Source organism: Dipteris shenzhenensis, chromosome 21 (genome assembly GCF_047967505.1).
Source record: "Dipteris shenzhenensis isolate YYH24624 ecotype China chromosome 21, Dip_SZ_1.0, whole genome shotgun sequence".
Classification (NCBI taxonomy): domain Eukaryota; kingdom Viridiplantae; phylum Streptophyta; class Polypodiopsida; order Gleicheniales; family Dipteridaceae; genus Dipteris; species Dipteris shenzhenensis.
This window is the reverse complement of record NC_141616.1, coordinates 54815778-54887866: the sequence shown is the minus strand read 5'-3', so window position 1 is coordinate 54887866 and position 72089 is coordinate 54815778. Positions and strand designations below refer to the sequence as shown.

The 72089-nt window shown below is 42.4% G+C and overlaps 1 protein-coding gene and 1 long non-coding RNA gene across 3 annotated transcripts; both read left to right on the top strand.

Moving 5' to 3' along the window:
- Window positions 1-29220: 29220 nt before the first annotated feature.
- On the top strand, window positions 29221-44100 carry LOC147889085 (sugar transport protein MST4-like). The gene is made up of 5 exons (XM_087392446.1): window positions 29221-29468; window positions 29634-29913; window positions 30051-30370; window positions 41980-42606; window positions 42812-44100. Exons 2-5 carry the CDS (start codon window positions 29796-29798, stop codon window positions 43307-43309), a joined length of 1563 nt encoding a protein of 520 aa, XP_087248572.1. The 5' UTR covers window positions 29221-29468; window positions 29634-29795; the 3' UTR covers window positions 43310-44100.
- Window positions 44101-52094: 7994 nt separating this feature from the next.
- On the top strand, window positions 52095-67417 carry LOC147889084 (uncharacterized). 2 transcript variants are annotated; one of them, XR_015542991.1, is made up of 3 exons: window positions 52095-52186; window positions 54448-54520; window positions 67210-67417. It is a non-coding gene; the product is annotated as an uncharacterized LOC147889084 (long non-coding RNA). The 2 variants fall into 2 exon arrangements; XR_015542992.1 differs by lacking the exon at window positions 52095-52186 and adding an exon at window positions 52431-52504.
- The last annotated feature ends 4672 nt before the right edge of the window (window positions 67418-72089 follow it).

The following is a 72089-nucleotide window of genomic DNA, read 5'->3' as shown; positions in this document are numbered from 1 at the left end:
CGCTACCATTGTCATTTCCCAAGACACTTATAGTTTCCAGCGCTCCTCCGTGAGTCAGTCATTATGTCACCCAAGTGCGTACCTCGTGTTGACGAGTCACTCCATGATGTTGATGAGTTTGCTCAGCAAGAGCAGATACCCGTCATGGAGGGTGCACCTATAGGTGGGGTAGCAGCCACTAGTCGCCCTGTTTTTCCTACTCACAAGGATGCACAAGTTTTGGATGCTCTTGCCTCTATGCTTCTGAGCGCATTCAGTCAGATGGGGCAATAGTTAGGCCAACAGCTTACCACAACTATGGCTAAGCAGACTATTGCTCTTGCCCAGATGGGTCAGCAGATCTCCTGTGCCATTGCTAGGGAAGGATAAGGGAAAGTAGCCCACACACCAGCATGGGGATCAGTCTGACAATCATGATGCGTTCTCCATGCCATGCAGGGGTTTCATGGCAAATGCCCGCTGTACTTATGAGCACCCGTATTTTGAGTAGTTGCATGCACCCCAACATGGGCTCAGCCATCAAGGCCATATTGACTATGTGAGCAGAAGCCCTCCTTTGCTCCTCGATTCTCTGAGTTCGTTGCCTTGGTCCATCTGCATGCTGCTCAATAGACATAGGCATCTGGTAATCATGGTCGTAGAGTTGCCTTACCCATTGCGGCAATGGCTATTTCGGTGGTGTAACAACAGGTTGGTGACTTATACCTTCATCATCTGATATTTCCTCCTCCTTTATAGCTCTTGGGACAGATCCATAGTGAATTACCTCTTCGCTTGATGATAAAGTGGAAGAGCTCTTCTCTACCTCCACTGCATGTGGCTGCTCCCTGAACACCACATCGCGGCTCGCTATGATCTTCTTTGCCTCTCGGTCATACAACTTATATGCTTTCTTCTCATCACAATAGCCTAAAAAGATACATTTGGTGCTTTTTGATTGTAGCTTGTTTCTCTCTTTGTCTGGTACATGCGCATAGCATTCACACCCAAACATTCTGAAATGGGTGACAGATGGCTTCTTACCGTTGTAAGCCTCATGTGGTGTTTTATCTTTGAGTGCATTTGTATAGCTGCGGATTAAGGATGTAAACCGCAGTATTGTGACAACCTTAGCCCAAAAGTGGTTTGGTAGTCCAGCACCTTTCAACATACACCTCCCCATCTCCACGGTGGTCTGCATTCGGCATTCAACAACTGAATTTTGCTGAGGCATATGTGGTGTCGTCGTTTGTCGCTTGATCCCTTTGCTCTTGCAAAAATCTCCAAACTCTGTAGAAACAAACTCACCACCACCATTTGCTCTGATTTTCTTCACTTTTCTCCCTGTTTCATTTTCAACAAGCTGTAGCCATTCTTTCAATTTACCAAAAGCTTGAGCCTTTTTGCGAAGAAAGTACACCCACGTCTTCCTACTATAGTCGTGGACAATCAATAAAAAATAGGAAGATTCCCCCAAGGCCTATGTAGGCATCTTACCGCACAAGTCAACATGCACCAACTCTAGAGGAGCGTTTGCTCTATTCTTGCTTTCTTGTGGGAATGCCTTTCTCTGTTGCTTGCCCATCATGCAAGCTTCACATGGTTCTTTGATTTCTGCTACTGCAGGTAAGTGAGCAACCATACCTTGCTTCTACATCTCCTTCAACACTACAAATCCGATGTGGCCGAATCTTTCATGTCAAAGTCTACTTGTACCCACTCCAACGGTGGCTGAAAGAGCACTTAGCTCATATAGGTTGTTCCTACCACAAAAAGTTCAAATACTCTAATATTCATTAGTTTGTTGCAGGTCAAAAAAATGTTTAACCCTTCAAAATGAAAGTTTAAGCCACCCTTCAAATTGATTTACAAAAGTTGTTTGCATTGTGCAAATTTTTTTCAAATTAAAAACTTTTATGTTAACCAATGTAGAATCCACAAAAAGTTTAAATACACTAAATCTCACTAGTTGCAGGTCAAAGTCTAGAAATTAAGTTGGTTGGCTACATTAGAAGTGGCTAAAGATATGCAATTTAGTAAGTCTAATCTAACTACAACTCTATGGGAGGATTTGAAGCTTGATGTGAGCAGTGAAATGGTAGACGATGTAAATGGAGACATTGCCATGGAGACAATTGATGATGTAACCTTGGGATCCTTAGAAGTCGATGGTACCACCCATGATTCACCATGAGTGCAGAAGATGCCACGATGGATGCCATCGTCATAGGTGATGGTGCATAAGTGCATATCGCTCTCATATTTGGGCTCGGGAGAGGTTGATGGAGATGCATCTCTCAGCACCCCAGGCACATGGAGTTGTGGTACGGGGTGATAATGAGGGGCAAGTCCATGGCTGCCACTAAGCCAAAGCTGATGGTGCAGGTGGGATCATAGGGTGACAGTATCATGATGAGGTTCACACCAACATCGTGGTGCATGTAGTTGTCTAGAACAAGCAATTGTTGTGTGAGTACCACACACAAAGCTACAAGTAGTAGCACCAGCCAAAGTGTGAAGCTGAGCTAGTTTCTAGCAGAGTGCCGCAGAGGCTGAGCAGTCCGCATGGTGAGGGTGAAGAGAGGGAGGTGTCATTGTGTTGAACTTCCAGCTTGTAGAGATAAATGTATATTTATATATATACAAGCAACGGGGCACAAGAGAGTCGCAACAACAAAATTTATCACCAAAATTGTAGCACCAACCTCTTGCATGAGAAACGCTCATCTTTCAATATTGGAATGGACATCACAGTTCCATAATGACCTACCTGTTGCACAAGAAGTGCTCATCTCTAAATGCTGGAATATAATGACCTACCCATTGCATGAGACACACTCTCTTTAAATGTTGGAATGGGCATCACAGATTCCACCCAGATTCCACCATTGGGGGCCCCTATTAACCAAGCTTACTTTGTTAATGCATGCTGCATGCAATGGGAGTCACTCATAACTGTGACTGTTCTTTCTCAAAAAGTCTCTATACATAATGAAAAATTTACACTATTTCTACTTATTTTTTATTGGGCTCACTTTTTCGGCATGCCAAAGGCAAATGCCTAAGCATTTGTTTTGCCTTTCTCTATCTATGAGGATTATGCAAGGGCTTTAAATGAATGCTATCATGGAAGGATAACGTGAGAGGGGATTTAAAGGTTGTCATAATCTAAGGGTGAGGTTTGAATGATGTGAGAGATAATTTAAAGGTTTTCCTAATCTAAGGGCGAGGTTGTCCCATCACCTTTGGAATGCCCACTAAAATTTTCACCTTATTTAGAAAGGTGTTTAATTGGCATTTTTGAAATGTTAACCAGCCAAGTTGTATGTTGACTCCTCACTCCATAAAGCAGTAAACACTAGTTACTCCCATATAACCATTTAGGTTCCAATATTTGTAGTGCTGCCTTAAAATAGGAGTGCAACCAATTTGTTTAGATGAGTTCTCATTCAACCCCCATTCAACTGAGATTCAACTTGAGTGTATCCTAGCCAGTCATTTATTCTGATTTTCTATAAATGTAGTGATTGTGAAAAAAGTTTTATTGAGGGCTTCAATTTTATTGAGACTGATTTAAAGTGGTGTGGAAGCCCTCATTAATACCTTAGCAGAAGACATATTTTAGATGGGATTAAAATTTTAGTTTTTAATACTCTCCTTAAGAAAAGGTATGGCGAGTCAACGGCTATGGCAAGGAGACGTGCTAGTAGTTGGCGGGTCGACTTAGAGCATGCTGCAATGCCACCGTAGTGCATTGTTGAGCATTGGAGCTGTGGCTTCTCTTACCTACCTATAATGTCATTTTTAGAAGTGCTTCATGGAGGGTGAGTTTTGAAGCTATGTGGTGTTTGGTCACTGGGCACTAGAGACCATAGCTAGAGTCGACTGATTGTTGAAGGCATTGCTCCAGTGTTGAAGGCCGGTGTGACATTGCTAGATCGGCTTTGAGCATTGAGTAGTTGGTGATGGAGGGATCCATGAAGCGTCTGTATGTTGAAGCCATTTGTAGGTAGTCATGGAAAGGAAGCATGTTATGGATGTTGGACTTTGCTGCATGTGAGAGTCTGGAGGTTGTGTGCTTGGCCGTTGCTGAGGCACTGCTTTGGTAGATATTGTTGTAGAGCTGTCTGAGTGCATGAAGTCAGGTGCTTCTTGCTTGCTAGCTGGCTATAGAGTTGATGGAGGCACTGGGCTTCCAGAGGGGTGGAGGCCATCTGGTTGTGTAAGTCGTTGCTCGTGTTGATGCCTTGGTCATTGAGCATGGCTTGTAGAGTCGGGCCAATGATGGTGAGCTGAGGTGCTGAAGTGTTGCAGGTCATGCAGACGTCATGTATTCACGAAGATTCCCATCATTATGACAAAGGCTTCTCCACTCTTCATGAATTTTGAAAACCTCATTCTAGGGGATGAAGTATTCCTTCATCCTCATCTTCAATTCCTTACAATTTGTTGTCTCATCATGAGCCTTCTTGGCTCGAAACCAACCAATATGGTCCACATAGTGCAGGCTCTCAATTTTTTGGGGAATCATTGGGTCCCTCCCCATGTACTAGATCACAACTTGTTTCTACAAGCTAAGTACCAAGATGAGGCTACCAAGTTCTTTGAGGAACATACGGCCAACCTAAGCTGAGAGTTGAGGGTGAGCTAGTAGCTGAATGCAAGTCTCTGCAAGAGCAACTTGAAGGCAAAAGGGCAATTCATGAGGAGTTGGTTTAGGCACACTGGTAGTTGCAACAGGCATATACCGAGCTCCAAATAGACCACATCAATATGCAATGTGAGGTAGCTCACCTGAAAGACCTCACAAACAAGGCCTAGGGCAATGTCGTGTCCATTGCCGCCAAGAACATCAAAATGCAACATACCCTGCAAAAATTGCAACATCAAGTCTTAGAGAGCCAGCAACATGCAACACAAGTCTAGGGTGAGGCACTCAAGCAAGAAAATGTGTGCCTAAGGGAGGTGGTCGCAGAAGGGCAAGCCTTAAGGGAGGAGAATGCGTAGTTAAAGGCTAAGCTGGATAGGTATCAGTAGCTCCAGCACCTTATTTGTCTCCTCCAATTGCCTGATGAGCATCCTAGCAACCTACCTCGCTCGACAGCCACTAGACAATGACGGAGCTTGATGGTCAAACTGGTGGGCTACGATAGTCTATTCTGAGTGAGCAGGTAGGTACCTATGCTGCACTCAGGCCAAGAAGCAAGCACCGACCAAGCGACGCAGATGGACTGCAGTTTTGTTGGAGATGGCAGATAAGGAAGTACAGATGAATAGATGGCCAAAGTCGAGCCAATTTTTCTAGTTGGAGATCTCCCAGTTGAAGTGCCTACCTCGGGGATTTTGCATCATATTCCAAGTAGGGAGGAGATGCCAATCCATTATAGGGTGTATTGGTAGACCGAGGTGTCAACAGGGGTACTCCGTCACACTCCATGCACCAACCAATTTTGGAACCTATACAGACCATTATCTCGGTGTACAACAAGGAGATTAGAGAGTTCAACCATTTTGTCGAGGAGCACACTCAGAGATAGCAAAACATTTTCAAGATCGAGTGCAGGTTGATTCTCGCCCGAATGTGCCAACTACCTAAACCTACTATGCCCAAAGCTGCCTATCTACTACGGCAAACTTCTAAAGGAACTCAAGCATCTAATCGGCATTCACATCACTGAGGCTAAGTCAATGCAGGATAATATCCCTGGCCTTTGTAAGGAACCAGGTATCAAGTGTTAGGAATCGGTTAGCTAGGTCTAGAGATACAACACCAATTTTATGATGATGTTGAATATCGACGTCCCATCCAAAGATTTGACCGCCAAAGCCTGGACCATGGAGTGGATCACCAACCCCAAGCGACCCCTAGTCGACATCAGCAAAATCTATCCTTGGCCACCAAGGGGGAACCATTCTAATGCCGAGCCACTGTGTTTCCCTCCTTGCACTTTGACAATAGACAAGGTTGGTCGATGTTGAAAATAGCCAGTTTGCTGTGACCTCTCCTCCATTGCAGGCATCATCAACGACCACATGGCTTTAACCCTAGAGCTTCCACCTTCAAAGCAATGGCTAGTCCCTACCAGTCCGTGAGGACACAGGCAAGGGTAGCTGACGCAAGATGTTTGGCCCAAGTTCACACCCCAGGTTTGGCTAATAGTCATGTGGTCATTGAGCATCTGGGAGCGAGGAGTAGTGGAGGTGGTCGAACCCCCCTTTTGTAGCGGAGGTGCAATTGATTATGGCCAGACAGCCATCAATAGGGAGTCAATAGGCAAGTGAAGGTTGGTGCACCAAGGGCACACTCATTTAGAAGGAGGTTCTTTAGGTAGAAATCCAATTGTAACAGGTAGGGAAGAGAACAAGAGAGCAGTGTGCTGCATTCTCTTCCTCTAACCTCAGTTACTAGGTTAGGGAGTGTTCATTGCAAGCCGAGGTGGCTTGGTTGTATCAAGTTGATTTGATTCAATGGACATGAACAAGAAATTGACTGTCTCTTTTGTTCCACTCTATTGTAATGCTTCATTGTCTAAGTGTTAAGTGTTAAGTGTGTGGTAACTTGATATTCTACTGTCATCATAGGGTCATCATATGGCTCTCCTCTAGTGGCTAACCTCGATCACACTCACCTTAGGACTGAAAGCATGAGCATCTTCACTCTGATCACACTCTATGGCTCTCCTTTGGTAGCACCCAAGCACAATCACCTTAGGACTGAAAGCATGAGCATCTTCACTGAGCACAGCTCTGGGTTTGAAAATAAGCCACGCACTTCTAAGATAGCCGGGTGAGAGACTAGGACCGCCATCAATACATGTGGATGTTTACCTTGCATTTGTGTGTATAAGCAGATAAATGATGGAGAGAAAACAAGAATAGATACATATATCGTTTATGCTCTATGCTAGCTGCTTTGAATTATTTTAAAGTAATGGAAGTTGTTAATGTTTAGTGTCATCTCTAGGGAGTTGAATTCAAGTTACATTCTGAATATGGATGATATGCTATTTTGAATGGGAAAAAATATTGAAGGTTCTCATAAGGAAGAATTGAAAGTGGCTATCTTAAAGAGGATGGTAGATTGGAGTGCATTCATAGAGAGACATTAAAAATGAGGGGTTGCCCAGAGTCAGCATGGGAGACCTCAACACATGATGCACTAATAGGGCACAAAATCCACACTATTGCTGGTTTAGCATGCATGGAAATACTCAATTGATGCAATGTGCTAGATTTGTTCTTGCAAAAAACAAAGCACTTGACATAGAAGAAATGAGTGTTTTAGAAGCCTTTATTAAAAATCTAGATAAAATAACGCAAAAATATCAAAGCAGTCAAGTAAAAATTTGGAGATAATCAAGTCAAATGAGGCATTGGTCAAATCTTTAAACAAACAGGAAAATTTACTAAGCATTGAATACCCTAAATCCTTTTTGCCAGAATGAGATGAGTCACGAAAATCTACGTTTATAGAAATACGACGATAGCTATGGAAGAAGATGAGAAATGCCTTTTACCTTGAAGATATCATGGTAGGAGGGGTGAAAAGCCCTTACCAAAGTTTTCACCATCTTATTAAACTCAAGAGGGTCATTTTTTTGCAGTTTGGGCATCTGGGGTAGCAAAGGTTGCTCATCTAGCAAGGGATGACAAGGGAATTTATATAACATTCACAGCTTTATGGTGTAAACTGAATCCTTTGAAAAGTCTCCCAAAAAAAAAACAATGAAACAACCTTGTGAGGGTTGCTTGCAAAATTGATGATCCACATAAAATATGAAAGGGTTTTGGAGAGATGATGTTAGAACTTCTATACACTATATATCATTCCTAGGGCTTCCCTTTCACTAAATGTGTACTTTATTTAGGTGAAGAGAATAGTTGGTTTGTGTACTAGCTTTGAATATCCAAGTTTCCTTTGGGATGAGATAGAATGGACCCAATCACCATCGCCAATGATCGACATGCACATGGAAATTATGTTCTAGTTGGGCTTTCGTAGGATCCGTGCCTTGATCTCCATTAAGCGAAGAGTCTTGAATGCTGCTTCATGTTTATTTATACATTCAACTTCATGTTACACTTTGTTAGTTGGCGAAGTAATTCTATGACACCAGCAAACTTCTTGATGAATCATTGGTAGAAGCTAAGGTATCCCACGAATGAACATGATTGCTTGACATTGTTTGGATAGACTTTCATCCCCCCTTTGGGGTGTTTTTTTTTTTTTTTTGCGAGCTTTTTTATTTTTTTATAAGATTTTCTTAGGCCAAGCTTGGTGGCCTTGATTTTATTGTCATTTTTTGGAACATCAAAAGCAATAACTACTCATGATATAATACTCGCACATGTTGAGCAACAGTTGTAACAAAACCCTTGATTTGTGATCACATGAGAAGTAAGGCTAGTTGGCAAGGGTCTAATACATGTATCTAGAGGAGCGTGAGAACTCAAGAAAAGAAGGAAAGGTTTTCAAAGGGCAGGTTCTGTTGAGATATCGAGCCCCACTCGTGATATGCCAGGGTGACCGTTGTGCATTTATGTCACTGACTTGTTAGCTGCAGATGTGGTTGGTACACCGCCCATGAATAATAGCTGGATGACAGCTATCCTTATGTACTCTAGTTCGTGGCTCAGTTAGTATGCCACCTTAGTTAGCTGAGTTTGGTTTGAGACCCACATATAGGGTTCTTCTATTTCTTTGTACGAGAGTTCTTTTGGCTTTCACAACTAAGAAGAGGAAAACTGTTTTCAGCCTCCACCTTTGTGTGTATTCCCCCATTGTGTATGTGAGAAAGCCGCAAGTGAGACTCCTTCCTTCTCTCCCACTATCTTCACATGGTATTAGAGCCTGGTTCGTGGTAAGGAGCTCAAGAAAGCAAACCAAGTTCATGGTGTCCTGGTAAGAGGACCAGTGTTGCTTTCCTTTTTCAAGTTTGGGAGCAAATCTCTGCAGGTAGCACAGCCAAAAAGTGCAAGAGTGCATTGTCTCAGATTGAGACGCCCTTCGTGGTGTGGCAAGAGGGCAGTATATGCTACAGGGCCATTTCCAGGCCCATTTTGGAGGCAGAAGTTCTCTGCAAGCACTGAGAAAAAGGCCCTGTTTTTGCTGTGCGACCACTGTTCTGCAGGTCGGTGAAAAGTTGCCGCAGAAATTGCATCGTATGCCTGTGCACAGAGATATTGGGAGTTACAAAATCATCCTTATTTCCTGTTGATGCAAAATCGTCACTAGGAAGTGACTATGTCGTCAAATACCACTTTTGTCAGTTTTGCAGATTTGCCCTTGTGAGGCAGAAGCTGTGTTTTTTGCAGTGACATAATATTTTGCAGTGTTTTGTAATGGCGTCTGATTCTCTTTCACAAATTGTCACTAAAAAGCTTGACAAGAACAACTTCCAAGCATGGAAGTTTAGAATGACGAATTTCCTTATGGGAAAAGGCTATTGGGAGTTCATTACAGGAAATAAAGAAGTACCAGTTCTTCCTAATGTTCCCAATCAACAGGAAATGCAGGCATTTAAAGGATGGCATGAGAGGGCCACAAAAGTTATGTACTGGCTGTCTATCAGTATTTCAGATTCTATGATTGTGCATATTCAGGATGCAAGTACGCCAAAGGAGGCATGGGATACTTTGGCAAAAATGTACAACACAAATACGCAAGCTAGGAAAATGCAGCTCAAGCAGGAGTTGCACAATGTGCAGAGAGAAAATATGAGCATCAATGACTACCACATGAAGGTGAAGAAAATTGCAGATGCACTTGCTTCCATTGGGTCGCCAGTGGAAGATGATGATTTAGTTTCTGTGACCTTGAATGGTCTAGGAAAGGATTATGCACAATTCCAGACATCCATTGGCGTCCGTGAAAAATTTCCTGATTTTGAGGAGTTGTTTGCTCTTCTAATTTCTGAAGAGCAGAGAAATGGTGGTGCATCTTCTTTAGGAGGAACTTCAAAAGAAACTGTCTTCTACTCAAATGCTAGAAGAGGTAGAGGCAGAGGTAGAGCAGGCCGATCTGGAGGCGAGGCCGTGGTAGAAATGAGAATTTGCAGCAAACTCAAGAAAACCAGTCCTATGGAGGAGAACGTGGTAACTCTAGAGGCAGGGGGAGCCAAAGAGGTCGTGGTGGATGGCAGAGAGGCCAAAATGCAAACAGCAATGTTGAATGCTACTACTGTGGTAAAATGGGTCATATGGCTAAAGACTGCTATAAAAAGCAGAATGACATCATGAATGGAAAATTGCAGCAAGGGAATTATGCATCTTCTAGTAGACAGGGTGATGACAGAAATGAGCATTTGTTTATGGTGCAGCACATGACCAATTCTGTGACAAGTGCAGAAGAAAGCAATGATGTGTGGTATGTTGACTCAGGTGCATCAAACCACATGACAGGTCATGCAGAATGGATGCAGGATGCAAGGAAAATGGAAAGACTAGGATTTGTGGAGACTGGTGATGATACTGCACATCCTATTGTGCAGATTGGTAAAATTCCTTTGTCTATGTAGGATGGGAAAAAGAAATACCTGTCTGATGTATTTCATGTCCCGAATATCACCAAGAACCTGGTTTCTGTTGGTCAAATGGTTGAGCAGGGCTTGCAGGTCAGATTTAACCCTCATGGATGCTTTGTTGAGGATATGAAAAATAACGGTCGCTTGATAGCAAAAGGAAAGAAGAAGGGCAGGATGTTTACGTTGGATGCGGACATGCCTGAATTGAGTGCAACAATGTTTGCACATGGGACCGGTGTAGTTGCAGATATTGATATCTGGCATAAACGCATTGGTCATGTTAATGTACAGCGACTTAAATCAATGCAGGCCCAAAATATTGTTGCAGGATTGCCTAAATTCAAGGTTGCAAAAATGCATAAGGTATGTGAGGCCTGTCAATTTGGAAAACAGGCAAGGAAACCATTTCCTAGACATGTTCAAGAGAGTAAGAAGCCATTGGAATTAATCCACTCTGATGTGTGGACTACTAAAGCTGCATCTATTGGAGGCTGTCATTATTTTGTCACTTTTATTGATGACTACAACAAAAAAGTTTGGGTGTATTTTATGAAAAAGAAAAGTGAAGTGTTTGGGCATTTCAAAGCTTTTAAAGCAATGGTTGAAAAAGAAATAGGCCTGCAAATAAAATGCCTAAGGTCAGATGGAGGGGGAGAGTACCTCTCAAATGAGTTTGCAAGGTTCCTGTAGGAGCATGGCATAAAGCAGCAATATTCGTGCAGTCATATCCCATAGCAAAATGGACTTGCAGAAAGGAAAAACAGGCATATTGGAGAGGTATCTCGGGCCATGCTAAATGAAAAAGACGTACCATATTATTATTGGGCTGAAGCAGTTGCTACAACAGTTTACATAATGAACAGGACTTCCACTGCAGCAATACATGGCATGACGCTAGAGGAGATGTATACTGGTAGGAAACCAGATATTTCTCATTTGAAAATTTTTGGTTGCATTGCCTATGTTCATGTGCCAGATGAGTTGAGGTCCAAGTTGGATCCAAAAGCTGAGAAGTGCATCTTTATTGGTTATTCTCTGCAGCAGAAAGGGTATAGATGCTATAACCCTTCTACTCGTAAGTTTACAGTGAGTAGAGATGTTGTTTTTGATGAGATGAGCAGCTGGTATAAACCAGTAAATGTGATTGATGATGTAGATGCACAAAATGGTAATGCTGCACAGAATTCACAGTAGCAATCACAAAATATTAGTGGACCTACAGTGTCCTCTAGTAGTGGTTCACATACTTCGCCATGGATAGGTAGATTGAGATCAGGAGAATCTCCTCAAAGCAATGCAGATACTGGTATGCAGGTATCACGAAAAGGAAAAGAGAAGGTAGATCAGCCCATGTTTGATGTGAATGCAGGTCACTATTATGTGGATGGTGAATCCAGTGGCTTAGAACAGAGCATTGATGATGAGTTGGGTATTCCTTCTGTTGTTACACCTGGAGTAAGGAAGACCAGGGATGTTTTGAGAGCACCTAGAAGTGAGCCTATTTTGCGCAGGTCTACCAGAGCTAGGTATCCTATGGATAGGATGAAATATGATGGATTTATAGCCATTCACTATGCCTATATGGTCAAAGTGATACAGGAACGAGAACCCACTTCTTTTGAGCAAGCCATGGGAAAAGAAAAATGGGAGAAAGCCATGGATGAAGAAATGGATGCCTTGGAAGAAAATGCTACATGGGAATTGGTGCCTTTGCCTTAAGACAAGAATGCAATTGGCTGTAAGTGGGTTTATAAGGTGAAGCACAATGCAGATGGTTCTGTGAATAGATACAAGGCAAGATTAGTTGTCAAGGGGTATGCACAGACATATGGCATTGATTATGAAGAAACATTCAGTCCGGTTGCAAGGATGGCAACCGTAAGAGCAGTCATTGCTATGGCTGCATCAAAGGGATGGTCTTTACATCAGATGGATGTAAAGGATGCCTTCTTGCATGGTGATTTGCAAGAAGAGGTCTTTATGGAGCAGCCACCAGGTTGTGTTCATGCTGTTCATCCTGAGTTTGTTTGCAGGTTGAAGAAAGCCTTGTATGGCTTGAAGCAAGCACCTAGAGCATGGTCTGACAAGATAGGACAGCATCTTGTCGCTATTGGCTTTCAGATTTCCAAGGGAGATTTCTCACTTTATGTGAGAAAAACAGAGAAAGGTATTATGCTGCTTGTCATTTATGTTGATGATTTGATCATCATAGGTGATAGTGATGAAGATATCCTTCATGTGAAAATGCTATTGAAGCAGAAGTTTGAGATGAAGGATTTGGGAGAGCTGCGTTATTTCTTGGGCATTGAGGTGATTAGATCAACAAGTGGGATACGGCTCTTACAGAGGCAGTATGGATTGGACATGCTGTCCAAATATGGGATGATAGGCTGTAAGCCTATTTCAGTTCCTTTGGAGTAGAATGTGAAGCTGAGCGCAGATACAGGTGAGCTTCTGGAAGACCCTACTATGTACAGGCGCATAGTAGGAAGTTTGATTTATATGACTATTACCAGGCCAGATTTGAGCTATGCTGTTGGATTGGTAAGTCAGTTTATGCAGGCTCCAAGGAAACCACATTTGGATGCAGCTAGACGCATACTCAGGTATGTGAAGTCCACATTGCAGTATGGACTATTTTATGAGGCTGGGGTTTAGATACAATTGCATGGATACACTGATGCTGATTAGGCTGGTAGTATTTCTGATAGACGATCTACCAGTGGATATGTGTTATCTTTTGGGAGTGCTGTAGTCACTTGGAGCAGCAAGAAACAGCCTACAGTTGCCTTGTCGAGCACAGAGGCTGAGTACAGGGGTGCAGCAATGGCTGCATGTGAGGTAGCTTGGCTGCATAAGCTACTTTATGATATGCATCAGTCTACAGATGGGCCAGTTGTCATTTATTGTGACAACATGAGCAGTATACACTTAGCAAATAACCGAGTCTATCATGCTAGAACAAAGCACATTGAGGTACATTATCACTATGTGCGGGAGAAGGTTTTACTAGGTCTTATTGATCTAGTTTATGTCAGCACAGAGGATCAGGTAGCTGACATATTTACGAAGGCATTGGGCGCAGAGAAGCTGCACAAGTTCAGAGACCTGCTTGGTGTGTAGGAATTGGGATTGAGCTCGAGGGGGAGTGTTGAGATATCGAGCTCCACTCGTGATATGCCAGGGTGACCGTTGTGCATTTATGTCACCGACTTGTTAGCTGCAGATGCGGTTGGTACACCGCCCATGAATAATAGCTGGATGACAGCTATCCTTATGTACTCTAGTTCGTGGCTCAGTTAGTATGCCACCTTAGTTAGCTGAGTTTGGTTTGAGACCCACATATAGGGTTCTTCTATTTCTTTGTATGAGAGTTCTTTTGGCTTTCACAACTAAGAATAGGAAAATTGTTTTCAGCCTCCACCTTTGTGTGTATTTCCCCATTGTGTATGTGAGAAAGCCGCAAGTGAGACTCCTTCCTTCTCTCCCAGGTTATTGTGGGGTTGCATATTTAAATCATTCTACACATACATTAATCTTCAAAGCAATGCAGTGACTGGAAGCATGCATATCTTCAGCATATCTTCAAAGCAATGCAATGATTGAAAGGATGCATTTTTTATTTGAAGGTAATCATTTCAAACCTTCATTGTAAACAAAACCTTCAAATCATTGAACATTGGGTTTTTGGGGGACTAGGGTTAGGTCTTAGGTTAATTGTGTAGTTGTAATGTTTGACACGTTTAGTGGGGGAGTATGGTTAGTGGTAGAAGTCCTAAATCTTAGTAAATTCATTGTAGCACGAACTAACCTAAATCTTACTAAATCCGTTTTAGCAAGTTGTTTGGTTATGGTGTAGTGTGGAAGCTTATGGTAAACACCTAGCACCCATGCTAGCTTCCCCTTGTGGATTCCATTGCTATCTTCTCCCCTCTTCCTTCCTGACCACCACCTCCACCCTTCACTTTGCATCTTCCCCTCACCTCGCCTGTGCTCTTCCCCTCACCTCGCCTTTGCTAGCTTCCTTCCTTGACCACCACCTCCACCCTCCACTTTGCATCTTCCCCTCACCTCGCCTGTGCTCTTCCCCTTTGCCTCAATAGCCTTTCTAGCTCCCTTTGAATTCGTGTACTTCCCACATTACTCCACAAGCCAAGCTTCTCTATAATTGCTATGTCTTTTGCCAATGGAGGTTGCTTTGAACCATAGTTGCATCACAGATCTTTCTCGCCTTTCCATATCAAGTAGTTTAATATTTTTAGTAAAGTTTTCTATCACACCCATTGCTCCACACACTTGCCTTTTCTTATCTCTTCAGTGCAGCTACCAAGATTTGGTCATGCCTAGATTAATCTTTTACAAGCTGTGTGGTACCACTCTGACGACTGTCCGTCTAGATCAACTATCTTCCAAACCTAGTATTCCTTCTTGGATTATGATTTGGAAGCACTAGTCCAGTTCACCTATAGGGAGCTGCAGAGTGCCACTCATAGAGCTCAAGGAAGGTAGTTGGAGGTAGTTGTGGAAAAGGTTGGAAGGTGCCAACCAGCAAATTTGCATGGACGTTGTGATCATCCTCCTTGATCATTTTCATTTTACTCTCTCTTGGTACCTTGTTGCAAGAATATGGTTTTGGAGGTTCGGTTTCTCCATCTCTTTTATTTTTCAATTTTAGCCGGTGCAAAGTACACAATAAAGGAAGGTTTTCTTCTAGCATTGATGACCCCCTCCAAAGCTCGATAGCATTCACACCACGCTCCATCCATTTGCTCTCTCTCCCTCCCTCCTTAGCTTGCCATCGTACTCTTCTTCTTCTCCTCGCCCTTCCTTGATATCCCCTTCAACAGCTCCCAGATCTCCCAGCTTGCGCTTGGACCCTAAAGTCATGCATAGGAGCTGGCTTTCTAGCTTACGTAGGTTATGACTCATGATTGTCTTGGCATTGACAAAGGCTTCTATAGAAGGCAAAAATTTAGAGCACTTAAAAAGTCATATGTACCCCACCAGTGACGACTAGTGTCCACATCAAGTGATTGGTTTCTATACACGCAGTGAATTATGTAAGATGAGAAGTGCTTTACTCTCTCACATGAAGAGTGACATCACATACACTGCAGTATCGCAAGCATGAGGCTTGCATGGTCCTGCCTGCTAAAGAAGTCCACTCAAGTTCTTATCGGAGAGATGGTGGACACTATTTGCCTTGCAATTTGGATGATGGAGGTTGTAGCTTCCTTGTGAATCCAACTGGATCAAATGTAATTAGCATGCGCAAAAAGTAGAGTACATAAGAGCTTACAATCCATAGCTATTTTTTATCTTGCCTAACTACATAGAGTACTCTTACAAAACATTTGTTCAAGTTCATCCTGAGAGTGCTCTCAACGGAAGCAGAACGGAAGAGGGAGAGAGAGAGAAACAGAGAGCCACACAAGTTTTTGGTGGGTGTAGAACACCCTAATCTTCTTTTTCATTCATTTATATATGTGTTTGAGTATTGTACATAACCGAGGTAAAGGCACAGTGACCTTTAACCCCCACAACCTCCCACTTAAAGGACAATGTGCCTTTAAGGGAGAACAACCAGTGAGCATACTATCCAATGACCATCAATACACGACAATACTCAAACCGCTGACTAGGTAGACTCTTCGTCAGCATATCTGTAGGGTTATCATCTGTATGAACCTTGACAAGCTCTATGCACTTGTCCTCAAGTACCTCCCTGATGAAATGGTACCTGACCTCAATGTGTTTGGTCTTCGCATGAAAGACCGGATTCCGTGCTAGCTAAATAGAACTCATGGAATCACTATGCAATGTCGGTACACCTATATGAATCCCCAAATCTCCCACTAGCCGATCAAGCCATATAGCCTCCTTGCAACCCTTTGTGGCTGCAACATACTCAGCCTCTGTGGTAGACAAAGCAATGCACTTCTGTGCATGAGACATCCACGACATTGCACCACCTGCAAAGGTGAACACATAACCAGAAGTGGATCTCCTACTATCCACATGCCCTGCATAGTCTGAATCTGTGTACCCAAGTACATGCATGTCTCCTCTACCAAAGCAGATGCACATCTCCTTGGTACCCTTTATGTACCTCATGATGCACTTAACTGCCTCCCAATGCCTCTTTCCTGGATTAGCCATATACTAGCTAACAACTCCCACTGCAAATGCATACATAAGACTCCCAACCGCTGATGCATAAGGAACCTTGGCCATCATGGCCCTCTCCTCATCTGATTTGGGACTATCTGTATGACTTAGTTTCACATATGGAGGCAATAGAGTACTCACTGCCTTCCCCCCTCCATATTGAAACACTGCAATACTTTTGTAATATACTTCTTTTGTGAAAGCCAAAGGAGTTTCCTACTCCGATCACGTGTGATGCGCATACCAAGAATATGACCTGCAAGTCCCAAATCCTTCATATCAAAGACCTCATGCAACTTGGCCTTTAATGCATCTAGCTCATAAGTATTCTTGCTAGCCAATAGCATATCATCCACATATAGTGCCAGGAGTATCAAGCTATTATCCTTAGCCCTTTTAGTGTAGAGGTAGTGATCAATTTCAATCCTTTTGAAACCCTGGGACCGAATGAAAGCATCAAACTTCTGATACCATTCTCTAGGCGCTTGCTTAAGACCATAGAGACTCTTCTTCAGCTTGATAACTAAATGCTCTTTGCCCTTTTCTTCAAAGCCTTCCGGCTACACCATGTAAATTTCCTCATGCAGATCCCCATGCAAGAAAGCTATCTTGACATCCATCTGCATAAGCTCCATATCCTCTGCTGCCACTAGTCCAAGCATGCATCTAAGTATGGCCATATAGCAACCAAACAGGCCTACCTAGGCACATCATCACCTGTGACCTTCATCTTGTAGACCCATTTACATGGCCATGCTTTCTTTCCATGTGGCAAAGAAACCAAGTCCCAAGTCTTATTCTTCATAAGTGAACTCATCTCTGATTGCATAGCATACTCCCACTTGCATTGATCCTCGTGCATCATAGCCTCTTTGTAGCAAGAAGGCTCCCCGCAATCAGTAAGCATCACATGGTCTTCCCCTGGAACAAACCTATTAGGCGGTCTAGACACTCTAGATGATCTTCTCAAGGGCATTTCAGCTTGCTGTCCCACCTACATATTAGCCACATTTGGCTCATCATTTCCACCAATAGATGATCCATCATCTACCCTTGATTGTATACCTGTGGGAGTACTTGGTGGTACCATTTCTTGCACATTTGGTGCATGGACAACTTGCTGTCTATCAACATATGCAGGTGGATTCATGTCCTAGAAAGTGATTCTCCTCATTTCCACATCCCTCATGGGTGCCTTATGCATCTTATTCTCATTGAAGGCTACATCATGGCTGCATATGATCTTCTTTGCTTCTAGATCCCAGAGACGATAGCCCATCTCTCCACTTTCACCATAACCCAGAAAGATGCATTTCCTAGACTTAGGATCTAGCTTCTTTCGAAGCTCTTTTGGCACATGTGCATATGCCTCACACCCAAATATATGCAAATGAGAGTAAGAGGGCTTCTTGCCACTCCATGCCTCTTCAGGAATACCACCATCCAAACTCTTACTAGGTGATCTATTGATCACGTGCACTGCAGTCTTCATTGCCTCAGCCAAAAAACCACTAGAAAGACTTGCATTGGAAAGCATGCATTGCAACCTTTCTTGAATGGTACGATTCATCTTTTCTGCAACTAGATTTTTCTCTAAAGTACGAGGGGATGTGAGCTCCCTCTTAATCCCACATGTATCACAGAAATGCTGAAAGTCATGAGAGAGATACTCTCCACCATTGTCAGTCCGTAGGCATTTAAGCGTTCTACCTGACTGATTCTCAACCAAGGCCATCCATTTCCGAAATGCCTGGAACACATCACTCTTTCGAGCTATAGCATAAGCCCACACTTTCCTAGTTGCATCATTAATGAATGTCACACAGTATTCAGCCTTACCTAATGACTGTGTAGGCATGGGACCACATACGTCTGAATGCACCAAATCAAGCTTTTCAAACTCTTTCTTTCCCCTTCTTTTATGGGCTGATTTAGTCTGCTTCCCATAGAGACAGTGCTCACAAAATTCAAAATCAGGGAAACTCAAATGTGGTACATAACCCAAATGGGATAAGAGTTTCATCCCATTTTGGCTCATATGGCCCAACTGGCAATGCCATAAAGAAGTGCTTGGCTGCTCGGTTATTGAAACAACATGATCAAACACCCCTGATACATGTAAGGGATACAAAGTCCCACACTTGGCACCCCTGGCCAAAAGCATAGAGCCCTTCTGAATTTTCCAACTCCCAGAACCAAAGATGGTCTGAAAACCAGCATCATCTAGCTGGCCCGTTGAAATGAGACTCTTGGTCAGCTTAGGCACATGTCTCACATTTTTCAAAATAAATGCAGACCCATTTGCAAAAGAAAACTTTATGTCACCTACTCCCACTATGTCACATGCATAGTCATTTCCAAGATGCACACAACCTATCTTTCCACTGTCATAAGTGGAGAACCATTCCCTATGGGGAGTAACATGGAATGAAGCACCAGAATCCAAAATCCAATCCTGAGAATATGCATCATCTGAAGTGGTAAGCAACTCTGCAGATAAACTAGACATGAAGAGAATGTCATTGTCACTATCATGTGTGACTACATTGATCTCCTCGATCTTCACTTTTCCTTTGTCCTCCCTTTGACTCTCTTCCTTCCAATTTGCACCCCAATTTGCATTCTTTTTCTTATCCTTTTGCTCTCTTTTAAGCTTGTAGCAATCCTTTTTCATGTGGCCCTTCTTGCCACAATAGTGGCACTCAATGTTCCGTGCCCTGGACTTGCTACGGGACTTCCCTCTTTCTTGAAACTTCCCCCTAGACTGTGATCTACCCCTTTGCACATTTGAGGCTGCATCCTGCTTGTTGCCTTCCATTGACTTCACATCATCAAAGTTCAATACTCCACCAAGTGTAGAGTTCCTGATAGCAGTACAGAAAGTATCCCATGAGGATGGTAATGAGCATAAGAGAAATATTGCCCTCATTTCTGCATCGAAATTCAACTTTTGAGCTTGAAGCCTACTGAAAATGATATTAAATTCATTCAAGTGCAAAGCTATGGATACTCCCTCCTTCATGTGCAGCTCAAACAATCTCTTCATGAGATAGACTTTGTTTGAGGCAGTCTCTTTCTCATATGTAGCACACAACTTTTTCCATAAAGCTTTCGTAGTCTTTTCAGTGACTACTGTGAAATAAATTGTCTCCCCAAGATGAAGTCTAATGGTAAACTTTGCCAATGCATCCAACTCATTCCATTCATCTGTGGACATAGCTGCAGGCTTAGCTGCAATCCCTTGCAAGGGCTTTATCTGCTTCTTTTGAATAAGCACATCCCTTATCTATTCTTTCCACAAAGAAAAGTTTGTCCCATCAAACTTTTTAATGCTGAAAAACTCCTTTTCAGACATGGAAGAGGATGCCATGATGCAAATAAAGCAAAATCCCAAATGCTAGTGCCTACAAGAGAGAATCACACCAAATACCGGGTGCACCCAAATGTGTATGCCACAATAGAGTGAAATATCACCAAAACTCAAAGCTCAAAGCATCAAAAGATACAGCTGACTCATGTGCGTGTACTATGCATCCATATGAGCAAATCTGGCCCAAAAGAAAATGCCAACTACAATGGCAATTCAAAATGCCAATAAGTGCCAAATGGCTCAAGCATAAACACCGTCCATGGGCATATGCATCAACAATATCTCATCCAAGAGAGCATAACACTATCAGTGCATCAACTGCAATGTGTCAAAGCTGTCCCTCAGCATAAAATAGCATCCATAAAAAATAGCATCCCACAAGGCAATCTGGGCCTATTAGCGCATCTAATAAGGATCACAATGCATCCAAATGGCCTATAAATCATCCACTGCAACCCAATGCACACCACGAATGAGCGCACATGGCTCAAACTGCAACCAGAGTGATCTGCATAAGGTATGCTCAAGAAATCATGGTCCCACGGCAATGACCGCTACTGAAAATAGAACCTGAGATGCCTCAAAACATGGGTGCCATTGCATAATCAGACTCAGCAAGACAATCTGAAAATATCTCTTTTCTACTGGAACTCCAAAATTTCAACCGATGAGTGAGAAATGGGAGTCAACACTTATCCACTGCCATGTGGCATAAATCTAAGGTTTCAAAACCTTAGAATGAAAAATGCATAACAGAGAGACGAAATCAAATACACAGAGATCTATAACTCTGAAAATACTCCATTGAATCGCACAAGAATTGACAGATAGGGGTAGGCGTCGGAAATGCAATGGGACAGACGGTTTTGGAAACTGTGGTCCCAATCACTGGGTCCAACACACGGACTGAAAAACGTTTTTGGAAACCGAACTGTTTGTAAACTCTAGCGGAGTGTGAATGATGAGGAACATAGAAGCTTAAGGACCTCCTGAGTCCACTGGAACTGATAGATCTGCAAATGGTTGCTCCAAACTTGAGTTCCAACACTTGGGTAGAAAAGCGTTGAAACTAACATAGTGAGTCAGAAATCCAACGAAATGATCCCAAATTCAAGAATGAAGGTGTTTCCAAGCTCAGGCTCTCAAAACCACTTCGCAAAACCAAAGTGACTTTTCCAAAGGTTCCTTCAAGGTCTCCGCACACTCGGATGCAAGTAAAGTCACCCACAAAGCTTCCCACAGAGCTTCTCCTTCCTCCCACAGAGCTGCTGAGCTTCTAGGCATTCACACACATTCAGCTAGATCACCCGGGCTCTAATACCAGTTGAGAGTGCTCTCAATGGAAGCAGAACGGAAGAGGGAGAGAGAGAAAGAGAGAGCCACACAAGTTTTTGGTGGGTGCAGAACATCCTAATCTTCTTTTTCATTCATTTATATATGTGTTTGAGTATTGTACATAACCGGGGTAAAGGCACTGTGACCTTTAACCCCCACACATCTTGCATCTTTACATCAACGTCATCTGCTACTACTTTCTCACTTTTTTCAATGATTCTTTGTTATACATATCCAAGTATTTGATTAATAAAAATTATGGATGTGTAAATCACTAACCTACCTAAAAATAGCAGGGCTTAGTGGATTCTCCACCTTGTTCAACTTGATAGAACTTATTTGGCTCTTGTGGCACTTGGTGGAGCCCACATACTTTTACTATATGAGCAATTCTCAATGTCACAGCCAAAATGATTACAAATGTTGCCAAATTGGCTAGCCTAAAATATGTTTATTGTGTGGCCATTCATCTTGTATTTATGGCATGCGTCTTTGGGTTGTTGCCCCAAATTCCCATTGCTTTGGGAAACTTCTTGAGCTCCTCCTTTTTTAATCTCGGTCTCCTTTTTTAATCTCCACTTCATTTTCTTCATCTTCATCACCCTCCGTTTCTCAAATGGGTGACTTCTTCCTTGTTGAATTTTTTACGTTCCCCTTTTCTAACATAATCACTCAATTGATAAATTTTACGTTCCCCTTTTCTAACATAATCACTCAATTGATAAATTTGGCATACATCCTCATTGGGTATGTGATCTCCATGCTGCACAAGTTAGGTCCCAATGTTAAGCCCCTCATCAACTAGGACCTCAATGCCATTTTGTCTTCCATGTTGATGCGCTCATTCATGAGCATCGTCCTTGCTGCAAAATTCCCCTTTAGTTGGTGGAGATGGTTGAGCATATATATATATATATAAAAGAAGTGTCCAAAAAATTTTCAGCAATTGCCAAAAAGTTCTAAATATCCCTAAAAGGTGCTTAAAAAGTATTAAAAGGTGATGAGAAACTACTTGGTGTTGTTAAGAAGTTTCTACAAGTGCTAAAAAAGTGTTAAAATTTTCCAAAAGTGCTCAATTGTGCCAAAAAAAAGCTCAAATAGTGCTACAAAGTCCTCAAACATCCTAAAAAGTGTTGACAAGTACTCACATGTGCTAAAAAGTGCTCAAATGAGCTAAAAAGTGCTTAAGCGTGCCAAAAAGTGCTCAAATAGTGCTTTAAAAATGCAGACATACCAAAAAGTGCTAGAATGTGCTAAATGCTTAAGAACTAGAAAATGTGCTAGAAAGTGCAAAGAAGTGCAAAAGAAGTGCTGAACGTGCTGAAAAGTGCTCAAATAGTGCTTACAAGTGCAAGAAAAGTGCTAAAAATTTCTAGAAGAGTGCTTAGAAGTTCCTACAAGTGCAAAAAGGTGCCAAGAAGCCTTAAAACAATGCTCACTACTATTAAGAAGTTCCAAGAAGTGCAAAAATGTGTCCACAACGTGATAAAAAGTACATGTAAGGGAGCGTGAAAAAACTATATTGTCTTACAATGGCTACAAGCACTCAAAAGTGCTCAAAAGTGCAAACAAGGTGTGTAATAGTGTGTTGAAAGTGGTTCAAATTGAGGTAAAAGACAAAGTTCTAACATGATCATGATCAACCATGGTAATATTTGAGTAATGAATCATTCATGCAGAGATAAAAGAACATGCCTTTTGAGTGTTTGATATAGAAACCAACATGGCACCCCACATCCATCTGCTTTACATAGTTCGCATGCAGCCATGATTTAGACATTCATCCTTTCTCAAGCACATGCTTGCAAAACATATTAGACGGTAGGGGTGTGCACATGGTTGTAGGCACACACCCACCACCTCCAGTTATTCAAGGAAGGCCACAAGTGGGGCAAGACCTATCGATCCTGATAGTATTCGTGTTTGGATGTGCAAACATTGGGAGGATCACCAATGAGTTGCTCTGCTTGTGTGCAATAGAGCATCCACTAATGTGCAGTGGCCAACAAACACTTTCACTTCTTCAAGTAAATTGTCATAGTCTTCTTGTAAAACTAGGAGGAAACAATGTTAGTAAAGAGTTCTACACCTAGAAACTTTTAGGTTTGCACCCACATAGAAATCTCTCAAGCATCCTACAAGGATGCACACTGAATGCCAATGTTGATGAGGAGTGTGAACTACCATCCAAAATAGAGGGGGGACGAATCATATTTGAAAATTCAAGAGGGATGATATGCATTTCAAAGCACTTTTGAATGATGAATCAAAGTGGGCTTGAAGGCAGTCCAGTAGTAGGATGCTATTGCAAGCTCATGCTACATGGGTCCCGAGCATGCACAGTTCAAGAATCTCCAAAAGTGCTCCCACTTTTATGCTCTTTTGGCACCAGAAACTTGACCACATTAAAGCCAAAACGTGTACCACCTTGTCCTACACATACCTAGTTAGCTAGGCAACTTGACACACATTAACAACAAGCATGACAATTAAAAACAAATGCAAATAAGGACATAACAGACTTACTGTAGCACCAACAACAACTACTGAGGCTGAATGAAGCAAGGAAAAATCAATGAAAGGAATAGAAAACAAAGTGAATGAGCAACAATAATGGTGGATGAGAATCTACAACAGTGCAAATAAAACTTTAGTGCATACGTCAAGAAACACAAAGGCACCTACAAAAACTCAAGGCTCTCGACTGATAGCTACAATGATAGTAGCTGACCACAATGCAAAATAGCCAACAATCTCAAGCCAGCCTCAACACTCAATGAAAAAATCAAGAGAAAAATGAGATTGAAGACTCGACACATACTTGACTAGGTACATACACATAGCTATAGATAGTTGAGATGCAACTTAGTAGAAGCATACTATCATGTGACTTTGCACAATGACCACAAACTAGCAACTGCTGATGACTATAGTGCTAGGAGAAAGGTGCAACTACAACTACAAAAAATACCATGATAGAGCTGAAATCAAGGAATTAGAGTACAAAAATGATGCTCAACACTTACGGTAGTCTACATTGATGGACATATGCACAAGGAAGACACAGGTATATTGAAGATACTTAAGGAGGAAGGTGATGCTCACGAGGCTCACTTTTCCATTATGGGGATGTCCTCCTCATTATAGATTACTCACACCCCGCATCATCTCCCAAAATATGCAGGATTAACCCTAACCAACTATATCACTATACCATACCATAGTTAACATTACAACTCAACACATAGTCAATACCACCATATATGTTTATGCACCAACAAGATCCCCCTCAAGCTCAACATGAGCTTGCACATCATACAAGCCTAAATATTTTTTGAAAGAATCAAACTTATCTTTACCTAATGCCTTGGTAAAGATATCTGACACTTGCTCATTGATCTTCACATAGACCAAATCTATTTCACCACTAATCACTTTCTCCCATATTATGAAGTGGTAGTGGACCTTATATGCTTGGTTGTTGCATGGTATACCGGATTCTTTGCTAGCATGATGCTACTCACATTATCACAAAATACCACAACACTACCATTAATGCATACCCCCAAATCATCAAGCAATAATCTCAGCCATGTCTCCTCACATATTGCAATGGTTGCTCCACGATATTTAGTACTTTACAAGGACACGACAGGTTGCTTTTTACTACTCCAACTCGCCATAAGACTACCAATTGAAAAATCATACCCACTGCTAGATCTCTTATCCATAATATTTCCTGGCCAATCGGCATCAGTGTAACCATGCAAGCATATCTCTCCATCGTTGGCATAAAACATCCCAAAGCTGAGTGTGGCTTTCACATACCTTAGTATTCTCCTCATAGCATCTAGATGACTTTTGCAAGGATGTTGCATAAATTGACTCACAACTCCAATTGCGTAATTCAAGCTTGGCCTTGTGATAGTCAAATATATCACGCTACCAAACATTTTCCTAAACATGGTCAACATCTTGCACATGATTTCCATCATCAAGCATCCTAACACTTCGTTCAAGAGGAGTATCAATTGGTTTGCATGCTGTCATTCCATATTTCTCAAGCATGTCCAATGCATATTGCCTTTGTACTCTCTTTGTATCATCCATATTCCTACAGAAGAATCAATTACTTCAATACCAAGGAAATATCACAGCTGTCCAAGATCTTTCCTTGATCTTTCATGTCAAATTCACTTGCTGATTTCTTCTTAATTGGTGTAATTCATGCATCAAATCTCCCAATGATGATCAAATCATCCACATAAATGATAACAATCCTCTTACTTCACATAAAGTGAGCTATCAACTTTTGATTGTCTGAAATGCATACTCGACAAAGTCTTACATATTCTTTCACACCAAGCTTGAAAAGCTTACTTCAGTCCATATCATGATTTCCTCAATTTGCACACATACATGGGTACTTGGGGTGCACATAACCATCCGACTAATGCATATAAACCTCCTGGTGTAAAATACCATTTAGAAATGCATTTTTGACATATCCTCATTCATGGCTTCTCTCCAATCTAAGTTTTTTACTGCTTCTTCAAAACAAGCGGGCTCCACATGTTGTACTCTTGCAGTCATATGAGCATAATGCGTTCTCATGTAACCATTATATGTCAATCTATCCATGGGATGCTTAACCCTTTCTTATCTCCTCAATGGTTGTGCACTTGGCATTTGTTTTCTAGCATGTGGTGGCACATCTATTGTTACATGCTTAGTATAGTAAGATTTGACAAGCTATAAATCACTTTCTTCATCTCCACTTTCTTCCTCTATGTAGTCATCTTTCATTCTTTTTCTTCCCTTTATCCACATGCTTATTCACCCTAAGTCTTCCACTCCAAGGTTATCATCCTTTGGCATGTATGTATCTTCAACTACAATTGCTTTGGGTTAATACCATGACTCATACTCACTAAACTTGGCATCCCTGCTCTCATGCCTTCTGCTAGGATCATAGCACTTATACCCTTTTCTTTTTGTGGGATATCCAAGAAACACACACTTCACCACTTTTCTCTCTTACCTCACTAGGAAGATGGGCACAACAAACCCGAGTCTAAATACTTTCAAGTATGCCAAAGTTGGCTTGTGTTCATAGAGCTTCTCATATGTATTCATACCATGTATAACAATTGTAGGAGTTGTATTCATTATGTGTATCACTGTGTGGGATCCTTAAGCCCAATATGTCAAAGGCATATGCATCTCATCCATCATAGCTCTAGCTAAATGATCTCCAATCACTCTATTCTTACATTCTGCTATTGCATGTTGTGGCGTGTACCTACATGCAATCCGCCTTATTATGCCTTGATCATGCAAGTTTAATCATCAAACTCATAAGACATGTATTTATCTCCATCATATGTGTGAAGGTAGTTAATGTAGAAACCAAACTCTTTCTCAACCATCTTCTTGTATTGGCAAAACACCTTGAATGCATCACTCTTTGCCTTCAAAAAATATACGCATGTCATGCGGCTGTAATTATCTATGAAGGTAATGTAATACATTGCACCACCCTATGATACATTATCAGTGGGTCTTTGAGGTCCACTCTCCCCTCTAAAATCACCGAGTCTACCTCTTCTATAGTAGAACAAATTGTCTCCTCCACTACTAAGCTGACCCTCTTAGTCCAAGTTTCACTTATTATGTCATGCATAGAGCAACCAGCTCTTCAAAATAAGGCATAGAGCCTCTTGCTAAGATAGATGTATCCAGCACTTTGTAATGTGGTCCTAGTCCATTCAATGTGATGGAAACTAGGTCATCATCCTCCACATTGCAATTGATAGTAGCCAAATCCTCCTTTATTTGCCTAATTTCTGCAACATAATCTGAAATACTTCTATTGCCTCTCCATGTTCCATGGAGTTCTGTGCTTTGGTTGTATTTTCCTTGCTTTGGTGCTTGTACCATACATTCTCCGAAGCATATCCCAAGCCTCTTTTGGAGCGTAGGTCTTCTTGATATGTGGAACGAGCTCATTTCTGAAATATGTATTGATATCCAAAGCAATACCTCACTTGACTTCTCAATCCAAGTCCTATATCTTTAGCCTGAAGAATCTCCTCATACTTTGCCTCCTTTCTGCTCAACTACTTCATCAACATCAGCTTCATATACTTTGTTGTGCCCATGCGAACCATTGCCTCTTGTAGATTTGAATGTTTTTTAATCATCCACTAATGAAAAGAAGAGCTTCAAGATACCATATAGAGGCATAATCAACAAAGCAGAGGCCAAAAACTACTTTTTCATTATAGGAGACTCACATTCCTCATCATCTCCCAAAATATGCTTACTCTTACACAATGGATTAACCCTAACCAACTATATCACTATACCATACCATTACAACTCAACACATTATATAGTCTATACTACCATGATGCAACATTTTCATTTTCTCCTTATCGAGCCTTTATCTGCATGCTCTTCATGCCTTTGCTATCAACGTTTCCTCCACATAGCCTCACAACACCATAGCTTCTTTCCTCATATTACCACATAATCAAGCAACATGGTAGGGCCACATCAACAAGCACGTTATAGACTAGCATATCCTTAGAGGAGTTATATAAGTCTACCAATTCAATTGAGATTATTAGAGGCTTGCCTCATCTCACATCCAGGCAGTTGGATCGTGGCTTACAAGATTGTAAGAAGACTAAAGGGGACCAAAAGCTACTAAGAAATGGTGGTCTTAGGTTATGCTTTGCAAGTGAAAGACCAAGGAATTTCTGGTTAGAAATTGGTCTTTTTCATTTTTAGAGGGCTAAATTGCATGCATTGAGTCTTGGACAAAATTCTAAGATTATACTTGTGTATCACATCAAAAGTTGTGTTAAACTTTTATGATGAGGAGGTTGTTTTAGGTGTTTAGATAACCCTTAAATCTAGATGGGAGATGAACATGGGGCCGTATCTACAAGCAAGACTTCCATTTGGTTCCACTATGTAACACAACCATAGATGACGGTATAAAGTTCCAATGTCATTTGATGTGCTTGGTTTCAAGGATGGCAACCCCCATCTGTCATGTGGTTTCAATGGCCTCATGGGAAGGGTGATGCAATTTGAGTGAGATGGGTATTGAAGTAATGATTATGTGAAAACATTTTGTGACGTACTCATTGGGCTATGGTTTGTGGTAAGAGCACTAAACGTTGTTATCTATAATCTAACCCAATGAACCATGGCTTGTGGGTTTGACCACGTTTTTTGGCCATAATTGTAAGAGTGCATTATCACATACAACTTTGCTCATGAGGAGGAATTTCTCATTTTTTCAATGGAAGTTCCAAAATTTTAGAGAGATCTAGATCTTGATCCTTCTCCGTCTCTTTTTTTCCCCTGCTTTTAATGCATGCAAACTCAGCCGATGAGGCAAGTTGCCATTTGAAATGCCCTTGGAGGGTTTCGTAGGGAACTTCGACCCATTTTACAATTTTTTGGACGACTGCACATCTTGGTGGCTACAACATTCACACATGCCCGTTGGTCATACAGGAAATTGTGTAGGCCTACCGACAACACGTGAAGCAAAAACTATATTGAATGAACCATTGAAGGGAACATTGAACTTTTGAAGTGAGGTGTGTGAGGCGAGATGATTTTTGGCTTGCCTAAAGGGGAGGACTAAGTAAAGGCGACACTCCAAGAAGCGAAAAAGCCCACATTTGCTTTTCTTAATTTTTAAAATAAATAGGTGGCATGTCCTCCCTTTTTCTCTCTCTTTCTATTTCAAGGCAAGCCCTCTTCTTGGTGCGGATCCAAGTCATGTCTCTCGTTCTCTCTCTCTCTGTCTCTCCCCTGTTCACCTTGTTTTTTTGGCTTACACTCCCGTCCACGTGATTACAGACGTGCGCACGTGATTGCAAGGTTAACGCAAAGCAAGGCAGAAAAGGCTGGCCGCATTCGCCATGCACGTGCATTTGACGTCCACTCGTCATCTTCTCCTCTCGAGACTCGCACCTTCTTACGCAGATGCTCCTGAGTCCTGCGCTGCTGCAAACACTTTCGATGGTCGCCACCAATTTCGCAGCCCGGCGCAACTCCGGCGGAGATAAGTTATGCACATCTTGGCGTTGTCCTTAGCTGCATCTATTGTTGTCCTCGTTACCCCCCTTGATTGCAGCCTCTTATTCTTCACTAGATGCGGTTGGGTTGGATAGATTCATCATGGTTTGCTGAAGATCCTAATGATGCCGAGATACAACGTGCGTCTGTCGCAGATCTGATTGCCAAATGCTGTGTGGATGAAACAGCAATGCCAGAGAAAACCGGGGATATAGACGGAATATGGTTTTTGGGTCCTTCCTTGATATTGGAGTGAGCCTTGCGCCGTCACTATCAATTACCTACGGTACATAGACTAGTGGTATAATATCTATAACATGGCGGAGCGACAAGTCGACGGCCAGAATGGAGAGCAAGTCACCTTTTACGTAATTCTTTCCTGCATCATGGCTGCCAGCGCCGGCTTAATGTTTGGTTATAATATCGGCATTGCTGGTTCGTTAATCACTGGCTTGCAGTGCTCTTTCTTGGGCTTGTTGAGATCTTTCGTTTTATCAAGCATTTTCTTGGAATCGGTTGCCCTCTTTGAAGGGTCTATTTTGTACTTACGGATCCTTGCTTGTTCTTTGTAGGTGGAGTAGCATCAATGGACAGTTTTTTGCTGTATTTTTTCCCGGCAGTGTATGAAAAGAAACAACAAGCTTCTGAGAGCAATTATTGTAAATTTGATGATCAGCTCCTTCAAACGTTCACATCTTCCATGTATTTATCTGGATTGATAGCTACATTTGCAGCAGCGCAGACTACACAGAAGCTTGGACGGAGGCCAACGATGCTTATCGCTGGATGCATGTACGTTGCTGGTGTTATACTTACAACTTGGGCACAGAATCTTACAATGCTTATGCTGGGCCGCATTGTATTGGGTTGCGGTGTAGGATTCGGCAACCAGGTAGTCAAAAAGCTCCCTTAATATTACCTTCTCAGAATTGCATCGTCTTCTCTATGAAGGGAGAGCGAGTATTGCAGCTTGAGATATAGCCGTCAATATTAAACTCTTGCCTCACAAAAACCCTAATTTTACAAGTGTCAACTCTCGGATCAAATATTTGCCTGATTGAGCTTTCGTTCGAGGAAAATATAGCATAGAATTAAGAGTTTGGCCATATCTGGCCTATAAGAATTGTTTGTTCCAGATGAATTTTCCTGGGTTGTATTTACAGTCATGTGGAACTGACAATGTGCATACTGCCAGGGTGTCCCAAGGAAGAAGCAGCTCTCTTTTGCAGCTTTGTGATGTCAATTCTCTTTAGCTAGGAACTTTATGTGGGTGAAAATACTGAAGCATATAAGTGGTGGGAATAAGTAGACCATCTCAGCCATCGTCAGAAAAGGTTTGAGGCTTGAAAGCCTGTCTCCCACAATAAGGCAGCCACCACTTTTTGTAGACAGCACCCTAGATTTAGATGACAACTAAGGAGAGTCAAGCAGGCCATTGGACAATGTATTCATATTAAAAAGCTTGGTTGTGACGCTCTACTTAGCTGAGGCTAGATTCAGGTTGCCTTTAGGAGAATGGTATCACTCAAGAATGCACAAATATTGTAACATGCAACGGTTAATGATTGTGCAATCTTAGCAAGACCTTCTTTAAACCTTTAGCGAGTTGTCTTTATTGATGCACCACAGACAGATGAAAGAGAAAGGGTTTAGAGATTGAGAGTCGACAACCGATTTGGTCCTTGTACCCACTGAGGGGCCCCTCCCCCAATCTAGGGTAGAATTTTCTTTAATCTTTGAGAATTAAAATACAATGAAAAACACTCTTGTAGAGAGCACGGGATGCAACCAGACCCAAAGACTTGAGAGAGAGCTCCAACCAATAACCACCAGGACCTCAATGCTGAGATGTAGATCACTCTGCGAGGCTAGTGCTGTCGACGGGCATGCAGGGTTACTGCATGAGTGAGAGATGAATGAGATGAACTGAGAGAGCTGAGAGAGATGGCTGAGAACTGAAAGATGACTGAGTGAATACTGAAAGATGAAGTGCTGATGAAATAGACTGCTCAAACCTCAACTCTGTTTGCTGTCCAAACCCTGGCTGAATTCTGCATGAAGGCCCTGTCTTCAATCCCGGCTGTACGGTTGGCTTATACAGCTGCTGTATGGCAGCCTGTGGATCAGAAAGAGTGTGGAACAAAAGGCTGGAGCAGAGCTGAAGGTTGGCAGAATGCATTAAGGAACAAGGGACAGCAAAGGTCCCTTAAAAAGACTTCAAGAACAGGCCGATCAGTCAGCTAGTTTGACCGACTGACCAGTCTGGCTGACTGACCCCATGGTCGAGTCAACCGACTTGCTTTGTCAGGTCAGCCTGACCAAACTTGGTCAGCATTTATGGCTGACACTAGGCAGCCCAGCTGGCCCTTGAATGGGATGTTGGAAAGCACTCAAAAAGCAGTCTTTTGGCTGTGGCCTTTTGACCTATCCTACACTAACTTCAACCTAACTGTTTGGACTGACTTCTAACTACCTAGACTTGTTCTCTAGTGGGTAGGAGAGGACTCTAGCTGGCTTGGAGACTGACGTATGTAGCTCGCACCTGACTCGTTCCTGGATGGGGGCTCACAATCAGGCCATGGCATATGACAAAAAGTGTATTGAAGGGTACTACTGATGTACTAATGTCGAGTCCAGTGTGTCAGAATGCACCCAAGTGCAAGGGTGCATGTGACATCCCCTCCTTAACTTAGTGGTAGATGCATTGCCTCCAAATAGTACCAAAATTTGTGGGAACTCTTTGAAGAAGCCTTTGTCTAACCATACCACCTCATGGGTTCCTCGATCTTGGAACTTGGTGTAGAACTCCCGGGAATCTCCCACAAAGTTTCTACAGAAGCATGCATAGGTCTATACAAGAACCTTGTCCAAAGAACATGACTCATTCAAATGATGTCGAATTGAAAGAGCCCAAGAAGAGTCATGTCTCTCATAGAACACCTAAGGCCCAAATAATGAGAGCCATGCTACTGATTCCCCTAGTCATGAAGAAAGGAGACTGCATAAAAGTGCTCAGTAGTCTATTGATCCCCATCCAAATGATCCTCGTAGTCTGCAGTCTTATAGGCAATGCTGAATAGACTCATCCATAGAGAGGCAACGAGAACAAGTGGAATCAACCCCAAACCTGGACCTTCATTGGTTCACTGCAATCCCTCCATGAATAGAAAGCCACAAGAAAAGAGTGATTTTTCTATTCCTGAGGGATTTCCTAGTCTCTTCCAAAATAATTTTTGCAGGTCAGTAAAAATCTTAAAATTCTCCCAATGAGGAACTCTGGTGGACTTCCAGCCTTTAAGCCTAAGCTTGAACCTCATGGCATTACTGACCGTGAAATCGGCCTTCAGGTTAATAAAGGGCAGTGAACCTTTGCTAAACCATAAAATGCCCTAAATACAACCACAATGCATCATGCCAAACACTTCCTTTACTTAAATTCACTTATAAATAAAACTGAAACACACTATGTGGAGGCTAGAATGCCCCTGCTCAATGAAAACAGTACACAAGACACCCACTGGCCCCAAATGCCTTGGCACCCCTTTTGGTATTTATTTAATTCTTCTGAATCAAAATGCTTTACACCAGGGGGCTCACCCTTGCACTGTTCCTCTTGCAATTCCTCTGACATAGTGCACCACTAAGATCCAACTAGCAAGGTAATCTTAGGCATTCATTTTTTGCTTGACCAAACTAAAAGCATCAAAGCATCCCAAACCAATTGCAAACTGTGCTCAAAGTAGCCTCAAGGCTTTCACATGCATTAACACTGTCCTCATCCAGGCACTTATGAGTTCTTGCTTGAGCCTGTGGGAACTAGAAAGGATTCCAAACACAAGAAATGCATTGCAAATAGCTTCAAATCAAGAAAAAGAAATCAAATGGAAGACAAAACCAAATACCCACTGTCCGTGGCAGAGGGGCGAGCTCTGTCCTCACGCCTATCCCCTGTCCAGGCTCCCAGCAGGGTGCAGGAGTCTTCCAGCTTCCCGGAAAAGAGAGAAATGAACAGATAGAGAGCGGAGGGAAGGCAAGAAAGGGATGTAGAGGTTTGGGCAACAGATTTATCCCAAAATGCACCCAGAATGTATGTCTTGGAGATGACTTGCCTCAAGATTCATGCCTCAGCTGCAAATACCTCGGAAACAATGCCCCAAACGTCCATATAATTGCCTCGGGTGGTGCATCTCAAGTCTGTGCACTCCGTACAAATCCATATGGCTGCACGTCCTGCCTTAAATGTGTCGTACAGCGTAATAGATGGGCCATACATGTTACGCTTAAGTTGAGGCAACATGACCTCGGAAGGGTCAGTCGACCTTTTCCTTTAAAGGATCAATGTTTGTATTATATTTTTTTGGGCTTCACGTAAATGATCAAAAAGGAATCAAGGTCAAGGTCCTGGGTGAGGGTGACATGGCACAAGACTAGGTGGATCTAAGGCTAAGGGGTCTAAATGCATTAAAGGTGCCAAGGGGCAAATGATTTCAATGATATCCCAAGAGAGGGGTAAATGATGCATTTAGGAGGTACCCTAAAATGTAGACATGTGGCATACTAGATCCATCTAGGGAATTGTGGGCTTTGGTACTCAGCATGCAGGTACTTCTTACGTAGAGTGTGTGACGAGCTTGTTAAACCAGAGAATGGCTGGGTGGTTATTCGTCGTGCCTTCACCTGTGAATTTAGATTCGTCCAATTAGCGGTCTTGGTTGAGCATGTAGTTTGGTCATAATATTTTGGTATCAGAGCCGAAGGTCTCGAGCGAGTTGTGTTGGGCTTGGAGAAGCTTTCAAGGCACAAGGATCAGCCTTGATTTGTTGCGTGGGTGTAGATCGTCAGCAAGCTCCTGTGAGCTGATGGTCTGAAAATGGTTCTTTCGATGCAAAAGTCAGTGGACGTAGAGCACATGACTTTTGGTAAACGTCGAGTCTAGATAGAATTCCCTCTATGCTCACGTCGCGTTAGCCTTAGAGGAGAAAATTCAGATTCCTATTTGACGTGGTGCAAATCCCAAGGAGAAGACTCCTATTACGTTGTGTGCGCAAGCATGTGGAGTGACCTAGGGATCTTTCTCAGTTAGAGAGCACGGCTGGTTGGGTTCTACACAAAGTCTACGCATGGTCTAATGTTCAACGAAGTCCCGATGTCAGTAATTGCATAACGCCATCACGTGGGCTGTAATTGGTTCACAAGCGCTCATTGCTTAACCCGTTTGTCAAAGGAATTTATTTTGCTCCTGGTTTGTCATTGGATGGGTGACTACAATCGTTGATGGGTCGATACGAACCTTTGACTCTATTGTTCATGAAAGCTTTAGCGTTACGAGAGCTTGTAAAAAGGCACAACAGTCTAACGTCACTTTACTCGGCTATAAGGAAATGTTGGTGCACACAGATTTATTGCTGCTAACCTAGGCTCAAGTCCTTCTATCCAAGCCAAAGAAAGTATCTCACCATGATCTCTGATCCGTGATCTCTGATCCGGTGTAGTTCAAACAGCTAGATTGGTTGGCTGCTCAAAAAGGAGCGGATGGTCGTCTGAGTACGTAGAGCTGGGCGTTGTGTTTGCTGCTACGACATGGTTACTTTGCATGTAGCGTCCAGAATAGATACTCACAGAGATTGGGTGAAGGAGATCCCAACGGGAGCGAGGCGACTGTCTGAACGTTTGTATTGAAAGAAAGCCACATCATCCATCCCTTGGTCGAAGTGCTTTGTTTGTTGGTGCGGTGACCATGGAGGAAAGGGTAGGCAGCCCCGCATGTTCGTGGTCATAAGGCAGGGACAAGTTGATCTCTTCATGCAGCAAAAATATGACCAAGGAGCTTTCTATGCCTTTTAAGTTTTGTTGGGGTATATGTTGGGGTAAGTATGATCAAGGGCTTGCTCTATGGTGCATGTGTGCATCTAGGGGAGTCACATGTGTGTTTGTGTGTGTTGTAAAGGCACATCAAGTGCTATGATGTGTCTAGTGTGTGACCTAAGTGATGATGTAAGACAAAGGCAATCCCACTGATGTAGGGATTGATTCCCACTGATGTAGGGGCTGATTGCCACTTATGTAGGGAAGGTATTACCTTCTCCCCCTTTCTATAAGAGAGAGTCCTCTCTCTCATAATCATAATAGAGAACTACCATCTTTCTTTCATTGTGCTCTCACACCTCTTGCAAGATGCATCTATTCTATCCTACGGGATTCTATAAATGGTATCAAAGCATTAGGTTGTAGATCTAGCCTAGCCTAGCATTAGATGCTATCTCTAGCATAAACTACAAGCTTCTTCATCTTCTCCATTTTTCCTCCTCCTTCCCAAAATCTTTGAGAGCTCTATTCTCTGCCTTTAAGCGACCTTTGCCCAAACCCTTTGAGCTGCAAACTCCTCACGTATGGGCGAAGTTCCAGGTGCAAGCATTCAGAGAAATTTCGACTGTACGCGCAACGCCAACACTCACACTCTCTGACGAAATTTCGTGCAATGCTGCCTCTGTACTTACCTATCTGCAAATTCCTCTGAGCCCGTGCTGGACAACACTGAGGGCAAGCTGCTGCTGAAATCTGAGCTCATTTGGACAAGAGATGGAGGAGAAAACGACGAAAAACCAGTCTGTCTACTCAAGCCTAGCTATGGCGACCTGGCGCAACATTTCGCCCCTCCTTGCTGGTAGCCCTTCTCTGGTATAAGGCCCTTCTTCCTGCATAAAAATTCCCTTGAATAGAGCTATGAGCTGTGAGAATTGCACCCTCCAAGTTCTGGTCTCTCTGTTTTGGACAGTTTTGACAATGTTGTGAGTTTGATGCTACATTAGATGCTACTTTAGCATTTCTGATGTTTTAAAGTGTTGAATAGCACAGTACAACTATGGCTACAGCTTTACTTTAAGCTGCTATACCTGGATTTGCTTGGAATACTTTCATTTAGCCACCTCTATGAAGCATGCAAGTGAAAGCATCATTTTCATTATGATTTGTAGTATGGAATTTGGTAACCAGTCTTTGCTACTCTAAATGCTTTGAAGGATTATTTTTTATTACTCATATTTTCACTTGTAAGGCACTAGACAGTGCCCTCAGATAAGACCTTGCCATGGAAGCTAAGACCTTTTCTGATAAGTTTAATGGAACTAGTTTCCATACTTGGCAAACAAAAGCCAAGTTTATGCTTATGAAAAAGAAGATATGGTTGCTAGCATGAGATCCTAGCCATAGATTTATCCTTGACCACCATGAGATGGCATGAGAAACTATGAGACTAGATGTATCCTTGACACTGCAAGAGCAAACCCCTTGAGGAGGGGTTTGTTGGGGTAAGTATGATCAAGGGCTTGCTCTATGGTGCATGTGTGCTTTTATTTGTGGAATCCATTCGGGTGCTCGAAATAACATTCGCTCCTCACACTGCCTCTTCTCCCGTCCACTCCTCTCTCGGCCACCTCATAGCCCGCCCTTCGCTCAATCACACCTCCACTCCTTCCTCTTCAAAACTTTGCAATACAAAGTTGTGGCACTTGTTTATGTAGTATCTCCACATAATGCCATGTGGCAGCATGAATATATGACATTTTAAAAAAGGGGTTCTAATTTGAGCTAATTTTTTTAGAGGTCCATGAGATTTTTTTGGGAGGCCTTTAGCTTTGTCTCCAAATAAAAAAGGAAGTGCCGAGATCTACAACTAAGTGATGATTGGTTTGGCAATAGGGCATGATCTTGAGACATTCTTGTTGCTATCACTTTTTGTCTCATTTCCAAGTTTCGAGGCTAGCAATCTATTGATAGATGGTAGCACATTGTGTCCACATTTTGTATATGGTTCGGTCCATATTTGGACACCTCTGATACCAATGTCAAGTCCCCATACACTCAAACCACTCCTAGTAAGTCCTTGGCTAAAAATGCAAACACTGATTAGACTATAAAAGGATCAAGCATCAAAATCAGCCCCCAGCCATAGAGAAACTGAGTCACCATTGAGCTAATGTTTCTCGTATTAGGATACTTGAAACCAGCTTTCTTAGATTAAAGGGTGGTGGGATCTACTTTAACTGCAGCATACATAGTAATTAACCAAACAATTAATCACCACAAACTTAATCACAGGGAGCTAGAGCGCTCCTACTCAGAAACAAGGACCCTGATTGGCCCCAAACGTTGGCGCCCCTTGCGGTATTTCTTTAATATTCATATAAAGCCAAGCGGCTGATTACAAGGTCTCCTGAAAGTTGCACCACAGGCAAACCACTGCCCATAGACTTCAATATCTTGCACACCCTGCAATCCCTGCTCAACCTTATATGGCGAATAGGCATCCAATCAGTAGGCAATCCTGCAATCTCCCTGCCAACCAAGTATGCAATAGAACCCAAAGGCAGCAACTGACTGCGCGCTTTCTGCACCTACAGAACCCAATATCCAACCCGCAAAAGACAGCTGAACAACTACGGAAAAGCCCCAAACAGCCAACTCTAGTGCAATCAATCCACCTAGCACTTCCAAACAAGTTGCCCTTATTTGTAGCCCTCCTGGCCACTGCCCAACATAAAAAATCAACCCTTCTTGGTGAGGAATCAATCTCAAACGCAATAACCAACTAGCAACCAGTCCGGGAACATCAAAAGTTGGCAAAAGCTACCCTTCCTCTGCCTAGAATCCACAGAAATCAAGTCACCTGGGCTGGAAAACCCTAGATCCTGCAACTGGCACAACCCAAAAAGCAACTTAGAAGAGGTTTCCCAGGCCTAGAAAGCTTCAAAACCGGCAGCAAGAGCCCAAAAGAACCAAAAACACGTCGAAATCCCTGTAGAAGCTCCTACTCGGCCAGACAACATCCCGCAGCGCTTGCAGCAGTCCCTGGACAGCCCGGAAGGAGCAAAAATAAACTGATTTGGAGGCTCTTGTCGTTTTTGAGCTTCTGGTAGCCCATCAATAGCCCATAGACTGCCTTGGTAGTCAAAAATCAACAAGGCAATGTGATAGAATAGCCCTAGAGTACTTTCCCAGCCTGTGACTTGCCTCTCCTTGTTCTTCTGTGGTCGAGAAAACAAGCCTCCAAGAAAAAATTGACTTTTCTACCTCCTGCATGCCAAACATGTGTCTGTGCTGATTTTAGAGTCTCGTGCCCAAAATAGCAATTTTTAATTGCACCACTCTTTTGGCCCCCTATTGCACACTTTGGTCCTAGGAATTAATTGCCTAGTAACTGGGCGCACATTCACAATTTCCAAGGGCCCACTAGGAGTTTAATTCCCCAAGTCCCGCGCATGTGGCAAGACTTTGGCGCCCCAGAGGCTCAAGGCAGTCACGCGTAAATTACGTGAGTCGCAAATCAAAAGTCCCATAAATTCACATCCTCCTGACATACCCCCCTCTTGAAAGAAGGCAAACGTCTACGATTGCCTGCAAATAAAAACAACTGCAAAAGAAAAAGAAAATAACAAAGATAAAAACCAAATCTGAAAGGACAGTCAACCATGCCGCCAACAGATCAACCAAGTTTGAAAGGGTAGCCAACCAACAGACCAACCAAATCTGAAAGGATAGCCAACCATGCCGCCAATAGATCAACCAAGTCTGAAAGGGTAGCCAACCAACAGACCAACCAAATCTGAAAGGACAACCAACCATGCCGCCAACAGATCAACCAAGTCTGAAAGGGTAGCCAACCAACAGACCAATCAAATCTGAAAGGACAGCTAACCATGCCGCCAACAGATCAACCAACAATGTATACGTATTTGTAGAGCCATGGATAACAAATATATATAACATTGCACATCAGATGCATCATAACCAAGTGACTAGTACACCAATCATAGAAGTCCCGCGGCAGAAATATTGTCAACAACCAGTAACTCGGGTGAGACATTTTCACTGAATAGTATGTTGTTTTCCTTCACCTCGTCTGTTGGACTTGCACCAAGCCAACCTCAGGCTCACCTCTTGAAGAAGTTAGGTGGATCCCGGCGATGGAACCTCTGAAACCAGCCTTCACGGATTAAAGGGTGGTGGGATCCACTTTAACTACAGCATACACAGTAATTAACAATTAATCACCACAAACTTAATCACAGGGAGCTAGAGCGCTCCTACTCAGGATCAAGGACACCGATTGGCCCCAAACGCTGGTGCCTCTTGCGATATTTCTTTAATATTCATATAAATCCAAGTGGCTGATTACAAGGTCTCCTGAAAGGTGCACCACAGGCAAACCACTGCCCACAGACTTCCAATATCCTGCACACCCTGCAATCCTTGCTCAACCTTATATGGCGAATAGGCATCCAATCACTAGGCAATCTTGCAATCTCCCTGCCAACCAAGTGTGCAACAAAAGCCCAAAGGCATCAACTGACTGTGCGCTTCCTGCACCTGCACAAACCAGTGTCCAACCCACTAGACACAGCTGAACAACTGCAGAAAAGCCCCAGACAGCCAAACTCTGGTGCAATCAATCCACCATCCAAACAAGTCACCCTTATTAGTAGCCCTCCTGGCCACTATCCAACAGCAAAAATCAACCCTTCTTGGTGAGGAATGAATCTCAAACGCAATAATCAACTAGCAACCAGTCCAGGAACTTTGGACCATTGCTAGGCCCAAGCCTGGTTGTAATCCATCTTTTACTCTAAATCCAAGACTTGCAAAACAACCATAGATTAGGAAGACCATATAGGAGGAACTGGTGATCTCGCCTCCTTGCCGATATTCTTTATAAAGGATCGCCCTTGTAGCATGAGGTTAGCCAAGCACTATGCCGTGTCCATGGCCACAATTCCTATGTCCCATATCACAGGAGTCTGTCAATCTAGGTGTTTGGCTAGATAGGGAAAGGCCTACTCAAGGTCCCAATATCCCAAGGAGTCCATCCAAGGGATGCTGGCAAATGAGCCCACAGCTCATGACTTACCCAAGGGTGTCTTTATTTTAAGGATGCCCACACACCTGGTATTATAACTGACCCCCTTCTGAAGGATCCAATGCTTGGACCTAACCCCATGATTAATGCCAGTGCATGCTATGACCTTGGGGTCATAACATTTCTTCCACCTCAAAAACCAAGAAGTTTTAGGTAGGAAATCAAGGAATTGTTGTTGTACAAATGATGCGACACTCTCCCAGGAGTTGTCGGCACTAGATCTGTCCTTTCATTTGATAAGCAGTTCAAGGACCACCCTATTTCTGAGAGGTCTTTCTCTGATAAACGAGAACCGAGAGAATCGAGAACTGCTTCTAGTTCATGAGGAATACTAGTAGATCTTGTAATCTAACAAGCTCCTCCTTTTCTAAAACCAAGCTATCAGCCTCACCTACTTTCTCTTTTAGGTGACTAATAGGGAAAACCGGATGGAACTTTACATTGGCTGGTAATTCTGAATCATAAGCTGCATTATTGATTACATGGATGACCTTGAAAGATCCACAATAATAAGCTGAAATCTTATGAACTTCACTGGTTCATAATGGTCAAGAACCTTTTGAGATTCTGAGATAAACAAATTGGCCCTCTGCAAAAAATCAAGGCGAGCGCTTCTGGTTTGCATAAAACTGAGCTCTGTGAAGCTTTTCCGTCGTGAACTGCAGTCTGCAACATATCTTATTGCAATTTCAAAAAATCACCATTTGCTCGTACCTTTATGTTTTTCAGGCGTCAACAAAGACTTACTCTCAAATCCATACATGAACACAAATGGACTCAGCTTAGTGGCTGTATGCTTTGCAATATTATATGCAAACTCACCACGGGAAGATACTCTTCCCAATCTGATTGCTTCCGAGAGCATATGCATGAAGCATATCCTAAAGGATATCCCATCTAACTCCGGATGTTTAGTTTGAAATCATGTTGAGTTTAGTGTCCATCTCCTTGAACACTTCACACCAAAAGTGACTTGTGAACATAGGATCATGATCAGTAACAATCTGAAATGGAAGCCCATAAAGACAACAATTAACACTGTGCTAGTTGTGGAGTAGAAATAGTTGTCTTGGTTGGAATAAACTTGGCCATCTTGATCAGTCTATCCACAACCACCAATATGGCCGTATAGCCATGCTTAGTTCGCTGCAAAGGAATGATAAATCCATGGGAATTCTTTCCCATTTCTTATCTAGGATTTCCAATGGATGCAATTGTTAGAAAACAGAGGTGGATGTTGCTTGCTACAGCCAATGGCCCCCGCAAAACGGAAGATAAACAAAGGGATAGTGCCAAAGAATCACACAGTGCTAATTTAGTGTGTACTAGTAGAGATAGATAGATAGAGAGAGAGAGAGAGAGAGAGAGAGAGAGAGAGAGAGAGGTGTAGATAGTAATGAATTGTGCTAAAGAGATAGAGAGAGTAGAAAAAGTAATATATATTTAAGAAATAATAGCTCATCCATTTTCAGCCCTGTGGACATGATAATTTTAATGGCTCCCTAGAAGAAGCAGGATGCTTGAACATGGATTCAGGGTAATAATTTTTAAACTTTTTGGGGATACAAACTTCTTAATTATTCTTGCAGGCTGCACCTATCTATCTCTCTGAAATGGCACCTGTGAAGCTGCGCGGGGGTCTGAGCATTATGTTCCAGTTAAACATAACAGTGGGTGCTCTCTTTGGAAACCTTGTAAATTATGGAACACAAAATTTGGATTCATGGGGATGGCGTCTGTCTTTTGGTATTGGTGTTGTACCAGCACTTCTTTTGACAGCTGGCTGCTTGTTGCTGGTGGAAACTCCTAACAGTCTTATTGAGCGTGGTCTCTTAGAAAAGGGAAAATCTATACTTATAAAAATAAGAGGTACTGATGACGTTGATTCTGAATTTGAAGAGTTAGTGAGGGCCAGTAAGATGGCAGCAGAGGTGAAACATCCTTTCAAAAACATGTTGAAAAGAAGGAACTTGCCACAGCTGGTGATCTCTATCCTGCTTCAAGTATTTCAGCAATTCACTGGAATCAATGCAATCATGTTCTACTCCCCTGTGTTATTTCAGACTTTAGGGTTTGGAAGTGATGCTTCACTTTATTCAGCTGTAATCTTGGGAGCAGTAAATGTCATCGCCACGATCATATCAATCCTGATTGTGGACAAATTTGGACGGAGGTTTCTTTTGCTGGAGGCAGGAGTTCAGATGCTCATTGCTCAGGTACAAGCACTGCCATATCCAGTGTTCATGTTTGTAAAGTATGATATGCTTGGCGGAACTTTGATGTAAGACTTTCAGGCTGTATACACGGAGTTCTCTTGAAATCTTTTATCCATTTTACTTTTACTAACCAGAGTACCCACACTTGAATATTGGAGAGGGAGCCTTATGCTTCATTTGACTTATGTGGCTGTTTTGATTGCAGGCAATGATTGGATTTGTCCTTGGAAAAGGTCTTAAGGACACCGGACGCCTTTCACATGTTGATGCAATTATTACAGTGTTTATGATCTGCATATTTGTTTGTGCTTTTGCATGGTCATGGGGGCCTATGGGATGGTTGATACCAAGTGAAATATTCCCTCTTGAGACACGATCAGCTGGTCAGAGTATTGTGGTCTGCATTAATCTACTATCTACCTTCATCATTGCACAAGCTTTTCTTTCAATGCTGTGTGCAATGAAGTATGTTATTTTTCTCTTCTTTGCTGCAATGGTGGTTGTCATGTCAGCCTTTGTCTACTTCTTCATACCTGAAACAAAGAATGTCCCAATTGATGCCACAGGCCACCTTTGGAAAGAGCACAGGTTCTGGAAGAAGATTGTATCTGAACCTGATGATGTAGACGAGGTGGGATATCTCAGTCCAAGCACCTCAAAAATTACAGCTCCTCTTCTAGGAACTGATGCTGATGGTGCTTGATGTTTGTATTATGGGCACTCTGAAAGCCAACAATGCATATTGAAGGACAGGGTAACCCAATATTTCACACGTGGATATATTTATCTTTTTGTCCTTTCTCCACCAGTATCCCTCTTAGTCTTTTCCTCATTACACATTCTTCATAGTTGAAACCTTGCATATCGGAGGACAGATGTCACCAATATGTCACAGATTTGGATCTATTGACCTTTTTCTCCTTTCTCCCCTACTTCATGTTAGTCTCTTCTTCACTATACATTCTTCACAGTTGAAACCTTGCACGTTTTGAAACATTGGATTTAGGTTCTTTCAGAGTGTGTGTAGAAGTTTCGGGCACTGCACGTTTTGAAACATTGGATTTAGGTTCTTTCAGAGTGTGTGTAGAAGTTTCATAGCACTTCATGTTGAGGATGGATATAATGAGAGCAATGAAAGATTACATTAGTGTGGGCATCAACTCAAATTTATACGGAGACTTTTGGCTTTGAAGCTTGGGAATGGGAACAACAAGAGGAACCTTCTCCCCGGGATTTCTAAGACCACTTTTATACAGCCTTTGTACTGACGTCCTTTTGGAGATTAAAAGGCTGCACAGGTTTGTAGTTCTCTGCTCTTGCTATGGATCAACCACCTTGAGTACGAAGTTAAGAGAGGCTAAAGGGCTGCACAGTTTTGTAGTTCTATACAGATGTTATGCTCAATAACCTTGAGCGTGAAGGGTAGAGATGGACTAAGGAAACTAAGCTGATAAATAGATGCTTGTATGTATTCACAGTGGACAGAATGTTTGAAAGCAGAGTCGAGTGTGAGAAATCACACTTCAAAATTCTAGTTAGATCATTTACTATCTCACATTTGTTTGGGAAGTTCTGCCAAACTTCAGGATCCGAAATGCACTATTCAATTCTTTTTCAGCACGAACACAGCTTTTATGCAGTTTTTTTTTTGGTGTTCTGCAATTTATAAATATATTTTGGATTGTATTTTATATTATGACGAAGGTGCTGTCATTGGGTAATTTATGCTTTAGCTTGTATTGTTTTGATGTATTTAAGCTATCTTAGAAGGCAGAATGAAGTGATTATGATAATGCATATGACATGCATCTGGCCTTCTTCCAGGGTGTATGGCTGTATGACAGGTAGAATGGGGCTGTACTTGTTGAGCATGGCTTGTGGATATTGCTGCTCAACCTTGTCCTTGGGAAAACTCCTCCTTGCCTTTTCTATATACACGAGGGGTGGGGACACTACCTTTCCCACAACACCCCCCTTTATTAGCCTTGTCACACAACGTGCAGGTCCCACCAAATTGGGATTCTGTCTGCAAACCACCAGCCTAAAGGGCATCCTCAGGCCACGCTAGCTCATCCCCCCATCACTGGCCACCATGAGAACCTAGATACATTCTGTTGTCATCATTATAGGTCACTAGCACGAGCTGGCACAAATGCAACCAAAGTTTGCGGGTCTACAGTCCCACTCACTTTGCTTTTTCAATTGGTAGCTTTGATACCAATTGTGGGTGCATATTGTGCCACATGTCAAGGTGTGGCCACCGGCGTGGAGCCCTGACTAGCCACCCAAAAGTCACCTCATCCAATCAAGGAGGGACTTTGGCCTCAAGCCCATATTTTCAAGGTCATCTTGTTCACCAATTATTTGTGGGACTTGTGGAGTGCCTGTTCTACATGTGTCAAGTCTAGAAGCTCCATTATCTCATTAGGGATTGAGGCTACCACTTTCAAAATGACAACTGCAACCTGTTGCTACAATGAGTACTGATGCATACCCTTCCTCCCTCCCTCTCTCTCTCTCTCTCTCTCTCTCTCTCTCTCATTAATGTGAGATTCTTAAGCACGTGAAATCCATGATCTCAAAGGAGAGCAGGAATGAGAGCAGCAACTTAAATTGGTAGGCAAAGGTTGAGGAGAGCAAGACCATTTGTGAATAAAAAGAACGGGACGGTAAGTTCAAGTAGTGAAGAATGCAATAAACTAGCTGGAGGAACATGAGTTGTTGGCATGTAAACCAAGGAGGCATGAGAGGGAGTTCTCATGCCCTCACAATAGAGAGGAGATATATTTTTTATGATATGATGCTAACATGTGGCTTTGCTTTCTTGGATTAGTCGAAGTGATTGATATGGTAAAAAAATATAGCAGCCAAGAGAGTCTCCTTGTATCATAGACCTTCATGATGGTCATATGGCACAATGATACTAATTCTAAATGCAGATTTGTACCTGAGATGCCTTGCTCCTAAGATGGGCTGAAGGGACCATTTCTATGCAATTTTTTCACCTAATGGTAAATTCACCTCTAGTTGGATGTGTCTTTATGAGACAATTTGGTAGGGAAGCAAGAGAGGTAAGGCATAGTTTACAAGGTACAACTTTTGTCGATCCTATTTCAAACGTGATTAGCTTAACTTAATCAGAGGTGAAGATATAGGATGTATTCCCCATAACAATTCTTTCATAAAGTTTGATACCCTCTTAGTTACACTCTATCAAAATTTGCAAAAGTGAAAAGGTTTAGTCGTCTATGCCATTATCTTGGGATTAACTAATCTTTCTTTATAGTTATCAACTATTCCATCTTGATGAACCTTGACTTTGCAAACACATTTGCAATCGATAGGATTCTTTTCTATTGAAAGACATAACAATGACCATGTTTGATTTCCTCATTAGAGCATTGTACTTTTCATTTGTAGCATGTTGTGATTCTAGAAATCAAATTGTTTTCTGGTTTACTAATCTGAAATATGTTTTTTGTGATTGCAAAATTACATCTATAAGTCAATCTATTCTTTCTTTCCTTATTAGGAAGATCATCGTAGTGGACCATCGAAACTTTCTAACATCTATAGAGCCGTAGTTGTTGCAATGTAATCTATATCTTGAGTTGCTTACCTTCATTCTTCCTACATTAATTGAGAGCATGACTTCAAACAAGACTAACAAAAACATTCAAAACATTCGAATGATTTAGGAAATTCAATTCAGTAAGTCTACTGCTATTCTACATGCTTTAACCCAATAAAGTCCAATAACTTTATCTTCATCCAACATGCATCTAGTAGATTTTGCAATAACTTATTCTTGATTTAGCAACTACATTATAGTTTAGACTCTATATTAATTGAATTGTCCCTTTATTCCATGATGTCATCTATATCTTGAGTTGCTTATCTTCATTGTTCCTACATTAATTGAGAGCATGACTTCAAACAAGACAAACAAGAACATTCGAATGATTTAGGAAATTCAATTCAGTAAGTCTATTGCTATTCTACATGCTTTAACCCAATTAAGTCCAATAACTTTATCTTCATCCAACATGCATCTAGTAGATTTTGCAATAACTTATTCTTGATTTAGCAACTACATTATAGCTTGGACTCTATATTAATTGAATTGTCCCTTTATTCCATGATGTTTACAAAATGCATTGAACTCATGTAATTTGTATTCACCTCTATTGTTGCCTTGAAGGATTTTGTGGTGGTGCTTGTCGATTGCTTTTCAATAAGGGATTTTAATTTTTCGAAAGCATTTACGTGAATCGGATTTCCGGTTCAAAAATAGATCCAAGCCTTCTGGAAAACCCATCGATGAAGTTGATGTATTACAAAATTTTGTTCAAGAACTATGTTGAGTTGAAATCCCCAATATTTTAATGAAGGATTTGAAGAATAAATATAATCCTATATGATGATGTAGAAAAATTTTGGTGGTGCTCCTTACCCATATAACATGATTCATAAACACATCTTCGAAAACATGGCGATGGAAGACATTGAAATATATTTAATCTTTGAGTGTAACCAAACTTCGAATTTTTCATGCAACAAGGTATTAAGATATGCATTTGATAACAAGAACTGCTCATTTAATTGAATTGTCTAAAGTTACATGAACATTGTGGCGTTTTCTCCTTTTACAATTATAAAAGTGTTGGGATCATTAATATTATGATGATACAACCATGATTTCGATATTATTTTTTGTCATTTGGCCAAGTAAAAAGTGATTTTGTGCCATCATAGGAACATAAGATACATCACCACAAAATGAGCATATCTAAGATGAATTCAAAGGGGGTTCAAAAGTGGGTGCCACATCCCTAGTCACCCTTGATGTAACAAATTGATCATGATGTTTTTAGCCCATTTAGTGCAATTTGAGCCAATGTTTTATTCACCTCATCCACACCCACCAAGAGCACGGAAACCATCACTAAGTCCAGGCCAGAGACCTCCCACGGTCCTCCACTCGTGGGAAGCACAAATTCAAACCAGAGACTGTGGCCCTTCGGAAGATCCAAAAGTACTGGAAGTCCATTGATCTTATCATCTTGGAGGCGAGGTGCGTGAGGTCATGAAAAACATAAACCTTGGCAAGATGTCTAGGTGGTACCGGTAGAATAAGGTCGCAGAGCCAACCCCTTGGCATATATCGGTAGATGCCCTACAACACACATCTAAGGGCTACTTGGTAGACCTCATGGATGACGTCCAGATGGCTGCCATCCATAGGGGCATGATCACAAAGGATATGCAGTTCATTGTACGCCTTAGATAAGGCAAAGATACCTCTTGGGCGATAGTTAGGTTTGATGAGTGTATTACGCCTTTATCGATCTTGATGTTGTATCTAGTGTTGGAGAAATTATAGCCAAAGAGTGTGTGTGATGTGTTGTACTAGGAGATCTAGTAGAGTTTTTATGTGTGAGTGCCACGTGTCATCTTGGGAGCTATCCCATATGCACTTGGTACATGTGTAAGTATGCCGAGTCTATAAAGGCTTGTACTTGTCATTTCATACTTGATTGAATGAATGAAAGGCTTCCTATCATGTCTTCATTTGAGTATTATTTCCTCTCGCCATCTCTCTCTCTCTCTCTCTCTCTCTCTCTCTCTCACCATGTTTCTAACATGGTATCAGAGCAAGTCAGTTCTTCCCCAATTTGCCCTGCCACATCATCACCCTCTCCAGCCCTAACCCTAATTTTGCTTATGCTATCGCCTCTCAGAGCGAGTGCAAACAGTAGAAAAGAAGAGGCAAGATGAACCGGTTGAGACTTCAAACCTTGCGGTCTTCATCCGAACTGTCTAGGAGCTGTCCCTGAGTATTCTAGGTGCTCTAGGCAGCCTGTTAGTTGGTTGCTTGGCACTATATTCAAGGCTTTCATGCATGTGTGAAGCTCTCCATCGCCGAATTCAAGGACAATGTGCTGATGCTGCATAGCCACCTTTAATAAAGCCATTTTTGAGCTGTTTTGAGGCTTCCAGCACTTTTATGTTAGCCATTTTTCACTGTGGTGACCTACTGTAGCATTCTCGATGTGCTTTGGTGGATAGCTGTCGACTTATATATTTCAAGACTTGCCTTTGCATCTAGAGCACCTACAGCTATCTACATCAACTGCCTTGCACATTTCGGACTCGCGTGTGCATTTTGGAGTACTTCAGCTCTGCTGCAACTATCTACAGGAGCACCTCTTTAGACGTCTTGCACACGTGAAGGCTACTATTGCGTTTTGGAGTTCCAAACCAGTTGCCATACTTTCTGGTATTCATTTTAGCTTGCTGCCCGCCTTCACAAAACCATTTTCCATTATGACTTCCTTGTCTGCTAGTTCCTTGCTTGTGGAGATTCGAGAAGTTCAAGGGGGAAGGCTTTCCCACATGGCAAACCAAGATGCAACTGCTCCTCATGTGTGAAGGAGTTTGGGACGTTGTTGAGGATGGCCAATTGATACACTTGATTAGCAACAACATAAGTTATGGAAGCATCAGAATGCCAAAGGCATTTTTCTCATTGGTCTTTGCTTGGCGACTCTCTCATTCATCATGTGGACTTAAGTCAACTGCTAAGGAGATTTGGGATCTGCTTGAGACTTTATTTGATAACCAAATCACCAAATCTAAAGTCTTTTTGAAGCTCAAGTTCTATGATTTGAAAATGGAAGAGAGTGAAGAGTTGAGTGATCATCTAGCAATTTGAACAACTCTCAAGCTTGAAAAGAGCGCCTGATGATGCAGATAAAATGGTTGTCCTTATGAAGAGTATGCAAGGGATACCTCACTTTCAGCAAACCTTGAAGTTCTATGCCTTGCCACTACCACTTTTGATGATATGGTGGCTCTACTCATTGAGAAGGACCGTTGTAATAAAGAAGCCATTCTTGCCTCTACTCGCGATCATGCATTTGCTTCCACAAGAAAATGGAAGATCAACAAGAATATTATTTGTAGATTTTGTAAGAGAAAAGGACATGTTGAGGTTAATTGCTTCAAGAAGAAGGAACAAGAACAAGAGAAGCACCATGCCAACCTCCTTGCTTAAGACTAGGCCGAACTTGAAGAGCTCCTTGAGGAGATTCATGCGGCCATAGATGAGGTTCATGGACTCTCCTTTGAGGAGCATTATGATTGGAATTCTTGGGATTTCTAGGCCCTATATACTATGTGTTTTTGAGTTGAGTCAATAAAGGTTCTCAGCCTTGAGTAGTCCCTCTAAACTAAATGTATTTGGAGTCAATAAGGATACTCTGCCTTGGGTTGTCCCCCCAAAATGATTGTATGGCCTTTTACTTTGGTATGATTCTATTGACCACCCAGTTCAAAGTAAGGGAGGGTGACGAGTGATGGTCTACCGTTTCTATGGCAAGCTGACTGAGAAGTCACTATCACGCAAGATGTGTTACTTGCTCTTTGCAGTACTGTGGTGGAAGGGGGATCAGGCTACTCCTTACGTGTTGGGTCTCAAACTCTTTGCTCTGAAGGGGGGCGTTGGAGAAATCATAGCCAAAGAGTGTGTGTGATGTGTTGCACTAGGAGATCTAGTAGAGGTTTTATGTGTGAGTGCCAGGTGTCATCTTGGGAGTTATCCCATATGCACTTGGTACATGTGTGAGTGTGCTTAGTCTATAAAGGCTTGTACTTCACTTGTCATTTCATACTTGATGAATGGATGAAAGCCTTTCTTTCATGTCTTCATTTGAGTATAATTTCCTCTCACCCTAGCCTCTCTCTCTCTCTCTCTCTCTCTCTCTCTCTCTCTCTCTCCGAGCACGGAGACAAGAGAAAACTTCTTCCTCGGCTGATCCCTCTCAAAGCTCTATCACGGAGTTCTTTCAGCCAGATCACATGGACCCCCATGAAATGAGGCCTCGACATGACCGTGACCTGGAGCCTGTGATCGGACAGCTCAGACAGAGGGTTGACACACAGATCAAACTTGGGGACATCCCCTCCTTGTTTAGAGTCAGAGCCTGACCGACGGGGGTTACAGTAGCCCTGGTTAGACGCAGAGCTACGACCAGCAGGAGACCTTGGGGGGGTCACTCGTCATATGTAACCCTATCACGTGAGTTCAACAGATGGGTTTTTATTAATTCAATTACTTACAGATTTATATATACATAAGGAAGTAATTTAATACCCAAAAGTTAATATACAGAAGGGCGTTTTTTATTAAAAATTATCCAAAAGTTTGCAACATGTGACATGGATATTTGCATAGAGTGGATTAATCTGCCATTGCCACCAGTAGGACCTCTTTTGGATTATGAGTTTTGCTTTGAACTTGTCCGAGATGAAGACTTTCAGGGTTGAGGGAGTCTACGGTGTCTGGTGTTTGGGGTAGGGGTGAGTATATGGAAGAGATTGTAGTAGTTATAAAGGTAGTATAGTGCTCTATCTTTTTTGCAAAATCAACAGTAGACGTATCCTAAAAGCCTTGCCTTGTGAGTATATTGAAACTTTTTTTGTATGATGTACACCATTGAGTGATGAGGGAGTGTTGATGTTTGGCCTTCCATGTGTGTGAACCCTACTTTGATGTTGGTGATCGTGCCAAGTATCACTTTGCAATCCTAGCCAACATCGTGGAAGCAAATGATTGGTGACTTGTTGCATGTTCTTATCAGCTCGCAGCTCACGCTCGCCACCTGTACTTGCCTTGCACCAGTGTTCACAAAAAACCTACAAAGCCTTACAATGAAACTACAAAATTTTAGGTTTCACCTGATAATTTTCTATTTGCAGGTTTATGGAAATTGTTCTTGTAAGTGTTTCATAGGGATTTGACTTGGAAGATCAAATATGCAATTTTTATGGGTTTTCATTCATAAAACATGAGTGTTTTTTAGTGCACTAGAATCTAAAATCAAGGTTTTTAAACCTTGCATGCTTAGCATATATAAAAAGGTTAATTTTATATAGCTTTATATAAATGGCTTTTTAAAGAGAGAGCCTAGTTGATGGAGGATCACGATAACCTGGTTTATGGAGGAGGTTCAAGATAACCTTATCTCCCTGTAGCCTATAAGGCTTTGCCATGCTAAGCCTCCTCTAACATAATTTGAAAGAGGATTTTCCCTCTTTCACTAATCAACCACTTCCACCTACTCCCTCTCCAACTTCTCCGTTCGTTGGCTTCTCGCTCCTCTGCACACCTACTGGCTGTCTCTCCCAAAATGATGAGACTACGACTTCAAGCTCAATACAATACTGAAAAGTCGAGTTCTTGATCTCTACAAGTGATTTTCAACCATCTATTGCAGATGCTTTAGTTCCTACGTCCCATGCTTTGCCTTGCAGGTTCTTCACATAATGACACTTCGGGCTTGTGCACTGTAATGCAGGTCCTAGCTCTTGAGTCCTCAAGCTGTTAGGTCTTCGATCTTGAGTCCTCAAGCTAACAACGATCCTTGAAGGTGCTCCTACCTCCGTTCTACAGGCAATTTGCAAATCAAAAGGTTGCAGTATAGAACGAAAGAATACTTCACGGGAGATCATGCTGCAGACTTTGTTGACGAGAACGCAACAAAACTATTATCATAAGAAAGAAAGCGGCAAGAACAAGGTGGCTCCTCTTCGCAGTGTTCATGTTTTCACTACTAGGAGGGATGCTAAGAGTTCAATCCTCGCTGCATCTCTTCTACTAATTCGTGTTGTGTTCAATCTTGTTGCGTCTCTTCTACTTCGTGTGGTGTTAGCCTTGGCCCCTCTTTGTTTTGCTTTTGCGGTCCTTCATATGCTAATATGTTATTGTGTTTAACTCTTCTGGCTTTGCTTGATGACCAGAGAGCAGAACTTCTAGTCCAGCTCTCTACCCTTCTCATATTCTTGACTACATGAGAAATAGATTGGGCATAGCGTTGATCTACCGTAGGCATTCTAGGTAATTGAATTTGAGGGATTGGATTTTTGTTTATCAAATCAAAAAATCTGGGGGGTAATAAGTTGGAAAACAGAGGTCAAGACTACTTGCTACAGCCAACACTCCCTGGAGCGGAAGATTGTAAAGCGTATGCCCAGAAAACACACAGTCAAATCCCACTTCTTTCCTTAATGTGTATAGCATAGAGAGATACATACAGACTTAGATCTTTGAACAGTGCAACACTAGAGTAGAACAGTTGATCATATATTTGTAGATTGCTAAAAACAATATGGACAAAACCTGAAACAATAGAATGTGTTCAGTGTGCTACCCTCTAGCAGACAGGGTGTTGCCTAGATAGGGATCTCTGACCACCCACAACTGTCATCTACCTACTTCTAGCACCTTCGATCTCTATCAGCCTGCATGCTCTCCTAGAGCTTCAGTGGGTTGCGTAGTGATGCCCTGCAAACAGACAACCTTGCTACTCCAATGGACAGCCAATGGTAAGGCACTATTTGCGAGTAACACATTGCCCAAAATTTCTGGTTTTCAATGTAGACATCCATAGTCACAACTCAGATTTCTGAGTGGATTGAGATGGATGATTGCGTGAGCTCTTGCAAGATGGAGAGAATGTCCGTGGGCTGCTCTTCATATTTCTCTCTGTCGGTTGTCAAGCCATTGTCTCAACGTTGTTGACTCTACACAAGCTGGCAGCAGCAGGAGAACTAGGTGAGTTGCGAAGTATGAACAATCTCATTTGTTGTGCGTTGCTCTCTCTCTCTCTGTGTTGAGCGCCAGTGATGGCTTTCAAATATCACACAAGTCTAATATGTATGGGATTGCAACACAAAAGCCAGGGCTATGGGATTGCAAAGCAAAAACAGGGGAAGATCATGGAGGAAACTTGCCATAGAGCCCATTTAATAGTATAACGTTTTTAATTAGGACAAGGCGGAAGGCAATGAGCCGAGAGCTAGAAACGACCTTGAAAAGCCTCAAGGGGAGTGGCAAGATGTTGCTGGATAATGGAGGCATAGCCAACTCTTTGGATTTTTGAGTTGCATAGCCTACTCTTTGGGTAGAGGGATTCGAGGTTCCCCTGTGCCTCAGAGCGGCGATCTCATCTTTGGTGCCAAACGGTCCTCGGATTGTGCTACCTACACAATAGAAGAAGTAGAAGAGGAATGAAGAGGGCGGAATCTCTTCTCAGTTAGAGATGCCCAGTTTGAGTGCCCCTCCTTTGACCAACAGCCATGGTGTCCCCAATGCCCTCTTTGCCATCACCTCGTTCAATGCAGTAGACCTCAAAGGCAGTCAGCACTCTGCTAGTAAGCACCACAAGAGTGACACAAATTGTGGCCTTGGTCATGGCCAGGACTGCGGAGTTGCCATGGACGGAAGGGACTATGACTTTGGTTGCAGTGACTAGTGTGGTGAGTGCATCTACTGTTACCTCGAGTAGTGAATCCATTTTGGGAGAGGCAGCAAGTTTTGGTGACTCTCTCCAACAGTGGGGCAAGGGATAATTTTGGAAGAGGCACCAGGTTTTGGTGACTCTCTCCAACTACGGTTACGATGACTAGTGCGGTGAGTGCATCTGCAGCTTGCTGTTACCTCCAGTAGTGAATCCATTTTGGGAGGGGCAACAGGATTTGGTAATGTCTCCGACAATGGCGAGAGAGAATTTTGCAATCCGCCAGCACTTCAAGACGAGTGTGGTGACCACGACAACAACAGGCACTTCATCGGTCTCCACGCAGCTTGGGTTGCTCATCCATAGCTTAGGATTCCTTATTTACCTTATTCCTTCCCCTTTACCTTACATAAGCTCTCTAATAAGTTTGTTCATAAGGCGTTGCATCTCGAAAAGGCAGTTTTGGGAACGACTTAACTGGAGTTTATAGCTTGCCTTCTACTGAGAGGATTTCTATTAATTGTCCCTTGGATTTGTGCAGGTCACCAAGGAGACTCTCTGTTCGCTTTGTGCCTGGTTAGCAATCCAAAATCAAAACTATAATTGAAATAAAGGTATGATAGCTTTTCTTTCTCTGCTCAATAACCCATCCGTTGGCAAATTTTTGATAAGTTGATAAGCTTTTTTTGGGAGGGGTTTCTTCTTCACGTATGTTCGATGTAGTGTCGTCTTTTCATATAGTATGTCAATGCCATAACCTTTTTATTCTTGATATTACATGACTATTACATATTGACGTAGTGTCGTATTTGGCCTTTCGACATAATACGTCGATCATCTGATTTGTAATGTAATATTTGAGTCAATTACTTGGGCCATGCATTTGCATGGTGCTTATCTTTTCCCATTGGATCGTATTACTCGATTATATGTGCGGTTAAGTAAGTAAGTCTGCATTTCGACATTTGGTTGTAATATTCAACCTTTGATGTCGTTACAAGGACTCCTTCTCATTGTTTTGAAACTAGCTCGACACTTGGTCGTATCATTTGACTGTATGTGTCGTCTCTCAACCTTAGAAGAGTAATAGGATTCAACACTTTGTCGTTTATTAGACTTTTGGTGTTGTTTTTAGATATATAATTTATAAAATAAGTAGGCTTCGACACTAGGTCGTTTATTCGGCTTTCAGTGTTGTCGTAGCTTATTTCATAAAACAAATGTTTAAACTTCGACACATGGTCATTTATTTGGCTTTCAGTGTCGTTGTAGGTTATCAGTGTTGTATGATAGTTTCGGCTTCAACACTTGGTTGTTTATTCGACTTTTGATGTTGTTGTACTTAACATTATTAAATGTAACTGTCCAAGCTTTGACACTTAGTCATTTGATTTGATGTTCGTGTCATTGTAGCTTGCATAGTCCTCTTTGGAAATATTTTGTGTAGAATGTAGGGCTCATCAATAGACAATGAACCAGCCAGATATAGAAGCTACCAAAACAATATATTTCCATCCAAAACTATGGGCACAACAAAAGAGAGAGGGATCCAAAGTCCCACCAGAGCGTGGTACTTTGATCTTACCACAAGGTACTTCTACTATGTGCCAGATATCTCTAGACTCGAGCCCGCGTGATCCATCTCGAGCGGATGTAGACTTTATGTCTATATCCTTCTACCTTACTTCCTGTGTACAGCCTAGGTAGGCAGCCCTCTGTGAGCTAAGTCTGCAGGTCCTCAGCCAAGTTCACCTTCTAGTCATAGGCCAAAAGATGATGTATGAGGGCTTGGAGTCCCACCACAGCGTGGTACTTTGATCTTACCACAAGGTACTTCTACTATCTTACGGATATCTCTAGACTCGAGCCCGCGTGCTCCACCTCAAGCGGATGTAGACTTTATGTCTAGATCCTTCTACCTTACTTCATGTGTACAGCCTAGGTAGGCAGCCCTCTGTGAGCTAGGTCTGCAGCTCCTCAGCCAAGTTCACCTTCTGGTCATAGGCCCAACTGGTGCTGCTTTGCTGCTCCTTCCTGCTCCCTGTAGTGCTGCTCCACTCTGCTTGAGCTGGATGGTGATTTGATGCTTCTAAAATGTTTTTCTTGTCTATCTGCAAGATTGGTGGTCGAATCTTAAGTTCTACATTCTCTGCCCATTCTTTTGGCTGTGTTTTGGCAACATTCAGTGGTTTCAGGAGTTCTACACATCTATTGGCTATTCCAGACAGTTTTGCATTAATTGTACTTGGTGATTTTACAGAGAACTACCTCCTAATTGTTAAAGGGGAGATAGAACAGTTAGTTTGTCTTCTAGGGCCCATTTTGGTTGCATCAAGGATTCTGGAATACTGTTTTCAAATACCAGCATTACTCAAACCTCCAACACAATGGATCTTTCCAAACACACAGAGATGCACAAAGAATTCTGAACCCACAAACTATAAAGAACAGAGAGAGAGATCAACACAGCTTCAAGGAGCTGCAAACATCCAGCAAACTGCTGCACGAAAGGACAGCCACGGAAGACTGCGCAAATCTGAGGTATACACAAGAAAGGTGGCCAGGTTTTGCTCCTGCATGCCTCTTGTGAAGGGCTTCGATGGGATAGAACTCCGGCCACCTATGGCTTCTCTTCTAGGTAGCCAACACCCTTACCAGGCCAACCTGGTCAGTAAACTGAACCGAACAGATCTAGGCTGAACCTGGTCTGTAAAAATCACCTCCTCTGCAGGTCTGCTGACCTGCTTGTACCCAACCTGTTCCATCCCAGGCCTGTCACTGCTGCAAAACCGGCTGCAGGTCTTACACTAACCTTGCAATGTTCCAGACCAGCACACAGTTCCACGGAGTGCTCCAGCCTGTATTGCACCCCCCAAAGCAGCCTGTACAGTAGGCGCATGCCCCACGCTCTATCCTGCTGCTGCATTGCTCTCGACAAGGTCTTCAGTGGCTTAAGGAGGAGCCCCAAAATGCCTCTGCTGCTGCATTGCTCTCAACAAGGTTTCAGGGGTTTAGGGAGGATCCCCAAAATGCCTTACTTCAGCACTCTATCTGCTGCAGGTGTTAAGCATAGATGATATATGAGGGCCCCTCCTTTTATAGGCCCCCTTGGGAGCTGGCTGTCAAAAATCGACCAGTCAGTCCTAATGGCCGACTTGGTTGGCTGGTCCTGTTGCCCCCTGCAGGCGCCCTTTTGGCCTGCCATGTGCCAGCTATGTTCCACCTCCTGTGCGCCTCTGTCAGGGGCCTGTTCCAGCTTATACATTCATGCCATGATGGGCCTCTGTCAGCCCACTGGCTCTGTCTTGACAGCTATCCACATGGCAGCCTGTGTGCTGCCCATGTGCCAGCCCCCTCTCCACCATGAGTCCCCTGCCCTCATGACAGCCAAGATGCTGTCCATGTGGCAGGCCATTCCACCTATGGTCCACCCCCCCCGATGCACTCCTCATTTGGGGGCTCACAGATGGGGAAGTGACCATTCCAACACATTAACGGGGGCTTTTAAGTTTTCTAACACATTTGGAGCAGACTCCTAAAAAATGCAATATTTACTTCAAACTCCTTGCACATAAACAGCTTGTATGGCATCCAAATGTCTGTGACCGAAAGGGGTACCCAATCCTCTGTGAGTGGGACCTAGTAATATGAGTAGACTGCTCCAAAATGAGCCTGCAGCAGGTTGCAGCTGCCTTGGTCAGCTCCAAAATGCAACACGGGCCCTGAGGTCTGCAAAAGACTGTAGACAATGTCTCTTACAAGCAGCACCTAGATGGTGCATGCACTTTAGCCTGTGCAAACCCTAGCTGCTGTAGAAAACAGAAAACCATAGGAGCAGGTGCATAACAGGTCAGAACCTACAGTAGAACAGGTCAAAATCAAAACAGCGGCTATAGATCAGGCTGTGCAGGAATTTCAGCACTGAAACAAGTACTGTCTGCCTTGAAAACAGTAGAAGAGCTTCAAAATCTGCACCAAAGCTTCAAAACCTGCGGGCACCTTACTTCAAGCTGCTAGCTCAGGGTAGTGGCTATAGGAAAACAAGACAACTATGGCTGTAGGTGGAGTTTCCCCATGACAAGAGTCCTCTCCCGAACTTGGAATGGAGTTGGGGAGTGGAGGGCAACACAGGCAAGTTCTAATACGAAATGTGAGAGATGGAGATGCTGGAGCAGGCAAACTTGACATGAAGTTGCAACAAACTAAAGTCAAGCACTAACTATGGTTAGAGGGGAAAACCTTAGAAGGAAAAAGTATCCCTAACCCTCCTAACTAATCAATACATTGGCAACAGCCTTAAATATTACAATATTTTTGCATAAATGCTAGTGTGTAGAGGTTGTAAACTTCCCAATAAATATACATCCGAGATTCATGCTCATACATCGGAGGTAACAATGCTAGAGTCAATGATATTTGTGTCTCTGATTCATGCCTATGTTAAGCAACTACAATCTCCAATTTTAGGGACAAATATACCAGCTTGCAGCGCTCCTTATTTTAGGGGCATTAAGGCCAGCCAAAGGCACAAAAGGAACCAAACAGACCAGCCAAAAGGTCAGCCAGTAGGGCCAAACAAGTGGCCAGAAAGGCCAAAAATGGCTGACTAGAACTGGCCGACGAGAATTGGCCGACCAACTGGCCAGCCCACCGACCTAGGAACTGACCGACCAGCTGGCCGACTACCTGGGTCAGGCCTATAAAAGACTACCTACCCCCTGAGTCTCTACGACTGGACCTGTAGCTGCTCCTCACCTCCTCCATCCTTTGCTGCAGCCCCTCCTGCTCCAGATCTACTCCTCTGCTCCAGTTCTGCCCCAACTCCTTTGTCTCTTTATTCCTCTCCTCCAGATCTAGCCCTGGACCTGCTGCTCCAGATCTGCTCCTTTTCTTCATCATGTTGCTATTCGAGATAGCCTGAAGGTTCCTTCCTCAGAGCATGTTGTTTTCAGCCATTTCCTAGGGCAGCTCCAGTGTGGGAGAGGAGAGCACACAACGGGATAGGAGACACCAAAAGTGGTGGAGCAAAAGCTACTCCAGCTTATTCCTCTATCATATATATATATGAGTATACATGGGCATTGTACAAGTGGGTGGGCACACTGCCCTTTACCCCAACAACCTCCCACTTAAAGGCAGTGTGCCTTTAAGGGAATATAGTACACATACAATACAATCAGCCATAGGCTGAAAAACAAGATGACTAGACCGTCATCCTATGCCCATCGGCACTTTACAATGTGCAAAGTGCATAGAGGATAAGCTGCTAGCAAACATCAGGTTTGCAGGATAGAAAATGACAAGCTGTAGATGCCTGTCAACCAAGATCTCATGCCAGATCTCACTGGGAGAGTGAACTCTCACCACCATGTGCTCCTGTGCTAAGTCCATAGCACTCGAACTGTCACTGTGCAGAGAAAATGTCTCTGTACCACCTGTGACCATAAGCACATAACCTACAATAGACCTCTGCTGGTCTACCCAACCTGCATCACCTGCATGCTGCTCCTAGAAGCATAAGGACCTGATGTCCACAACCGCTTCCCCACTGCCAAAATCTACCATAATCATGCTACCAACTCCCACTGCAACGGAAGCAAGAACTGGAAGTGTAGCCCCAATGGCAAACATGTGAGAACCAAGTCTCAACACAGTCATGGATGCATGAAGTACTATGGCTGCCATATCAACCATAACTTGCTGCTCAACTGATCTGTGATCGTCAAACCTACTGTGTTTCAAGTATGGAGCCAATACAGGCAATGGAGTACTCAGTAACTTTTCCTCTCCATACTGAAACAACCAAGTATCTGACAAACATCATCAAGACCATGCAGCTCCCACTGCAAAGCATCCCTGTCCATAAGGAACCATATGGCAAGTAACCTCAGAAGGATAGCAACCTCCTGAATACTAAGACCATAACCTGTCTCACTGCACATCACATCCTGAGCTCTCATAACGGTATCAAACCTATGAAGCCAAGCTCGAGGGGATTGCTTCTGGCTATAGAGGCACTTACAAAGCAAACATATCCTGCCCATGCACAATATGACCCGAGTCAATAACTGCAGAAACCACATCTGTCCTGGCATAACCAGCCAATGGATCATACCGGGCATCATTAGCCAAGGTATCCTCCTCACCATGCATAGCCTCATCCTCATCTCTGCAAGAGGCACTCCGCATCCTGGGAGTAAACTGTAACTGTCCATAGAAGATGCATCAACAATCTCCATAGGAGTATAAACCTGTGGAATACTTGAGACATTTGACCGTCTCTGACCAAAATCAGGAAGTAATCGTGGTTGTCCCAACTTTATAACCTACTCACCATGGGAAAAACCTCCCACTCCAAGGGATATGGGCTGCCCCTGCAAAGAATTCGGAGGTATGAGTGCACTTACACCCTCCTGGAACACCACTTTCCTGCTATCCACAGTCCTGGGCTGTCTAAACATAGCATCCTCTCTGAAATAGACATTATGGCTGCGTATCAACTCTCTAGTTGAAGAATCATATAACCTGTAGTCCCTACTAGACTCACTGTATCCAAGGAAGATACACCTCCTCGATCGGGAACCATGAGCATAAGCCTCGCAGCCAAACACACGTAAATGCTCGTAACATGGTGCCCTGCCTGTCAAGAAGTCAAATGGCACTCTACCATTCAGAGATCTCCTGGGTGACCTGTTAAGCAAGTATGCAGCTGTCTTACATGCCTCAGCCCAATAGCGTTCGGTAAGACCTGCATACCGTAGCATGCTACCAATCTTGTCCAATAGAATCCGATTTATGCCTTCTGCCAAGGCATCATGAGCAGAAAGATGAGGAGTGGTCAACACCCTCCTGATACCAAGTGTATCACATAGATGCTGAAATCTAGAAGAGGTAAACTCTGCATCACCATCAGTCATCAAGCTCAATAGCTTCTTTCCTGACTGATTTTCAGCATTACCCAAGAAGCACTGAAATGTATCATATACATCATGATTCTGCCGAATCGGATATACCCATATGTACTTTGTAGCAGCATCAATAAATGTCACAAAGTAAGAGGCACCACCCAGTGAAACGGTAGGCATAGGCCCACAAATTGCACTATGAACCAACTGCAATGGCTCAAGATACCTCTCACTGACTATCTTCCTTACAAAGGAGGATCCTGACTGCTGATCATCATCACAATCATGACATAAAATTTGAGAGACATCCATAACAGGAATGTATCTCAATGTTGTAAGGGCTTCCATACCTGCAGTAGACATATGTCCAAGTCTGGCATACCATAAACTAGCTGATGGCTGCTTACTAATCATAAGCATCTTATCCTGGACACCTGATACATGCAATGCATAAGAGAATCCAACCCGTGATCCCCTAGCCATAACCAGATTGCCTCTAGCAATCTTCCATGCATGATCACCCAAAGAGACATGATAACCTGCCTCAACCAACTGTCCAGTACTGATCTTGCTCGTAGCAAGTCTTGGTATATGTCTAACCATCTGTAGAACAAGAATAGAGCCACTAGGCATAACAAGGTGGATATCCCCATAACCATAGACATCCATAGAATGATCAATGCCCATCAAACCACTCTCCACAATACATTCCTGATATGCACTGAACCATGACCTATGAGGGGTCATATGACATGAAGCACATGGATCTAACATCCAATCACCGAGAATGGGTACATCAGTGGCCAAGAAGGAGGTGCCAGACATAGACAAAAGAATGCCTTCATCACTGCTACTATCAGTGGAAACCCTGGCATCCACGCCTTGAAGCTCAACATGCTTCTTCTCCTTCTTTCTGTCATTCTTAACCTTGCTCTTCTTCTTGTATTTTCTCAGCCATTTCCAGCAATACTTTTTCATGTGGCCATACTTTCCACAATAGAAACATCTAACACAAGTCCGAGAGCTAGACTTGCTCTTGGAATTCCCCCTTGAACATGACCTGTTTCTACCAATTGATCGACCTTTGGAGTGCATATCAAGGTTGTAATTCAGCCCATCAGTACATTTCAGCCCATCATGCTGTAACATAACACTATCATGGTCATACATCCGGCATATACGAGTATAAAACTCATATGCATGGTAATCTACACCCTGTACACCATCCTGTACCTGCAAGTAGACTGACTTCGAGAGTGATGATTGAATGATAGAGCATGCTTGCTCATCCATGTCATCCCAATCACTCTGTTTGATGCTATTAGGCTTGACACCTTTGCATTGAATGGGCTTATGTTGCCTCTTCTGCACTAACACATCATAAATCTGCTCTTTCCAATACTGAAAGTTTGATCCATCCAACCTCTCAATATCAAAGAGGGCACTACCAGCTGTAGATGCCATATCTGTGGCACAATAGGTCACAACCAAAGAGCAGTATAGTGCAATAGGCAACCCAAATGACCAAAAAATATAGTGTTGTCCAGACCAATTAGGTCTCCAAATAAATTGGCTGATCCAATGCTCAAAAGCACTCAGCCATAAAGAAGCATAAACAAGAATATATGCAGCCCAGTAACCTGCCAATGCTTGGCAATCCAAGTAAGAAATGCACTGAACCAAATGAGCAATATCTGCTCAACCAATGGCAATAGGAGCCCAGCTCAACTATCCATAAACATCAGTGCGGCATCCACCAATGCAAATCCATAATGCATCGAAATGGCATTTACTGCATCACCAATGCATCACCTCAAGCGCGCAATCCTTTGGCAACAAAATCAAGCATTCGCCACTTGCCAAATGTGCCAAAGTGACTTGCCAAAATGCCAATAATGCCCTTGGACTGAAGTGAGATCCTAATCACTTTCTGTAATTTACTGTGAGTTCCCAATTCACTGTTGTGCAAGAGAAATTCCTACAACAATACCTCACAGCCACTTTGGGCAAAGTAACACGCTGTCCCTGTTTTTGAACAGCAATATCTTTTCACTGAAAGACCGGATGCCAAAGCTGTAAACAGAAAAGTTGTAGCTGGTAAAAAGATCTACAACTTGTTAGTTGACTTCAAGAGCCAAATCCTTGTGGATTCTCAGATATTCTCACCTGAAAAACAGCTTCCTGCACATTGGTCACAAATAGACAGTAGACTGCAACTTTTTGTGGTTTTGCAGAGGCTGTAACTCCTGCAGCTTATACCGGATCAACTTGCTTCCAAAAGCAAAGTTGTAGTATATTCTGTGAACTACAACTTTCCAGTTTCGCACAAAGTGCAATTCCACACCAGGAAAGAGATATTCAGTCCTGAAAATGACTGTTTTGTCATAAAAACAGCAACAGCAGCTTCCTTGAATGTTTGCTGCCCTTTACAGCACTCATCTGCTCCGGCAAAAAACAGCCCCAAAAATGGTCAAAATACATCCAGCAGATCACCCCGTATGTCAACTGCAACACCAACAAAATGGCAAGTACAATGCCCAACCAAATCAGCCCCAAGAATGCTCATAGATCAGCAATTAAATAGCCCAAAAGCACTGGCAAAACAGCCCCGAAATGTGCTCCAAATGATGCTAATCTGACAGGATCTCAATACATCACCGTACCACCGTATGTATCCAACATAGGCAAATAACCATGCATCCAACGAACTGTCAATGCATCTCAACCAGGCATGTACCACTGTCAAAGCATGTGTCAATGCCACTGCCAAAGTGATGTACAGATCGAAAGCTCCTTGTGCAAGACTGCAAAATGGCATATGACCAGTCCCGCAAAGTGCCTAAGCAACAGCCTCAAATCAGTTTATCCACAGCTAATGTCCACAAGGTGTACTTCTACAAAATGTCCTGCAAAGAGGCCAAAATCAGCCAATGCTCAGCTCCAAGACCTCAAATGCAACAGTGGCTATCTCCCAAGCATACAACTGCATCAAACATGCAATCCACAAGCTCTCCAACAGCTCATCTTCTCCAAAATGGATGTTGTTGCTATCACTGGGTTGCTCTTCCTTTGCTCACGGGATGGAGCATCCCTACAGCCCTCCATGCAATGGACTGCCACGAGTGATCCTCAACAGAGCTAGTCATCATCAACATTGCAACGCCCACAGCTCTTGCTCCTAGGCACTCAGCCATCCACAGTAGCTTCAAGCAAAGCTTCAGCATATATTTACCTCCAACGTGAGCAACTCTTCATGCCTCGGCAAGCAAGCTGACTCGACATAGCTCACAACACAGTCAACCCTCCATCGGCCAAGTCCTCTATTCAATGTGACAAACCAGTCCGCAGCTGCGCCTCCACCACACACGGATGAGTAAACTGGTAGCCCCGCAAACAGTCAACCATACGAGCAGCCAAGCCATATCCCTCAGCTACTCTCTCACGAGCGCCATCTCCATAGCCCTTCAGCAGCGCCACAGCCTCTACTCAGACGCTCAGCCTCAACGTCCATTGCTCCAAACCCACCGATGTGGCGATTCGTAGGCCAAATAACAAATGGCTCCAGCATCGACAAACTCAGTAGTGACCTCTCATGGCATCCCTCAAATGTCAGAGCGGATCTTATCCTCCACGCACAGCAACTCCAACAACCTGCAGCTAAGAGCTCCTCATCACTGCGCCCATCGTCGTGGAGACTGGCAAAACCAAAGCCACCTCCTAGCGTCACTTCCCAGTGAGCCGAGTCTCCATATTACGTCTCCGACGTCGACCTCGTCGCTTTCATACCAGGCTGCTCCTCTCTAACCTTGCTGGCCACACTCACCAAGCTCTCCTTAGCTCTGATACCAGTTGTGGGAGAGGAGAGCACACAACGGGATAGGAGACACCAAAAGTGGTGGAGCAAAAGCTACTCCAGCTTATTCCTCTATCATATATATATATGAGTATACATGGGCATTGTACAAGTGGGTGGGCACACTGCCCTTTACCCCAACACTCCAGCCCTTCATCATCTTCGTCATGATTGAGCTACACGGAGGATTGAGTTTCGCTCCCTCTGCTGCTATCTTTTCTACCGTTTCTCTACATGGAATCATCTTTCATATAAGCCTCAGCCACGATCCTTGAGACATGGCGGCTTGAGGTTCTTGTATTCAGTTTTTCATATTACCTACAGGCACTATGTTTTCTGAGTTCTGTTCTTCAGTTGTGTCTGAGTATCGTCTATTTTTTATCGCTCCACTGCAAACCCTATCGTTTCTCTATAGCCTATCCATGGGGTCTTTGAAAGTTGCTTATGTATAAGGATGCAAATTTCATAAGAATGGAGTTCGTTGTGTTCTTTATTGTAATTAACTTTGTGTTCATTGATTATTTAATCTATGAATATATTTTAGATTCTCTCTCAAAACTTGGTTTTTTAATGCATGTTTTGCCAGAAATCCTTTTGTGAAAAGATGCAAGCAGAGCAAAGGAAAAATTGGCTCAAAGTCATTAGGCGGCATCTTTGTATAGGGATAAGTAAGATGAGCAAGGAGCAAATAATAGACATAACTAGCAATGCAATACGGATAGAGTGTTTCTACAATGAGGTCATAGCCAACACAATGGGAGAGACGTTGCCCAAGAGTGAAATGAATGAAGGTGGAGTACGTCACATGATCAATAGCATCATAGGAAATATGAAGAAATGTGCAGAAGACTTGCGAGATGACTTGCCTCCTAATATTGACATGGAAAAATTAGGTTTTTGGGATTTGAAGTGGAAAGAGGAGAAGGGTAGAAGCAAGAGGGTAAAAGACATAGATTCACATTTCACTATTTCGAAGAGAGTGCGATATGAGCAATCAAAACATTCATGTGATCCAACTTCTGAGGCATGGTTAGCTATTGAGGGTAGTCGCAGGGATGCTTCTCACAAAGCACATTCATTTAGGAATGGTGATTGTTCAATTTTGTTAGGTATTCCCCATGAGGCTATAGAGGAGGGTGAGAATCTTGGTGCTGGCTCATTTGGAGTATGCTTTAAAGTCACTTTTAATGGCATCTCTTTCTTTCCTCGAAGTATTACTTATGCGGCGAAGCGCTACAAAGGGAACATACCTCACACCTTAAAGTCATTTGACAAAGAGTATGGAATGCAAATATTACATCCAGGGATTGTCAGATGCATAGGATTTACTAGAAGCTTACCTTGGATCAACATTTTTCCATACTTCAATGGAGGGAGTATTGGAGACATGATGATGCAGCTACCCTTTGAGAAAGGGACTTTCAGAAAGCAAGTGTTATGCTTGAAAGGCAATGGAGTCACTAGGAGAGAACCAAATCCAATACGAAGTGATGTACAGCTTACGAGATTAAAGGCATTTGTGGAAGCTACCCTAGACATCATACACGCATTGGTTGATGCATTAGCAACTGTACACCAAGAAGGCATTATACATTGTGATCTACACCCTTTCAATGTCATGCTAGATTTTACCAAGAATCATAGTCGGCGAAGAACATTAATAATCTTCGATTATCTGATGGTGATAGTCGGCGAAGAACATTGATGATCTCCGATTATCTAGATAAAAGAGGTAGTAGATTTGGGATAAAATGGGATGGATGGCCTCTCAGCAAAAGTTTCAGAAAATCAAGTTTTTGGGCTGCATGATCAAGATTTTGTACATAATGGAAAAAAGTTAGTCAATGTTCTTGACAAGCCTAAGTGTCAATTGGCTATTGGCAATGTTTGGATCACCTTAAATCATGTCATTATTGTGTATGATGCTTTTTCTATCGACAAGCATATGCTAAGGGAGGGAGACATTAGGCGAGATGACTGCCAAAATTGGGCTAGAGCTCAAAGAATATGCAGTAGACAAGTGCAATGGTGCTTGGGAGAATTGGCAAACAATGGAATTCATAGAAAAGAGAGGAGCATGCTAGGAACACAAGCTTATCTTGAAATTGCTAGAGACTACATCGACATCTTCTTATCTCCACATTTGAATCTTGTGGATCGAGTCTATCTTGCAGGCAAAGTCTCTTTTTTCTTTCAAATTTGGAGGTCTTGGATTGTTCATCATGCCAACTATACGTTGAATAGAAACTTCATAACTAAGGAAGCTTTCTTAGCAAATTTTGTGGACCTTACAGACCTTGACATGATAAATATTGAGAGCGTAATTGCATTGGCAAACCTCACCTATGAGTGTAATAGCAATAAGTATACTTTAGATGAGAATGATTGGAATGTATTCAATGACTTTGTAAAGGGGCATTAAACGCACTTGGTAGGGGCTTCTTTGTAATCTTTCTAATATGATAAAAGATTTATTATGATTATTACTATGCGCTGAGTTTAGTCTGATTTGTCTTAATGGATTTTTTAAATTATTTTTTTGCAGGATCTTGAATCACAGAAGTGGATGATTTGCAACTGCCTGGGTACTTTTGTTTATATGAATGCCATAAAGCAAGTTTGAAAATGCTATTTTGGCATCGGGTACAACAAGATGTTGTATGAATGTAGCCTCTATGGTTTTAATACCATGGTTTGATATGACTTAGTAAGGGTTTTCATGGAAGAAAAAAAGTGGAAAGGTCTCCTATAAATGTGACAAAGAAGAATGATATTTTCATCTTTTGCTTCTCTAACAATCAAGACATGGAAAAAGTGGCAAGGCCAATCGTGAATGTGGCCAAAAGCATGGTGTTTTAGTTTTTTCTTCTCTACTCCTTCTCTAACAATAAAGACATGGAAGAAATTACTAAGTCTCAGATATACATTGTTTAAACAAGTTTCTAATCTTTCACATAAGAATGCTTTAGATGTTTGTATTTGGCAAGAAATAAACATTATATATCGTCATTGAATGCTTTGTAAAATTGGCTAATGTATCATTCCTTCTCCTAGCTGAAATGCCCATACATATAGTTTTGTAAAAAATTGAAAGATATAAAGCATTTATAAAAGCTCCCAATCTTTCATGTAGTATTTTTATAAAGGTTGTTTCTTGAGCTCTTTACGTGTTTCAAGTGACTTTGCACAATTCTTTGCTCTTGGTGTACGGCACACATGATTTGTCTTGTTTGATATTTGTTCCTCTTAATTTTTGCACATATGTCTTTATTCTTTGTTTCTCTTGCCTTATGGCATCATCAAGACACAAACCCATCTTAAACTTATGCATTGCCCATTATTGCAGTTGGTACCTTAATTTTTTGTGTGTAGATTCAAATAATGCAGGTGATGTAGAGATCTTGCATTCTAAATATCTCATCCTACCTAAAGGGACTCCAAAAGTAGTAGTGTATGACTTACATAAGGACTTTTAAAATTCCTCTAGGAAAATAAATATACTTACAGAAGGGGATTTATAAATTTTCCCAAAATTTACAGAGGGGATACTAGGAAATACTAGAAATAGGTTACATAGGGATTTAGAAAAGAACCCTTGAATGCACGTGATATAGACATATTACACTAAGTGACCCCCCCCGAGCAGGAGACGTGCCAGGACTGCACCTTTGAGTGGCCGACATCACTCTATTGCCGACTTCATGCGTCCATTGCCTCATCTATCCTGATGTCCTGCTGCTACTACTGCTGATGATATGATGCTGAGATTGATATATAGTCAACCATCGACATGACTATGTTGTACTTAGGACTTAGTACTGCCATTTTACATTTTTTGCATTTTGCATTGGTGTGGATGCTCGTTTAGTAGCTCCACTACCACAGCTCGTTGTATCAGGTTTTTCACAATCTCATAGACCCATTGGTCTTCCCAAGACTTTAATAAACTTTCTTTCTTTCTCACCATGTTTCTAACGTCTAGCTCCTTTTAATATAATAAAGTCACTTTTTTTCCACGTCATTTGTAATGTATGACTTTGTCTTTGCAATTCTCAATTCACTTACATGAAATTTAGAAAAAAAAGTCTTATTATGCTTTAGAATGTGCAATATCTATTTTTCTTACATGCAATTTAAATAATGAAAAGAAGATTGAGCAACAAAGAAAGAAATCAATTAAAAAATAAAGTCTTTATTGATTCAAAGAGAGATTACATTGATTAGATCTTAGGGCACATATTACTCTAGCCTACACTTCTTCCTACTAGATTCTGCCCCTCTTTAGCTTATTAGAGGATGTAAAAAATCTTTGATGACATTTATGTTCATTTGCTTAAACTTTGTTGTCATTTTGGTAATGTATGTGGATTTTTTTCCAAGGGTGTGGAATACCCCCCTTGTTGATTAATCCTTTGTATTTATTTAATGGGTGTGGATTACCCCCCTTAGGTTTTTTTTACTTTATCAGAATTCTTTAGAATGTAAACCCCCGCTATGTTGTTAAATTCCTTTAGGGCTCCTTTTTATCTTAGAATTCTGAAAGGTTTGTTCATGTTCTTTGGTAAAGTGATAACAAGCCAGGGGATATAGGCATTACCTATCTACCCGAATTCAACTTCATTGTTCTAACAACTGGTTGTTTGGATGGTGGCAGGTAAGTGGACCCTGACCTTAGACCCTAGACTCTACCTGATGGATTTGACACTTTTTACCAATTGTATACAGATTTTATGTACACCCATAAGATGAGAAGTTTATTATCCACCCTTATTTGAGCATCGTGTGCCATGTTGTTTATAGAATTTATTTTTTAAACACACACACACCCAAACCTTGTAACCTTTGGCTGGGTTAACCATGTGTCATGTTGTTAATACTTGGTTGGGTTAGCCACATGGCATATGCCACATGCCACGTTGCTCGTTAAACTCTTATCGGGTTGTGCAGGAATGAGGTCCTTGTACGACTCCGCTTCAGGAATGACTTATCCCATCCACATTTTACTTTTTGTTGGAATTATCATAGCTACGCAATCGTTGTGCCTAGTGCGTGATTGTCTCCAAATAGTTATGGAAATTCGACGAGGTGTCTTATTCCATTAAACTACTCGAAGATCACAATTTAAAGATCATGAAACAAGTAGCCACTTGGGAATGAATGTGATATAGTTCCTTTTGCAAACACTTACAAAGAGGCTTCCTCTTTGGACCTTTTTGGTGTGGCAGGACACCACCTGATGGGTGTCCCACCCCCATCATGTGGTGTCCCCTCGGGTGAGGGTGGGTACACACACACACACACACACACACACACACATACACATTTTCTATACTTTACACACACACACACACATGCACACACACCCCTACACACAAACTCTATCTCTCTCTCTTCTCTCTTTCTATACACACACACACTCTATCTCTCTCTCTTTCTCTCTCTTCTCTCTTTCTACACACACACACACACACACACACTATCTCTCTCTCTTTCTCTCTTTGTCTCTCTTTCTATACACACGCACACACACACACACATGCACTGATTCTCTCTCTCTTCTTTGGCTCTCTCTCTCTCTCTTATTAGTATGATATGTTTTTCTTATTACACACACAGACACACTAACACATTAAGTGTGCTTAATAATTTCACACACACACACACACTCCTCTCTTAAAACGCTATTGTAAACAACCCCCCTAACAAGACACATATAGGAGTGCATTGTCTACATTTTATGTATTTATTTATTTTTTCCAACATATTTTTACACTCACTCTATATTATGCTTTGTGAATAGTTCCACAATTAAATGTTAATAAGTAATTTAATGCTCCCTTTCTTAAATTCTTTTGCTTATGGTTCACTAATAATTAATTAACCGCTCTTAATTTTCAATTTAAATCAGTAGTCTCATTTATCCTTGAACCGGATGCTTGTAAATTCCAACTAAAGGGATTTGCACTTATTGATAGCATGAAGCAAGCGTCCCCCTTGAGGTCCCCCTCCCTATTTTTAATACTACCTTAACCCACACCTCAATCCTAAACCCCTTGCTTCCCTTAACGAGTCCCTAACCTTGATTGCCTCCAAACCACTCCCTAACCCCCTAATCTTGCTAACCCTCTATTCTTGTATTCACTACCTAATTTTGTACTAGTCCCTTATTGCCTCCTTACCCACCACCCACTCAGTTCTTATACGACCGTCTTGATAGAGTGTTATGCTCTATTTAGTCATTGTTTTCCTACCACTCCTTAATTTTGCCTCCTTTTGCGGCCTATGCTCCTTTACTCTAACATAGTTGGCGTTCACTATCCTTCTCCTCTACCCAGCCTTAGCATCCTCCTCACTTTCAACTTTGCCTCCAAGCTTTCTTGCTAGCCCTCTTGGACTTTATCGGATGTGTAGTGTGCTCCCTACCCGTACTCAAGCCATCTCGCAACTGTGCAAAGATGCGACCAAGACTACATAACGTCCCTTTTGAGGCTTGCAGTTGCTTTTCGACGTTTCGATTGTTTTTCTAGACTCTCAGGTCCTTCGGCTGAACCTCGTTGATTTGCCTCTCTGCTTACTTCCCTTCGTACGCTTCCCGACGGATGTGCTGCCCCGCTCACAATGGTTCTTCTTACTACGACTAACGCTCACATTATTTCCTGCTGATGGATGTACTACGACTGATGGATGTATTGCTTCCTTGCTGGCTTCGTAATCCTATAGCTATCGTTACAATGCTGCATATATCACAAGGACCACCTGCGCGTTGCTGTACTGGTCATGGAGCCACAGTTTTCTCCCTTGTCATGAAGCTGTAGCTCGACTTCAACTTTGTACGTACTTGTTGGCCTCCCTATTCCTTTTTCCTTGCTTATGACCTCGTCTACACAGGTGCGCAATTGCTTGCTCCTCCTTGTCGGCGACTTCTCCATGATCACTTTGTCAAATCCTTTTCTCGGAGCTTTGGTGCTACTGCTGCGACAACTTGCATGGCGTGTCACTCCTCCACCAACCTCTACAATCAGCCGCTCTATGATGGTCCTGAGAAGATTTTGTTGGAATACTGAAAGGAAAGAGTAGAGTTGACACAAATTCAGAATACTTGCTTATAGAATGAAGAAGAAAGAGGTCCTTAAGTAGGCACCTCATACAAGGTCACTGACATCACTGATGACCTCAAAGCTCCACAATCATCTCCTCAATCTGCTCCTAGATTCACTCAATCATCCTATGTGGCTTTTCCACCACCTAACTGTGCTTGTGGGCACCTAACTGTGCCTCTAGCACTCACACATAGAAACATAAGGTGTGCCTGAGGCATACACCTTGACCCCCCCTCAAGGAAATGCCTCAGGCTATGTCAAGGATACATCTAGTCTCATAGTTTCTCATGCCATCTCATGGTGGTCAAGGATAAATCTATGGCTA

Coding starts and splice junctions, on each gene's coding strand:
- LOC147889085 (XM_087392446.1), top strand. CDS start 29,796: ATGGCGGAGCGACAAGTCGACGGCCAGAATGGAGAGCAAGTCACCTTT. Junction 30,371..41,979: donor GTGTAGGATTCGGCAACCAG/GTAGTCAAAAAG, acceptor TTATTCTTGCAG/GCTGCACCTATCTATCTCTC. Junction 42,607..42,811: donor TTCAGATGCTCATTGCTCAG/GTACAAGCACTG, acceptor TTTTGATTGCAG/GCAATGATTGGATTTGTCCT.